This window comes from Chanos chanos, chromosome 5, assembly GCF_902362185.1.
Source record: "Chanos chanos chromosome 5, fChaCha1.1, whole genome shotgun sequence".
In the NCBI taxonomy this organism is placed as follows: Eukaryota; Metazoa; Chordata; class Actinopteri; order Gonorynchiformes; family Chanidae; genus Chanos; species Chanos chanos.
In genome coordinates, this window is record NC_044499.1 from 26009700 (window position 1) to 26081788 (window position 72089).

At 40.3% G+C, this 72089-nt stretch overlaps 2 protein-coding genes and 1 non-coding gene across 3 annotated transcripts; 1 reads left to right on the forward strand and 2 right to left on the reverse strand.

Moving 5' to 3' along the window:
- Positions 1-17581: 17581 nt before the first annotated feature.
- On the reverse strand, positions 17582-17654 carry trnak-cuu (transfer RNA lysine (anticodon CUU)). The gene has a single exon. It is a non-coding gene; the product is annotated as a tRNA-Lys (tRNA).
- Positions 17655-32882: 15228 nt separating this feature from the next.
- Positions 32883-44694, reverse strand: LOC115811528 (desmoglein-2). Its single transcript, XM_075353572.1, is given in 15 exon segments — positions 32883-35286; positions 35288-35478; positions 35804-36121; positions 36491-36609; positions 37099-37332; positions 37829-38050; positions 38241-38383; positions 38547-38812; positions 38931-39116; positions 39742-39876; positions 40085-40248; positions 40615-40756; positions 42280-42435; positions 43773-43895; positions 44575-44694. Coding segments are annotated over 15 exon segments (3159 nt in total). The 5' UTR covers positions 44626-44694; the 3' UTR covers positions 32883-34577.
- Positions 44695-64204: 19510 nt separating this feature from the next.
- Positions 64205-71998, forward strand: LOC115812347 (desmocollin-2-like). The gene is made up of 14 exons (XM_030774829.1): positions 64205-64213; positions 64297-64401; positions 64981-65136; positions 65451-65595; positions 66402-66556; positions 66681-66815; positions 66959-67144; positions 67573-67820; positions 68406-68548; positions 69191-69412; positions 69547-69768; positions 70088-70197; positions 70784-71053; positions 71801-71998. The coding sequence occupies exons 1-14, from the start codon at positions 64205-64207 to the stop codon at positions 71996-71998; spliced, it is 2304 nt and encodes a 767-aa protein (XP_030630689.1).
- The last annotated feature ends 91 nt before the right edge of the window (positions 71999-72089 follow it).

Genomic DNA, 72089 nt, shown 5'->3' on the forward strand with positions numbered 1-72089 from the left:
ACACATGATTTAATCTGTTATATGTACTTTGCATCTGGGAAGGAAATTATTTTTGATGCTCACAGATATATCATTAATGCTGGGATCAGACTACACGATATTTTTGTCTTTCATGATGGTCACTATGTCAGATTAGGAAATCATAGTGCCATAAATTCTTGCCGTGTCTTGGCCAGGAGACAGGCAACACTACAAGTATGACCCCGACCAGTCATCGTATGCTGCCTTCCAAGAGCTTGCACAAGTGCATAGGTCGTTGGGGAGGACGACTGTCATTCATCCTATTGGTAAACGTCAAGGAACATGTCGTACGGGATGTCAAACTAGGCAGGAAGATACCAAAAATTCTGACATGCTAGACTTTTCGTGCCGTGTGTTGTGTTTCATCAAGGGGCGTCCTAGACATCACATTGCTGTTCTTAGATTATGTTACACTACAAGGGGTAAAGACGCCCACTCGTTGTTCCCGACCATTCATATTTGGGGTTGACGCTGGAAGTTTGTCCGTGACAACAAAATCGTGTCAAAATCAGGCTGAAATCGTGTAGTCTGCACTCAGCATAAGAGACACATGCAATGTCCCCAAAAAGGATGGAAGGAATATACACATGACTTCATTGATTTTAGTATGGTTCAAACCACTTCCTTCACTCTTCCCAAGCTCACAGAACATATTGGTCTCACTTCTGTATCAGTTATTTATCTAATACTGGCACATATCAAAGTCTAAGTATAGCTTTTAAAGTTAATTCCACCAGATGTAGGTTTCTCAGTATTCTAGTATTTACAAATATGTCTAATTTTCCTCATTTTCTTGCTTTACTTTTTCTCCCTTATTTTCAAGGAGTAAAAAGCTAGTTCTCTTTCACAATATTATTTCTTCTCAAGTCTATTCAAGTCGGTGAGTGGATTTTCAGTTAGTATAGTAATCATTTAATAACAGTGTGGTCAGATACACTTTTCACTTATACTTTAGATGAAGTGAAAGAGGCAAAAGGACTAAGGCTATCAAGAATCAGAGACAGAATTTCTGAGGTCAGGACCAAGTTCAGATCCTCTCTCTGGGTTGAGGCGATCATTCCCAAAGTTATTTCTGTTCTCAAAATCTGCTTCCGGACTTAAAAGGTCATTCACAACTGTGTTGCTGTTTTCAAAATCCCATGGATAAAATTGGGCAGTGTTGGGATCAGAGCCAAATAACATCTCTGCCACACAGTGCTGAACAGAGTCTGTAGAATGTGATGACACCATCTTGCTGAGTTCGGAGCAGAACTGATGTATTTCTACAAGATCTGCCTTCGTGGTCACAGCCACTGGTGAATTCTTAGTGTCCTGGTTAGTCTGGTTGCACGTTTTGGAACCAAAGTCACACTCAGCTATGTCACTGCACTCAGACTCAGAGGGGTGACCACTGACACAGCTAGAGCCATGACCTTTGTGATTAACATGGCTAGCTTCATTAGTGTGTTTTCTATTCAGGATACAGTCATAGTTATTTATCTGAGGGGAACTGCTGGCCCCTGAGCTCCAGGAACTTGACCTTGTCTCTCCACTGGGTTCAGGTTTGATGAGAGTGGAGACACACATACAGTTTTCATCAGTGCTGCAACAATCATCAATTTGTTCATCATGAGGCACAGGGCTGAAGGGATCACGGTCTTTGGCTTCAGAGCCATTTAATTCCAACCATCTGTCATGGCTGAACTGAGGACAAAACAGATCACTAGTGTTTGGCTTCATAAAGTCATGACCCAAAATGTTTTGGGTCTCAGGACTTAAGAAAGGTGCATTGTCAAGGTTAGAGCCATATTTTCCTGTGTCAGCGGAAAGAGGACTAACTGGACAGAACCCAATGAAGCTGGGGCTGCAGTTCTTTGTATCAGTGGATTCAGGACTGAAGGGGTCACATGCTGTAAGTCTGTGCTCAGTAAGATCCAGACTCCCTGAGATTTTCATACCACTGGATACAGTTTTAACAGGTTCACAGTTGTCTGCTGTGTAGTTACTGTGATCCATGCTCCTAATATCAATGAGTTCAGTGAGAGCTCTTGTGTCCAAACTGTAAGGACAAAGGGGCTTTGTGGCCTCTGCCTTGGACATGTTTGGGTCCCTGGGCTCTGGATGGCATCCCTCAGTTTCAGTGGCTTTAGGACTACAGGGGTCACAAGCATGAAGCTGATGGTAATCAACATTAAATCTTTCTTTGTCCTCTGTTATAGGATTGATAAGGTACAAGGCACTGAATTCAGATTCACATCTCTTGTTCAGTGGCAAAGGACTTAAAGATTCAAAATTCCTAAAGTCAGAGTCTATTGAATCGAATTCCTTAGTGTCAAAGGTCTTAAATGCAAAAGGATCAAAGTGTGTGTCTTTCAGTTCAGTGCTGAAAGTATTATCACAAGCTTTGTGACCACTGGACACCACATTCTCTGTATCACAGGACACAGGACTAATGAGGTATTGGAAGTTATGCTCTGAGGTACACACATCTGCATCAGGAGGCATAATATGACCATCAAATTGTTTAGCACCCAGATTTGAGTCAAATCCAAATGAGCCATCTGTTTCTGATGAAAACAGGTCTTGCTTGAAAACATCCTGGGTCACAGGTTTGTTGCATTCATTTTGTACTTCATAGCTCGAGGTGTCTGGATTTTGAACATCAGAATCTCGTGTCCTTTCTTCATTGGCTTCAGAACTGAAGGGGTCTTGTGGTCTTTGCACTATGCTGTCTTTGTGAGAATCTTCCTGGGTGTACAGTTTAAGACTGTACTCAACAGCATCTGTAAGCACTGGATGGTTGTCGTCAAACCTTTCTGTGAAATTTGGTGCTGTATTAACATGGTTCTGCATCCATCGCGCCTGGCCAACAGATTCAGATTTTCTTCCATTGGGGTCCGGGGGGCTATTGTCTCTAAGTTCAGGACTTCCTGGATCTAACCTTACTGTGAAGAAATATATATCTCCAAATTTGTGGTCGTAGTTGTCAGTGTTGACAGGCTCAGAACTGCAGGGGCTGAATCTCTCATTCTCAAAGTCATGAGGGACACACCGTGGCGAATGGTTAGAGTCTTGACTGCTAAACTCAGGGCAGAAACTGAAATTCTCCCTTAGCTCAGGAGAGCTAGTGTAAGACCGTGTGCCTTTGGATTGAGGACTGCTGAGTGCTGGGCCCTCCATACTGCAATGGAATCCAGCCTCCGTTTCCAGCTTGGTTCCCATGGATACAGTACAAGCAAATGCATTTAACCCCTCAACAGATCTATCATTTGAAGCTCTGCTGTTGGACTCTGTATCATATGTTTTCTGAAGCCTATGTCCATTCTTATCCAGATCTTGTCTGTTTACTTGAGGACTGGTGGATTCATGACTTACAATTTTTGTTTCAGTGGACTCAGCATGGTACAAATCTTGCTGTGCTTTGATGTGGCTGGAGGGAATCTCCTTTTCAACGCCAGCATGGCTGCAAAGGTCAAGGTGTCCCATGTCATTGGTTTCAAGACTGTGAGCACTGAACTCAGAATCTTTCAAATAAAGAGGAGCTAAGGAAAAATCATTGACCCCAGCATTAAAGTGAGCCTCTGATTCAACTTCATTAAAGGATTGGCCATCACAGAGGACAGCATCTGTAGGAACCCTTCCTTCAGTCAGTAGCTGATCCTGTGGAAATGCATCTTCTGAAGTCTGACTGAAGAGAACGTCTGAGGCAAACGGGTCAGTACCCTTGAAAGGGTCACCTGATAAAAATTCTGAGATAGAGAAAACACATGCCAGTCATAGTTCAATGTACAGTGAGCGTGTTGAACAATGAGGTTTTGGATCCTTCTACATGACCATGTTTACCTATTTTGAGACCACTGTATTCCAATGCTACACTAATACTTAAGTAACAGACAATACACCCAGAAGATGCATCAAGCTGAGAGGGGTCTGTAACAGTGCTTACCAGCAACATCCACCTCTGGAAAGTGCTCATCTCCAAACACACCATCTAGTAACATTTCCAAGAAAAGATTAGTATGTTTGCTACTGTATATTAGCTTTATCATTATCATCATCATCATTAGGCGCTTTCGGACTGAACAGTTCCAGGGTCTCATTTGATAGGAACTACCCCCGGGGAACCCTTCTGGGGAGCTTCCCCTAGAACTACATACGTTCTAAGGCTTCTTCTCTGTTTGCATTCACACCGCCAGTAGGAACGCTGAAGTGAGGTAAGCTGGCTGGCGGTATAGCAACATCACACTAAAAGCTGTTGTTTACAGCTAACCAGGTTACAGGTAACCAGGATATTTAAGTACAAATTTAATGACTTTTAAGACCTTTTAAATACCTCCAAAATGAAAAAAAATACCATTACTGCGGCAAAAGAAATCGACAAACTAGACTATAGTATACACAATTAATGAGTTTTTTTTAATTTGAATGACAGAAATATTGAGTGTACATTTGACTGCCTTATTATTAATGAAAATAAAACTGTATGGCGATATACCCGGTCCAATGGAAAAAAATGTCCCCCTGCATTTACCACGGCAGTAGCAGTGAACGACTCGATGGGCATAGTACTTTTTGGGTACTAGCATAGCGCTTGTGCCTGACGGTTGCTCGCAGCGGCATGGTTTTTTTTTTCTTTTTCCCCACCGCAGCCCTAAAATCGTAAGCTGGATAAACACATTCTTATTTTAGGTTAAAATGCGGATCACAGCCACACACGCAGACACACAAGCACCTACCGAAGCAGAGTGTACGCTACCTCTTCAACGTACAAATATACATTGGACATTGCAGAAATGGTCATTGTTGGGGGATATAAAATACCAGTAAAATAAAACATAAAAACCATGTCTCCCCTCCTACAGTTCCAGACATTTTAAGACATTTTTAGACATGAATATCAAAAACTAAATGTAAGACGTTCTAAGACTTTATATTTTACACGGATCTTTAAAAATGGCGGTTGCAATCATCGTATACCTACGTCTGGACCAATGGCCGTACACCTATGTCACAAGGTTCCTATTGTGCTGCAAAATACCTACCCTGAAGTAGGAGCTAAAAAAGCCCCTCAAAAAGGCGTTCTAAGAACTATAATCGTTCTAAGTTCCTGTTGTGTGAACACGCGAAAAAGGGGGTACTTTCTCCAATAGTTCTTATAACTTTGGAAAAGTTCCTCCAGTGCGAAAGCGCCTATTACAATCATCATTGAAACACTTACGTTCAGTGAATGGGTGAGGATGGTAGAAGTCAAACTCCATGCTTGTTGTTTGATTTATGACCTGAGTCATGAGTAATTGGCTAGTCTCAGCCTCCTCCTCCTCCAGGTCAGGTGAGTCTACCTGTTTAAAACACACACACACACAACTTTATGCAAATGAGCAGTGACAGGGTCGAGCGACGGCCAATCAGAAAGCAGACGTGTTCCTCTTATATTCTTTTGCTGTGAAACGTTTTCTTAAACTCTAGTTCCTATATTAGCATTTTAGTTCCCATAGCCGACATGGAGGAGAAATGGATATGAATAGCGGCGATGCCGAATGCTACTTTGAGGTCCATGGTGAAATGGTGGTGTTTGAAGCACGATCACACTATTTATAGGAAAATAAATTCCCTCTAAAACATATTTTTCAGCGGGTTTTTTTGATTGATGCATTTCCTGTCAATACGTTTGTAGTCCACTTCCTCAAAACTATGTTGACAATGCCCACAAGCTGGCCGCAAGCGACTCCCAGCCGACAGCGACACAGGGATTTGGTGATATACAGCGATAAATTTGCTGCCAGTGTGAGCGCAGGGTAACACATTGACTAGTACACTGCCACATACTGGATGACTGGCACAAAAGTGCATGCTCTATTGAATATAATTATATTATTACATTCAGAGGGTAAGACAGCAATACTTCAAACTAATCCTAAAAGTAATTAAGGAATTATTGTCGCTTTAACTCTGTTCTCTGTTTTAGCACCACCTAGTGATCTTACATATTAACAATACCATGTGATTATGCAGTCAGTCTGCTTTATCATCATCTAAATGCCCCTGCCTTTCCCCTAGAACAAGTTTAGCTCTCTACCACAAAAGTCAAGCCTGCAAACATTTGATTTGCAGTTGTGGATACTTTATACAGAAGCTTGCATATTATTTTGGTCACTGTTCAGACTGAGGCATGAAGAGACTGCCTTCATGCCTAAAACGATGACAGTTATTTATGAGACCATGCAGTGTGGACTAGCTTAATAATTCTTTAAAAAAAAGTGGAAAATCTACCATGATGGAAGTTCAAACTGAGCAGGAGCCAATGAATCTGTGTGTAAAAGGTGTCGGGTCGGCAATTGGAGGACACACTTTTTACATTGCAATACGTGGGCTAATAAATTTTTCAGTAATTCTGAATTTAAACATTGTACAGAATCTCCCCATGTCCCCCTGTTTCTTTTTCTCTCTGACCCTCTCTTCCTCCCCCTCTGTTTCTTTGACCCTTGTTATGGCCCAAGCCTCTGCATTCAGGACCAATGCACACCAAAGCAAAAATCACTCATTTTAACACCTATCAGACACAAGGAATAGCGGTTCTAGCTTGCATGGTGCCTTGGGCGTACCCCACCTTCAGTGTGGGAGATGTTGAACTAGGCAGGAAAATACAAAAAAAATTGACATGCTAGACTTCTCCTCGGGGTGTCATGGGGCGTCCCAGACGCCACATCACTGTTCTTAGTTTATGTCACACTACAAGGGGTAAAGACGCCCGTTCGTCGTTCCTGACGTTCATGTTCAGGCCCGATGCTGGGAGTTTGTCTGCGATGACAAAATCGTGTAAATCATTTCCAAGTTACTGAATGTGGTGATCCAGGAACTTAGTTAGCTAAAGGTATTGAATTTGAAGAATATTATTGTACTTGCTACTTTAATGCTGTTATGTAATATATGTTCAGGCCAGTGTTGGGGTAGTTATTCAAAAAAAGTAATTACTTATAAGTTACCAATTACTTTTTTAAATTGTAATGGGATCACTTTACTCGTTACTCCTTTTGTAAAGTAATTACACTACTCATTACTTTCCTTTTGAGTTACTCTCTAAAACTACAAATTCCCCAATTTACCACATAAAAATACAAGGGCAAACATCCTAGTCCTTTCATTACTTTACTTTCAATGCAGTAGCCTAGTGCAAAGTATGAACACAGTTAAAGGCATAACTTAGCAGCCTTTAATTAAAAAAACAGTGTTGCTAATACTGATTGGATTAGACTACACCATAAAAATGATACATCAGATAAAGTGGTTAACTACCAGTAGTTTCTGAAGTAGCTAGTTATATGTTTTGGTATCATCATCAGCTGACAGCTGCGTTATCTGTATTTTGTGATTAAAAGTAACATTAAAGTTCTCCGTATTATTGTCCTGGCTGGCTACACTGTATTTTTGGGTTTTCTCAAATGTAGCAGACCTTGCTAGCTAGCTAACTAACCAGTTGTCGGTCTTGTCCCATTTAACGGGAGCTACTGTCAAGGATCTAATCTCTCCTTAGTGACAGTGGATAGTCATATTATAGATACACAATTAAGGTGAACAAGTGTGTGTCGCGTCATGGCTGTTTTTATAATCATATTTTGACACCGCTGGAACACTGTATTGACCAATTAGCACCCAGGACCAGAACTATCCATTTTATAAGTTAAATTTAAATATTCAGCACAAAAAGCATTCTTTTGAAAAGGCGTGACTAATGCATTTTAATAATCCAGTAACTGTAATGTGATTACTGAAATTTGAACTGTAATGCTTTACTTTATTTCGTTAAGAAGGAAAGTAATATAATTACAGTAACACGTTACTTTGTAACTCATTACCCCGAACACTGGTTAAGGCTAAAGCCCAATTTATACTTTTGCGTTGAATCTACATCGTACGTACGGCGTAGGCTCTGTATAACTGCGTACCCTACACCGTAGCCTACGCAGTAGCTTGACACGCACCTCCCTAGAAATGTGACTACACATCGCTGCGATGCACGTCGAAGCAGACCACAACAACTGTGATTGGTCTGCTTGGTAGGATCACCCTCCTTTTGCTCAATTGGTTCAATGGTCGTACACACCATCTCCTCCGATGTCTTCTCTCTTCTCTGTGTTGCAGTAATTTCAGTAAAAGTAACTGTTGTTGAACATTTATTAGCTCCTACTCCTACATGATCCACTCAGTTTCAGTCACGATTGAAATTTTTCAGCAAAATGGAGAACTGAACACTCGTTATTTTGAGAGCACCGTTTGTTTGTCCCCCAAAGTTTAGAAACTCCTTCTTTTTAATGCAAAACTTCTTTTACAGATATTGCTGTGCAAGGGCTGAATTCCTACTTTTTATTTAACATTGCTCCATCGTGTGATGCTTGAGGAAATCAACACAGTGGCATAGAAATCTCACTGCAAACTGGTGTTTTGAAGGTTTCGTTACAGAGCAACGCGGACACACCAACGCAGAAGTATAAATGCTCACGACAGCGTAGGCCACTTGCGTAGGCCACTTGCGTAGGCCACTTGCGTAGGCTACGGCTATGGCTATGGCTCCGGCTAGAGCGTATGCAGAAGTATAAATCAGCCTTAATGAGGACTTATTCTGAAAAAATTCTAGGTTCAGTGTTCAGAGCGCTGAACTATAAATAGAGTTTTTCGAAAAACTGTAATTTCACTGGGTTCAGGTTCTCAAATAAGGCTATGGTCACAACTAAGTGATATTAGTTTTAGAACTTACATTAATAGTGAATCATTAACCAGAATGTCTCTATACAATTTGGTACAAGTGTATAACTGTATAACAAGTTATAGACCAAAGCATATATTTTGCTTTATAACAACCCCATTTACATGATGTAATCTCAGCTGTAAATTCAGCAGTCTCAGTCTCAGATGGGGTCCTACTGTGGTGGCTGCGTGATGAACTGCTCAATATGTTGAATAATGGAGCTCCTCCTGTCAGGGACCTGTCAGTAGTGAACAGATTCATTCTGTTCATTAATGATGAGTTTTAGCTAATACCTGCGGTGTCATAGAACTGGCTGATGCATCTTCCTCCTTCACTTCTGTCAGGGTTATTTCAGTAAAAGAAGATGAGCCACTGCTCTTCTGAAAGAGAACGCAAAGATGTGGGAGAGAATGAATATAGGAAGATGGGCAGGAAAAGAGGAAGACAACTGATACGAATTTTCACACATACCAGGTTCTCAGTGGAATATGGTCTGTCAATATTCCCCTTATTGTGTTCTATCTTAGGGGCATCATCTTCACTGTCTTGTTTAAGGTTGCCTTCACTGTGATAAATCAGGTCCTCCTCTATTGTTACATCTTCCTCATTTGCTCCTATGTGTATGCTTCCCTGAAGCACAGCACTTTCCTCTTCTAAATGCTGGTTGATCACTGCAGCAACAGAACGTTCTCCAGCAACCACCTCAGTGATGAGGGCACCAAGTCTGAGCTTTGCCTGGTTGACAAAAAACAGACCAAATATAAATCAGTTCAGTTTTATGGAAAGGTCAGTTACCTATGATCTGTTATATCATCTTTCACCACCTCTTTTGGAGGGTGAAGGCTAGCATGTCTTCCCCTCAACATATATGAGACAGTTCACCATGAGCTGAGTAGCATCTATTAGGCACCAATTACTTTTCACTCCACTCCACATGCAATTGCACATCAGGGAGAGACACACCCACCTGAGTGAAAACAGCACTCTGATTGGCTATAACATAAACAAACAATTCTGGAAACAAATTCTGTCCTGAAAGCTGACCTTTTTCCTACCAGCATTCTCACTCAGTTAACTATCACTATTTCGTCAGAGTACATCTTAGTACATAGTTAATTGAAAGCGGAAAACTATTACCTGCAAGCTGAGGATACAGTGCCTTATCAAAAATGATCATGGTTGTCATTTAAGCAATATATTAGAGCACAAACAGGAGATCAACAGAATCCTCCCTAGAGCCTCAGAAGAGCTGCAGCATCCAACTTAACAACAGCAATCAATACTTGAGGTTTACAAAGACACATGGAGGAATATTATGGGCAAGTGTTAGACAGAGTTCCCAGTGTTCTCTTATTCTCTTCAATCACAAAAAAAAATGCTAACATTAACTCCCAACTACATCCTGAGCTGTGAGGAGAGTCTGAACTTTAATAAACATCGACGGCCTGTGTCTCTTGAATTTGCAGGTGTTGAACAAAAACATGACCCCCTGGCAAATGTGATGAAACGTATAGGTGAAGATAGGTACCTCTGGTGAAGATTAGCTCCATGCTGGAAACCAGAAACAATCTGCCAGTCGACTGACCTAATCATCAAACCAAATTACACGTCATAAACTACTGTTTGCTATGGCCTGACTGGAGCATCACTGAGGGTTACATGTCTAACCTAAGACACACCCACCTCTGTGACTTCATCATATGATTCGCTAATCAAATCCTGCAGCTGGCCAATCTGGCTGTGTGCATCTTTTATCTGTGTTTCTGCTCTGGCAACCTCTTCCTGAAGGCACAGCAACTCCTCCCTGGCTCTGCCCAACTCCTGTTGGTATTCCTGCACCCTTTCCTCCAACTCTTCTTGCTCTTCCTGGAGTGAGAGGAGCTATACATGGAGAAAAATAGAAAAAGATGTGAAAAGGGGCAGGACTCAATGAAATGCAAGGTGAAAATCATCTCTGTAGAACATTAATGTTGTTTTAGCACTCTGACTTTTCATAGTGACTCACATAAACTGTGGGATACACCAACGTTTCTAACCTCGCTTCCACAGGGATTCAGAAAATTCCTCCTTATTAAGAGTTGTGAAAACAAGAGCTTATTAGTCTAACTGTGTTAGCATGCTGAGGTATATGCTTCACTCTACACTTCAGCTATACCTTTCCTCAATCCAGATAGATAACTTGAATTATACAGAGATTAATAATAAAACGCTTCAATTGACAGGACAAAATTCTGTGGTCAAAATGATTTTAGCTCAGTGAACTACACTATTTTTCCACTACCACTAGCACATGAAATGAGACAAGACTGTTTACTTTCACTTGCTTTTCTCCACAGGTCCCTGAGGACAAGCATGGCTTTTTCTGCCCTGTTTCAGTCCTGCTTAAAAATCAAACTCATACCTGGAACATTTTTATTGTGACAACCCTCAAAGAAGTTGATGTCCAAACCACGGTCACACAAGGCATTAAAAAACGCTAGTTTTCATTTTGGCTCACAGATTCCCACAAACCAGTGTGAAGAATGTGATTTTTTTTGGGAGGGGGGTGTATATGGAAAAGCAGGTGAGGTGAGTGCATTTATTGTAGTTCAGGCAAATTACAGTGTCTAACAGAACTGAAGCACTCATGAAATATGGTGCCATACACTGGGAATCCAATAAAATGATATAAACCACAAATAAGAATTTAAAAAGTGAACACTAGATTCACCAGTAAAAAGTGGTATGGTCCATCAAATCAAACACTGTTGTAATGGCAAAATTCAGTGCCTTGGTATCTGTGGCTTCTCTTCTCTCACAGTAACACTGTCTCTTCTGGGTGCTTGCTTGCAAAAGGGAAAAACCTGGAACCAGGTCACCTGTCTCTCCTTGAGCTTCCTCTGAAGCTCAGGTACCATTACTGGTTCATGCTACTCACAACTTCACGTTTCCCAACAACAGGCGTACAATACTATCTTTAGTTAGAACACACATGAAATCCTGCAGGGAGGAAACACCTGTGTCAGGTCCATCAGTGTTCAGGGAGCTACGGTGATGGCTTACCAGTTGGCTCTCCTGCTGCCGCTGCTCTTGGATTTCCTCCAGTTGCTCCTTCAGCTTAAACCTGCTTTGGGCCAGACTCTCCAGAGCCTCCTGTGTTTGGCACCGCTGGGCCCTCTGGTCCTGTAGAGCACCTGTTTCTTCAGCCACCTTCTCCTGAAGCTCCTAAAAACCCAAAAGTGGCAAGATGAGAAGGAGAGGGAGATTGCTGATGGTTTTATTTAGAAACGCCAAGGACAGGTGAATATTATGGAATCAAAAGCCTGTGATGTTTTCAAAGGGTCCAAGAGTTTTAGAAGATTCAGTGAATTAAAATGTTTGATAGCATGACAGGTGTTGACAGGCCAGCTGTAGATGACCTGGACTTTCTCTGAGATCTTGTGAGAATTTCATGCAAGCTAACTCATCAATCACAGCTCACAAGTTAGAGTTGTTGAGTGTAACAGAAGGACTGAAAGTGGAGGAGGAACTCCTTAAGGGACAGCATCAGCCACTCTGTATGTCACAAAGGAAAGGGAACAGTGACAGTCCTTGATTTTCAGACTGCGACTGCTTGAGCTTATGTGTGTAACAAAAAAACAACAGAAAGAACTTTGACTCTGTTAAACTGAAGGATCCAAAATACTATCATATTTTGTAATGTAATGATCAGATGAAGAAATCAGGGCTATGAAAAAGTGGCAAAATACACACCTGGACCTATGACTTCTGAACATTTTTAGAATTTATATCTACTGTATATATTAGGGGTGTAACTGTATACAGAACTCACGGTTCAGTTCACACCACGGTTTGGACATCATGGTTCGATATGAGTTCAATACAACGGGAAAAAAGCCACAACCCACCCCCCCCCCCCCCCCCCCCGCCCAAATGCATAAGGCTAGGTTTCTTTCGTTTATTCTGAACAGAGAGTAGTGCAAGTTACAGTTTGTTCCACCTAGTGTCATATAGTCCCCCCTGAGGTAGTTGGTACAGCCTGCAGTGCATTAAAAGGTGCCACAGAACGGAAATCACGATTTTCCTTGCCCTTTTGAATTCACTGAGATGAATGTGCCATGGAAACATTGTCAAAGTATGAAAATATGCATTCTCCTCCTAAGGCCGTACGATCTATGTGAAGAAAACAAGGCTTTCTACTGCCCGTTCTGAATTCCTTGCGTTTGTAACGTCACAACTGCACATGGCCGCCTACAGCAGCGTGTAGCCAATCATCAGCTACTAACCGCCAGCATTGCCATCTATTATTCATTAAGAAATGCGGTTTGCTTCTTACTACGATGTACTGGTAAACCACGACATAAGGTCCTTGAAAATGTATGCCATAATATGTTTGCACCACAACTGCATCCCAGATCTTAAAGAGAAGAGAACAAACCAACTATGAGAGAGTGAAATGAGAGACTCACTTGTGAAATTTGGTTCCGCATTACGTTGATCAATCTTCGCACATATGCTACCGCGTATTCTCTGTACGACTGCATGCACCGAACCATAACATCCATACCGTGACGGTTCGGGACAAATACACATACCGTTACACCCCTAGTATATATGTTTCAAAATATAATTTGTTTTGTGTAATCTTCTCATTTTTTGTGTGAAGGTGAAACATATTGAATAATCCTGTTCATTGCGCTAAACTATATGAAATTGTTGATTAGACCATTGAGTGAGGAGCATGAAAAACGTAGAAACAACATTGTCTACTGTTATAGCTGCAGAGGCTGAGGTCAAACTTTCCTAAAAGGGCTATTTTAGTATCAAATACAGTGCATACTATTTTAGTGTCTAGTACATACTGTTGTGTTTGATAACACAACATAAATATATCTGTACCAAATATAATAAGTTATATCAGTAGTAATGGTTTTTGTCATTAATGTTTTGATATCTATACAAGATGTAGCAATGCCGGCTCTACACCCTGTCTTAAAGACCCATAATACAAAATGCAGCTTTATCTCAGCTTCTGTTTAAAAACAAGAGCAGTGTTAATCAGATTAGATAGTGGAGACCTTTCTCTGGTGGTTAGAAACTAACCTCTGGTCTTCTAACCCCTGTGAGATTGAAAAAAAAGCTTATTTGGGAATCCATTGTCCACTGTTGTTAAAGGGGAGTGTGCATCTGTGTAGTATTTAATTGAATTTAAGGTCAAAGTGCAAAACAAACAATACTGATAAAAACACACACACATACACACACACAAAATCAAAAGCTGAGGTGCTAGCACATGCCACAGTAATACCCAGTGCTATATCAGAGCTCATATGCAGGCAGGAGTTAAGTGGAGCTTTAAGAAGGGGCTGCCTTTCCCAAAGACCCCAAAGCAGGAATCATCACAGCAGACTACATGGATGAAAAATAGTATAATTTGACAAAGACCTAAAGTAAAATACATATATCAGTGTGTAGAGGAATACTTGTTTCATTTTCATGGCAAAAGAAACTGTATATCAATCTTCAAACAGTGCTGAAGACTGAAGATTTACAGTGCTATGATGTCAGATTTACAGTGCAGTGACGTCAGCTCCTTGAGGTTGATGAATAGGCTTTTAAAGTCTAATGAAATAACAGCCAAAAAATGACAGAGAGGAGGGACCAAGGAGCCTGAAACCTGGGCGCTGCACATTTATACGAGTCCTATAGAGTTGTAAGAGACTGGGTTAGGATTTGAAACAAGGAGAGAGAGAGAGAGAGAGAGAGAGAGAGAGAGAAAATGAAGAGATTACCTTGATTTCATCACACAGTTGGTTGGCAGTCTCCTTCTCCTTGCTCTGTAGTTCCAGTGAGTTTTCTCTACAGCAAACCGAGATATTTCATAATGCAGTACAGAGCTCATGTCATCCATTACCTTTCTGTCCTGTTTGTTTGCCTGCCTGTTTCCTCTGTGTACACTATACATAAAGCAACCACTCATCTTAGTTTCCTCATCCTCATGCAGTTACACATTATGTACACACATACACACTGAAGACTAGACTCTTTTTTAGTGAGAGAGAGAGAGAGGGAGAGAGAGAGCATGTGCAGGATGCTGCGTAATGGGTGACTCACAGAGGAAGACATTGACAGAGAGCAGAGGGGCAGGTCGAGTAATGCATTGTGGGATGCAAGAGGCTCATTCAGAAAAGACCTGTACAGTGTGAGTCTTTCCCTATGCTATAACATAGTCTCTTTTTTACCCCTAATAATTCATTTATGGAAGCCCAAGAGAAGACTGAGTACAATTACTGCACAAATGACCTTAGTTATCCCTCAAATCATCTAAAGTGAATAACTGTGTAAGAGTCACTGACAGTAAACATATTCACAAAACGAACCAAAGCATGCATTATTAAAAAGGCCAATTTAACCATGCGCCAAATTAACCATGGATGAGGCACTCCGTGTCGGTTCATGTCCGAGAAATTCGCAAACCCATGTCCAGACAAGGAATTTAACGTTACCTCAAGTTAGTACATAATATAATTGAAAATAAAGAGTTCAGTATGCAATATGTAGACCACAGCACCCTACAGAGTCGCACATTCTTATAAAGTGATATTTAGTTTCCACCGTGCATTTTTTTTTTCAAATGGACTGATGTCCTTTTTAGGTACCTTTGGTTAAGAAAAATGCTCGACGTAACATTAACTCATTCTGACCTTCTGACTAAGATAACGTTAGTGACTAAACCGAACCGGGACATTTATTCTGGTCACATCACGACACCGCTTTCCTCCGAAAATCATTTCCTGACAGAACAATAGCTATGCGGAAAAAACTTTGCATGACAAAGAATCATATATACATCCCTTTTTTTCTTATTCTGTCACATAACAGCGTACCTGTTAGAGGCACCCGCGCGTTGCCGTCCTGGTCGCAGGCAGTCCAGTATGAAACGCATCATATTGGCGGTGCTTGCTCTCCCATCCTAGGAAGACCTAGATCTAGATGCTTTGATGTGTTTGTGGATACGGCATACGGGCTACGCCAGTCCTTCGTGAAAATGACAGCGGCGCTAGAATCTGCTAAACGTGTTCCACTAACGTATAATTCTCAGTGAATTTTTCCACACCCGAATCTTCCCTTAGTTCTGCGCCAAAATTTACCATCCCCTAATCTCATTCAAGTCTCCTTGAGCGACGGCGTTTCATCACGTGACATGCTACCGCTTGGTGGCCATGAGATGCCATTATAATTTCTCACCGGTGTAGATGAGTAATACGCGACATGTCCCACACTGAACACTGAAAGTAATTCACTCAATAAGTCCTAGCTGCTTGAGTGAGAAAAGAAGATGCAGAAACACTGAACAACAGCCCTTAACTGTTTTGACTCTAGTTATTTAACCCTAGGGCTCTAAATAGTAAATTCACCGGTGTTAAATTTCTGGTGTTATGTCCGGTAGAGTCAAAGTTTAACGGTTTCAATGATACATTTTACACTTTCAGCTTGGGTTGCTACCTTTAATGTGGAGTCATAAGGGACGCCCCCCCAAGAACCCCAATCCGCTTGTTTAACTGGTTTGATTTTACTTGATGTTATGTTATTTTCAGCTCTTCGAAGACCTAGTGTATATATGAAGCGACGTGTGCGAAGATACGGGACAAATCGCGCCCCTTACTGATTCAGTAGGGACGCACTATTTTATTTTCCAATATAGGACGATACCGTATTATAAGGGACGGGTGGCAATCCAACTTTCATCACTCGGTGTAGATAGAATAAAACTGCCATCGTTAAATTGCAGAGTTTACATAAATAAACATCCATTCCGTGTTAAATGTTCCATCTGGGATATTTTGCAACGAACACCAATTCTCCCGCCGCTAACGGTCGGATCTCTCTCAAATCCCTTTGCTGGATACATCGCCAAGTGATGGACTATTCTGAGGTGAATTACTAATTTACTTTTGGCAAACGCTGATTAATACATAATACTAGATATGTATGACACTCTAAGATTTGTAAATCTTGCATTCGTTTTGTTCTCTTTTTGAGGCTGTACATAATATAAAAGTTTATGGCTCTCCATGGAGAGCTGCAGCTTGTTGTCAACCAACCTCGGATTGCTAACTGATATTTAACGTTACGTTATGTTACATGTGGACTTTGTCGTGGACGTGTATGTTGTGTAATGTGAATATACATAACATTAATTTACTTTCGAAGTCACCTTTGTCAGTCTAGTACGTAGTTTAGTGCAATTAATGTTTGCATTGTTAGCTAACGTTACTTAGCTAAATGCTAACGTTACTAGGCTAGGCCACCTAGTTGTTAACGTTACCCACGTTTCAGACAGCTACCCACGTTGTTAGGACGTAATTTGCCTAGCTAGCTAACATATCAAACACAATTAATATAAAATTGTTTGCCTTTCCGTCAACATATAACCTACTTTTGAAGCGGATGTGATATGATTGTCAAGGGTGAATGCTTGAATAAAATGTCAAGAGGGGGGAGCCATGCTTGGAGATGGTCATCACTGGTGAGTTAACATAAGGCTACGTTTGATATGAAGCAAGATTAGCTAGCTTAAGTAAAGTAAAAGTAAAGTCTCCGTGATTGCACAAACACACTGTGAACAGTGAGCAGTGAATTTGTCTCTGCATTTAACCCATCCAACACACCAGTAGTGAACACACACCAGACGCAGGAGCAGTGGGCAGCGTTCCTCTGCGCCCGGGGAGCATTAGGGTTAAGTGCCTTGCTCAGGGGCACACAGCCTGTGGATGTTGGGCCTGGGAATCGAACCAGCAACCCTCCGATCACAAGCCCGGTTCTCTAACCTTTAGAACACGGCTGCCCCAAAAGCCACACCCAACGTGGGGCTCAAACCCACGACCCTGAGGTTAAGAGTCTCATGCTCTACTGACTGAGCTAGTCGGGCAACCGTAGCTTGCACGCTACTTCAGTGTTTTGATATAAAGTGACATGAGACTACGGCTGCGTCCGAAACCGCATACTGACATACTGCACACTAAACTTGCATTGAAGTACGTAGTGCGCAGTACGTACTAAAAGATTTTAGACAAGAAAGTTTGCTAGAATTTGGACGCACTAATGAGGTAATCAAAATGCGCCACATTTTGCGCGTGAGCTTTATAATCGCGGTTTAATGACGACTACCTGTAAACAGAAACAGCTGTACATTTAAACGCTGCATCAGAAACGCCCCTTTTTTCCATATAGCCTTATGGGATTGAAAAGTGTCCAGTGCTCGCATACTTCGTTTTTCCAACGGAAGTAGTATGTCATCCGGGTACTATTCACATACTACTCTATGCATACTGTGTATTTGGACGTACTACTAATGGTGGCGTACTGTTTTGACGTACTATTTAGTACGTTAGTATGCGGTTTTGGACGCAGCCTACGTGGCTGACCGAAGTAGCTAGCTAGTTTATGTTCCAAACTTGTGCAAAGAAGAGAGTTTAGCCATAAAACCTGGTTTTCTGTGATGCTGTTGATTCATTAGGCTACGCATTTTCATAAATTTCTCTGAGCTGGGTAGTTCATTAATTGTATGTTCATTTCATTTGGAGAAAAAACGGAAAAGGTGTCTCATGTAAACTGGTCCACTTCTTATTGAGATGTGTACTTTTGGAGAACATATAAGTTATTGAACAGCCAATGTTTAATAAACCTACAATTGAGTTTTCCTTAATGAAAAGTTACAAACTAGTGTGTGCTGTTAAGTATAGGCTGTAAGCAAAGAATATTGGAATGAGCAAGAAAATTCCTATCAATTAATTTCTGTGTATTTGCACTAATTACAGTATATTTTGAGTAATAATTTTTTTCTTAACTCTTTTTAGTCAGAGTAAAGTTCTCCATGCACGAAGACAAATCCTTGACCGTGACAGATGATAGAGGAACAGAGATTGATGCTTCTGATAATTCTGATTAAGGTATATTTTGTGCTTGGACTGGGTCATTGTGTAGTTAAATATTGACTTTGTCCAACTTACACATACAGTTGCCATGCAGAGGTATAGCTAATTGGCACAGAACAAATTGTGGTGTTTTGGTTTGTTTTTGTCAGTATACCTAACGATGATATATTTTTTATATATTTTACTTTGCTAGCGTCGCCTGCCAATGAGTCTCCTAGGCTTTTGGAAAGGTGCCGCTCATATAAACCCAAGCTGATAACAGAGGCAGCTGCGCTTGTACCCACACGATTGCCACAATGCTTTTTACAGTCTGCCAGAGAGGAGCAAGTGGAGTCATCTGTAGACAACTTGCAAGGTAACTCTTTTTTTACATTCGCAAAATGGAAGTTACCATTGTATAAAATAACCATGTTAATTCTGGACATTCATTTATAGTTAAACTGTCCAAACACTTTTTGTGCAAGACAGTTGAGTGTATAGAATTATTTGGTTCCCCTCCCCCTACATCCTGTCACCTCAGCCAGCCAGGAGAAAGGGTCATAAGACTCATAAGATCAGTGCAAGTCAAGCCGTGGACCATCTGCTTTTCATAAGGTGTGTAGTCATTCCACTGTATATGTATTTCACAAAATATTGTCACTGAACTGAATATGTTGTTTTTAACAGGGAGTACTTGATTTCAGTCCTTTCTCCTTTGTTCATTCCAGTCATGCCAGAGTGTTGATCAGCATTTAGATGCAGATGAACATTGGCGGCCATATCTGCTAGCTTCGGGAACCAGCAGGCAAGCCATCAACAGCTTCTACATAGTCTGTCAGGATAAACTTTGGACTCAGATGCTGACCACCAAATGAATTTTCCTGGGAGGTTTATTGTGGCACGCAGAAGTCTTTCAATACCCTTGACAAAGAGCAGAATCCAAAATACAGGCAAAGGTCATACCAGAAAAAGCAGTCAGTGGCAGACAAACAATCCAAACAGCAAGCAATGGCAAAATCCAGGGACAGGCAGAAGGTTCAGAAACAGGTACAGAGCAAGACAGGCGGGCAGAAGAAGCAAAATCCAACAGGCAAAAAGCTGGATCAAAAAAACTGGCATAAGTCAAACCCAAAAGGCAATATTAGTTACAGAATGGCTAGAACGACACACTGGGAAAAGTGGTATGAAGTGACAAACAAAGGCTTGAACAGGCAGGGTTTAAAATGACAGACTAATACAGATACAGTGAGCAACAAGTGAACACAATGACACAAATGAGGGGCGGGGCCAGAACACATGGAAAACCAAAATAAACAAAAGTGCATAACCAAACCAAACCAATGACAACCAAAACCAGATGTGACCAGGGGGGTATTTCAGAAAGCGGGTCTAACAAACTCTGAGTTTAATCCTGAACTCTGAGTTGATGAACCCTGAGATGGGAAACTCTGAGTTTTCGGTTCCAGAAAAGCTGATCTGGGTTGGTTCGATCAACTCTGAGTATGTTAACTCAGAGTTAAGCGCGTGCATGACAATTATAAAAAGCCATCATCGATGGAGCTCCGATACTACGATTCACCATGGCAACTGGCGAAAACAAAAGTCGTTTTACTTCACCCCGCTGCAGTTAGAAATTCTGATACGTGTTTATGGCGAGCATGGGCACATTTTCCCAAAAAAAAGGGGGCAACACAACTGCATCGGCAAAGGCGAGACAATTGGTGTGGGAGAGAATTGCTGCCCGAGTCAATGCGTAAGTTTGAATGCAGAAGTCTATTCATTTAACGTGTAAGCACACTTTCTTTTAATATTACAGGTGGAAGTGGTGGAATGTAATTGAATAAAATTCTGTTTTCATTTAGGAGCAATCCCATGGGCACAAAGCGCACCTGGCAGCTGCTAAAAATGAAATATAAAAACATAGTTCAAACAGGTAAGACATTTTGCTTAGGCCTATAGGCTCATGATTGTACCTCATTTTGGTTTTAATCATATTTGACATATTAAACAAAGTAAATGTAATTCAGTGGCTATCTCAACTTGGAGTAGCTTTAACCCTCGACAGATTGCTGTTTTAAGACACACAAATGTCCTCTCGCCTAATATCCTGCTTAGCAGATTAACATTTGGGCTGTAAATACTCCCTGAGATTTTGCCAATTATAGTAGTTTAAAGTATACTAAAACAGAAAGCTCTTCTTCATCACAAGATGATGATGAAGACACGTTGTCTGCTGCCACAGAGAGGGATTCAGAAAGGCCTACTGTGGTTTACATTAATATTATGTATGGTAGCTACTGATATTTCTCTCCCTATTAAAATGATTTTACATTCTTGTGTGGAATTATGAGTTTAAAATGCACATTGAAGGGATGACACATTCTTATCCTTTTTAACAGAGCATGACTGGGTATTACCAGGAGGAGAGTCCATCAACCTTCACAGCACAGATTGACACAGTGAGATGTTCAATGAATGCCAGGTTAATTCTGCATGTAGATCTGTAGAATTTAATGTCGTCCTTATGTTTTCTCAGTTATGAATTAAGGAGAAAAATGGCTAAAACTGACTGAGAAATGATGCACTTGCAGTGGCAGATTAAATGGCCTATCTTGAAATTCAATTAGCGGAACACCAGTTAGAGGTGGGTGCATGGTCACTGGTGAATTGTTAATTGTTGGAACAATATAAATATAGTAATTGTTGCATTTGCATTTGTAGGAAATAAAGAAGACCAAATAAAATGTGACAGATTTTTCTTTATTTGACTGCTGGGGGTGGTGGTATCTTAATCTGTGAAATGTTTTTGGAAAATTATCTTTCGGACGGGGTGGAGCAGGGTGCTGCTCTCCTCTAATTGTGGCAATATTATGGAAAACAACGCATGGCAAAATAGTGTCACATGCTGTCTCTGGGGTTACTCTGACTTTACGCAAATGCTGGAGCCAGGCTTTGAGCATGACTACTGTCATCTCAACCCGGGCTCTAGTCCTGCAGTGGGCCACACTGGAATGTTGTTGGGGGCCCAGCTCAGGGTCAGGGTAAGGGCTCAACAGAGAGGGCTGGCATGGGTACTCTCTGTCACCAAGCAGGTGGCCATCAAACCCTCCTGTAATTATACAGTGGATACATTTTAATGGTGTTAAAAGAGGGAGACAAGGCAATGATATTTGTGCAAAGCTTTACTTACCATGTGCAAATTTGTTGCTCAGGGTACACTAATGATACATTCGTATATCATGCACAAAGCCGGGCCACTTGGCTTCAACATTTGTGATCAAGTGTGCTGCATCACATATGATCTTGACAGTGCAGAGAATGAGAAATATTAGTTGCAGTATATTGTGATGTACAGGCTTTGTTACTGTAAGACAATAGTCAGTGTACCTGCACATTAATGCTGTGGAAAGACTTCCTATTCACATAGTCTACTTCATTAACTGAAGGAGCAGTGATAGGGATCTGTGTGCCATCGATGAAGCCCATGGCACTGGGAAACCCTGCAACATGAAAACTAACGACTGATCCCAGTCTGAGGTCGCAGCAGAATGTCATGAACACGATATAATTTAAAATATCATTACCTTTAACTGAATGATTCTACATCAGTCACCTGCAATCCTATTTAATTCCTCCTCGATGCTCCTTAGAGGTCTGACACTATGAAAATGTGCAGTAGCCGTTTAAGTGCAAGGGACACTTTTTTACGGCTCTACAAGCAGTTGCTTTCCCGATATACCCGGCATCGCCAGTGTTATGAAGGAAACTCCCGTCGGCAAAAAAAAAAAAAATGAAAAGCAAAGAATTTGCTCTGATCTGAGAGCAAGAAGTCCACGGTGTGTAATATTAGAGATGTAGGCCGGAGTTGTTCGGATAAATGATAGATCGTGATGAAAAACGTTAACGCTCGATTAGGTAGTCATCAGGGAATGATAATACATCTAATCGGGGGTCTCAAAAACCTCTCCCGACATAAGGCTATGCGAATTAATTTGGCTTCAACACCGATCGGGTTAGCGACGAAAGGAGACGCCATGTTTGACAGCTGCTTCAGGTTCAGCTGGAGGGAGGAGTTAGGGAGAAACTCAGGGTTTGTTGAAGAAAACCTGCCAGCGAGCAGGTTAGGTTCACAGAGTCAGTTACTGCGGTAACTGAGCCAGAGTTTGAGTTACCTCACTTTCTGAAACGGAAAACCCAGAGTTTCCTTCATCTCAGGGTTAACAAACTCAGAGTTTTCACTAAACCTGCTTTCTGAAATACCCCCCAGTGGGGGTATAATGGAGAAAACAAAAGTTGATGCAGAAACGCTGACTTAGTTCATAGATAAAAAGCTCATTCCATGCCAAGGAAGCATGCATTGTCTTATGATAAATTGGTCTGTGAACATTTCCAACTTGACAAGTCCAGTACTGTATCTTCTACTGTATGGGTAGGATGTGATGGGGTTGAGTATCACTGTGGATCTGTTGTTTGTGTTCATGTGGAGGACGAAATATCATTGTTCAGTAAAATTATGGCAATAGAGATTGTTTATGTTGAGCACCTGCATGCTTTTCATGTTAAAGAACTTGATAATTTGTATATTGTTAAGAGATGATTTGCAGCATCACAAACCTTTTGACCCACAGATGTCATGTGCTGTGATTCATTCTTTTATGTTGTGACTGAGTGTTGCATTTTGTAATGAGCTGAAATTGGGAAAGCTCCCTTATTTAATAAACAAATGTGAAGTACATCTTACTGTTTTTGTTTGTTTTGTTTTTTTTAGTTTAATGTGAAATGGTTCAAAGGTTTGTAAGCAATACATACACTTTACTAGGGCTTATAATGACATTACAAATAGTTTCTAATAGTGTAATGATGACACTACATTATTAGACACCATATATGATGCCACATGAAATATTTGCTTACTCTTATGGAGTTAAATACTGTCAGACATGCAGTGGTGCTGGACCCAAACGCAAGACACAGTGATGGTGGTAACAAAAATGGAGGACTTTACTTACAAAAAGCAGATAAATAAACAAAAACTGGATATAAACGGTGCAGCCAAACAGTGTCTTCAAATGAAAACAAACAACAATAGACAAAGGACAAGTCAAACACAAGGGCTTAAATACAGAAGGAGAACTAAACTGGGGAAACGCGACTGGTACAAATTAAGGCTACAACAAGGTTAATAAATGGAATAAACAGAATCAGGTGAAAGGTGGAGACACACGGAACAGGGGCACAAGACATTTCAAAGCAAAAGTCCAAAATGAGGCGCAGGCTGTGACAAATACAAGGAACTGTTATTCTCACAGAGTAATATAAAAGAGCCTTCATCACTACGTTAGTGTCACTTCAACACTGGCTTGAGGTTAAAGAGCAACACTCTTGGAGTTGATTTTTAAAGCATGAATTAACCATATGATGTTAAAATACTCTAAGTTGGTGTTACTGTAACTCTTACAGTTAAATTTTAACACTGTGTAACTTGTTATACTTATGGAGGTGTTAAATAAACACTTTTGTGGTGGTCCCCATATATACACTCTGCAAGTGTTAGATTTCACTCGATCAGTGTTAATTTTTGGATTTCACATTTGCAGTGTACAGTCGCTCTGGAAAATATTCCAGAAATATTGTATCATTGTATTCAGCAACGGTTGTTTAATTGAAGCAAGAAAGTTCCCATACAGTTTAACACTGTGCTATTACTGTAGAAATACTTAAAAACAAACAAAAATATCAGTGCAAAATATGTCACAGTTGATGCACTCATCTAATGATGTTTTATGCATTGGCCTTCATAATGTTTGTGTGCCCTCATATACATGTTTACTCCGCAACAATTCTCTCCTAATGATGTAATCAAGGCACTGCAAGCCATTGACATCAGGCGTTCAACTGGAGAGGATAAATTAGACCATTTTTTTCTGAAACTGTCCGCTCCAATTATTGCAGTGCAATTAACACATATATTTAATCTTTCTATCATGGCCACCATATTCCCTAGTGTTTGGAAATCAGCCCATGTGACTCCTTTGCATGAAGGAGGTGTCAGAGATGATTTGAATAATTACCGCCCAATTTCTAAACTTCCTTGCCTATCAAACATCCTGGAATCTCTGGTTAACAGTCAACTCAAGTCATTCCTCTCAAGTCACTCAATATTAAGCCTGCATCAATCTGGATTCAGAGCTAATCATAGCACTGTCTCAGCTATACCATTAGTTAGAAACAATATAGTATCTGCTCTTGATAATAACAAACACTGGATTTGTGGATTTATCAAAAGCATTTGACACAGTTGATCATCCTTCGCTCTTAAAAAGACTACATAATATTGGTTAAGATGGAAAGGCTTGCGACTGGTTTCAGAACTATGTGTCTGAGAGGCTTCAGTGTGTGAAGTTGGGAAATGTCCATTCTGAGTTTTTGCCAGTGACTAAGGGTGTTCCACAAGGATCAGTTTTGGGTCCTGTCCTCTTCACCATTTATATAAATGACATTGTCTCCTCATTGAGTGGTTGTCATGTCCATCTTTATGCCGATTGTACTGCTGACTCTATACAATGAGCCATTGAGAACCTGCAACTCTCCTTTGATGCTCTTCAGGAAGCTCTTATTAACCTTAAATTAGTACTTAATGCAAACAAAATTCATGCTGTTATCTAGAGCTAGGAATATTGATCATAACAGTTTGCATTTATCCATTGCAAATGGATTTAACATCGAGAGTCACTGAATATAAATATCTTGGCATCTGGCTTGACAAGAAACTAACAACCAGCTTCCCAATGACTAGTAGAAAGAGGATTGTTGAAGCGGTTTTTATGTCTGGATTACAGAGATGTAATTTATAGAAATGCTGCTCTTTTCACCCTCAAACTCCTGGACAGAGTTGTGCCTTCAGAGTTATTCTGCCTTCAGAGTTATTACTGGTGATAGTCATGGTACTCACCATTGTGTCTTGTATACCAAAGTGGGCTGGCCATCTTTGGCAGAAAGGCGAAAAAATCATTGGCTTCTGTTTATTTTTAAGGCTATTGCCGGAAAGCTGCCACCTTATATCTGTAAAATGTTGAACTCGAATCATTGATCCTATCGTTAATTGTTTACCTTGTAAACGGAGCCGGAGAAGGAAGCGGAGCAAAAGAGCTGGAGCACTGGTCAGGCACAGACAACAGAAACAACAAGAAAACCATCGCCCTCTTCGAAGTATCCTTCTAACGAACAATGTTCATCGTAATGAACATCACAATGTTAAGACTAATATGACTATGTATATAGCTAGTAGTGACATTTTTCCCATTAGTGTACTTTCACACCCACGTAGCTCATTTCGGTCTAGAGTCAAACAGAGCATATTCCATAGCAATTTAGTTCCAATTCAACTGACTCCCTCCTCCGATATGATTACTGTAAGCCCGGTTACGCTGGAGTTAGGTTTTATCAATATCAGATCGCTTGCACCTAAGGCATTACTTGTTAGCGACCCGAACTTAGCCTTGACGTGATGGTTTTGTGTGAAACTTGGTTAAAGCCAGACGTTTTTCTCCCTTTAAATGAAGCTTCACCCCTTAACTATTCCTTTTCCTGTGCTGCTAGGGTAGCAAAGAAAGGTGGGGGTGTAGCTCTAATCTATAATACTAAATTTACTCCTTACACCCTTAGTTTACCCAGTTTTGACTCCTTTGAGTTGCTCTCCGTGAAGCAATATGGTACTGCCTCATCTTTTCTCATAACAGTGCTCTATCGTCCCCCGGGGCCCTATAGTCAATTTCTAGATGAGTTTTCTGAATTTATCTCTGTTATTCTTACTAGAGTGGATAAAATCTTGATACTGGGGGACTTTAATATCCACATCAATAACAATTCTGATTCACTTAATAAAGCTTTTACAGCTATCATAGACACTATTGGCTTTAACCAATATGTCCACGAACCAACTCATTTCAGTGGCAACACTTTAGATCTTATTCTAGCTCGCAGACTAGATATCTCTCACGTTGTCGGCTCTCCTTACTCCGCTGCCCTCTCAGACCATTTTTTTTTATTACTTTCCAAATAACTCTTCCGTTCATGCCAGTTGTCTCTACTGCGGTTCGTAGCTGCTGTCGCATTAATGCTTCTACCACTGCTGCACTCGCTGATCTGCTTCCTACTGCTCTCAACCCTGTCAATGATCAGCAAAGATCTTTGAACGACTTGATGGATAGCATAAATTCTACCCTTCGTAATGTACTAGATATGGTAGCACCATTAACTATAAAAAATAGCGTAAACACTTAACACCTTGGTTAAATAATGAAACCCGCGCGCTGAAGCAGATGTGTAGGAAATTGGAACGAAACTGGTGGGCAACCAAACTAGAGGTTTTCCCGCCTTGCATGGCATGACAGCGTGATAGATTATAAACACGCTCTCTACACAGCCAAATCCACGTATTACTCGAAAATAATTAATGTTAACAAAAATAACCCCAAGTTCCTTTTTGATACAGTATTTAAACTTACACAGAATCACTGCCCTTTTACGGCAAACGATTTTGTTGAATTTTTCTTGCAAAAAATAGACTTAATTGTTGTAATATTCAAATTAATTTATTAAATCAGACTGCCTGCACGCTCTCCATTACTGCGCCTAAGATTAGTCAGGATGTGCACCCTCCTCAATTTAACCCTATCTCTAGACGCACTGTCCAAATTGGTGCACTCTGCTAAACCAGCTTCTTGCCTCCTTGATCCCCTACCTGCTAAACTTTACACAGAGCTTTTCTCGATTCTCGGCCCAACAATCTTAAACGTTCTAAATATGTCACTTAAATCTGGTTTGTACCCTCCTCTTTTAAAACAGCCGTGATCAGGCCTTTACTTAAAAAAAGAAGCTTGACCCTGAAGCCTTAAATAATTATAGGCCGATCTCCCGTTTCTTTCAGAAATACTTGAAAAATTGTAGCTGCTCAGCTGATAGCCCATATGTCCTCTAACAGTCTGTTTGAAATATTTCAGTCAGGCTTCAGGTGTTTTCACTCTACTGAAACTGCGCTTACTAGAGTAACTAATGATCTTTTATTAACCATGGATGCTGGTGCTACTTCTATTCTTATTCTGCTTGATCTGAGTTCAGCATTTGACACGGTCGATCACACTATATTGTTAAAGCACCTGGAAAACCAAATTGGCATTCGTGGCCTGGCGTTCTCTTGGTTTAAATCTTATCTCTCTGAGAGAAAGCAGTGTGTCCACTATAATAATGTGACCTCTGAATACCGTAAGCTTTACTATGGTGCTCCTCAGGGATCAGTCCTTGGCCCTCTTCTATTCTCTATTTACATGCTCCCTTTGGGTGGCATTATTCGTAGTTACAACATTAACTTCCATCGTTATGTTGACGATACTCAGATTTTCTTACCTATCCAACACAATGACCGCTCTGAATTGGCTAACCTTGAGGCGCGTCTTTGTGCTATCAAGGGTTGGAAGTCTTCAAATTTCCTGATGCTTAACGCAGGCAAAACTGAAATGCTGGTCACTGGTCCCCCTACGCATAAGCACCTTTTTAGTGATCTTACCCTAAATTTTGACAACTGCATCATCTCTCAAAACTCTTCAGCTAAAAACCTGGGTGATTTTTGACTCTAGTCTCTCGCTAGTCACTCATATCAAGAAAACAACCAAAACTGCCTTTTATCACCTCCGTAACATTTCTAAAATTAGGCCCTTTCTAAGTACGGCTGATGCAGAAACCACTGTTCATGCATTTGTCACGTCTCGCCTCGATTACTGCAATGTTCTTTACTCTGGCCTGCCTGCCTCTAGTACCAAAAGTCTTCAGCTGGTCCAGAATACTGCTGCTAGAATCCTGACCAGAACGAAGAAGTTTGATCACATTACCCCTGTCCTGGCTTCCCTTCATTGGCTCCCAATTCATGCCAGGGCAGATTTTAAGGTCCTCTTATTAACATATAAAGTTTTACATAGGCTTGCGCCTTCTTACCTATCTGACTTAATTACACCCTATAACCCACCTCGCACCCTGCGCTCTCAAGATTCTGGACTATTAGTCATTCCAAGAGTTAAAAAGAAGTCCGCTGGCAACCGAGCCTTTTCCTACCGCTCTCCCTTCCTCTGGAATGGTTTACTTACAGAAGTTAGAGAGGCAAACTCTCTCAATACCTTTAAAACGAGACTAAAGACTTATCTATTTTCTCGAACTTATGCATAATATAATTTTGATTTGACTTTGTTATAGACATGTAAAGCCCTTTGAGACTATAAATAGTGATATTGGGCTCTAAATAAACTTATCATTATCATTATCATTATCAAACCTGCTCAAATGACTGCCTTATGCTTATGGTCCCTCAAGTCTCCTCTGAATTTGGAAAATCAGCCTTTTGTTTTAACGCCCCATCTTCCTGGAATGATCTTCAGCACACCCTAAAAATCAGTCCGTTACCTTCCTACAGCCAATTTAAAACCACGATCATAAACCATCCCATCTCAATTTGTAACTGTTTGAACTGATTTTAGCTGGATTTTTGCTGCAGTTTTTACCTGCCTTTTGGCAATATTTTACTGTCTTAGTTTGTTTATTATACTTACCATGTATTATTGCTTTTACCTTGTTCTACTGTTTTTTATTGTTGTTTCTTTCATTATTTTTATTGCTTTATTTATTATGTTTTATTTGTATTTGTACCCTCGGCAGCATTGAAAATGAGGGCTACCCTCATTGTCTCCCCGAGAACTAAATAAAGGTTGAATGAATGTTTATTAAATTTCTGCAGCTTAGGGCCGGCCCAAGCCTTTATTGCAGTGATTCTCAATCGTGCTCCTGGGGGACCCCTGCTCTGCATGTCTTCTATCTGTCCTTGCTCAGAACGCACCTGATTAGTGTGATTAATATGCTCTTGATGTGCTCTATCAAAAGTGCCACTGATTAGTTCAGTCAGGTAGGTAGAGCAGGGAAAGATGGAAAATGTGCAGAGCAGGGGTCCTCCAGGAGCAGGATTGAGAACCACTGCTTCATGAGGCCCTAAGCAGAATTCTACTAGAACCCTCCGCTCTACGACCTCTGGTCAGCTGATGGTCCCCTCACTTTGGGGAACCTGGCAGCTGCTCCTCCTGACCACTCCTCTTCTCCGCCATTGCCCCGCGGTGGTGGAACGACCTCCCTCATACAGTTAGGACTGCGGAATCCCTTACCATCTTCCGCAAGAAACTGAAAACCCACCTCCTCAGAACCCACCTATCCCCCAATGCCTAACCTTCCTTCCTTTAAAAACAAAACAAAAAAACCTTGTCTTGTATCTATGTTTGTCAAAGAATTCCAGGGGCGCAATACGAAGGAGTAAATTGACACTCAGTCTTATTGCGATGTCTGCTTATGAGGTATTAGGAATCCGACTGATGCACTGATTGTAAGTTGATTTGGCTAAAAGCGTCTGCCAAATGCTAAATTGTAAATTGTAATTTTATTTGTGGCACCCCCCTCCCCGCTGCCATTACTATTGACTATTGTCAGTACTTGATCATTCGCGCACCTACTGTAAATCTAACATACCCATTATTCATTTTATTACTTGTAGCTGTATTGCATACATCCCACTAATGTCAGCCTGGGATGTTTTTACCCTTCTATGGTTTTTAATCTTAAAAGGAAGCAAATTCACAAGAGTGATCTGGTGTTGATTTTCACTTTAATATTCAAAGTGATACAGTACTAAGTGGCATACTGAACGTGGTGTACTGAAAAGTAACAAATAAACCAGCAGACGATGAATTTACTGTAAACAAATTAACCACTTTAACTGATTTTGGTTTAAAAAATTTGCAACTTGTGAAAGTGCTGAACATATGATGGAGTATTAGGGCCACGTTGAGGGAAAGAAATTGAGATTTCGAGAATAAGGTTGTAATATTACGAGAATAAAGTCGTAATTGAGAAAAAAGTCATATTACAAGAATAAAGTCATAATATTTCAAGAAAAAATATTACGAGAATAAAGTCATAATTTTACAAGGAAACAACCCCCATTATAATCACAAGAATAAAATCGTAAAATTTTGAGGAAAAAAAAAAGCCATGATAATATAAAACAGGCGAGAGGACGTCAATAGCAGCCTGAGCCTGCTTCTGGCAACTGGTGTTTGTCTTAGGCCTCGCGGTGCCACACACATCAGTCACCAGATAACTTCACTTAATCATTTTATCATTAAACGTTTAATCAATGTGGTTTTGCCTGTTGAGCAAACACAGGTTTAGTTTCGTTCCTCATTTTAACACAGACGGCAGGCTGCTCTTCTAATATTTCCCCTATAAAATAACACGTAGCCTAAAATTTCGACTTTATTCTCATGACATTACTTTTTTCTCGTAAAATTACGCCTTTATTCTCGTAATACGATGATCTTATTCTCAAAATCTCAGAATTTTTTTCGCTCAATGTCCCTAATAGGGTAAATTCAGCTGTATTGGGACAGTTTTTGTAATTCTGTCCCAATTTACCTGATGTCCCAATATACCTGAATTCACCCTACTCCGTCGTAAGAACAACAATCAACTACAGTTAAAATCAAATAACTTAGAAGGATATGTCCATTTTGCAAAATTAGTTTTTTGCAGTTTTTTCCATCCATACAGAAGAGAGGAATAACTAACGTTATGCCAGGATCAGACTACACGATATTTTTGTCTTTCACGATGGCCATTACGTCATATTAGGCAATCATAGTGCCATAAATTCTTGCTGTGTCTTGGCCGGGAGACTGGCAACAGTATGACCTCGACCAATCATCGTATGCTGCCTTTCAAGACCTTGCGCAAGTTCATAAGTCATCGGGGAGGACGACTGTCATTCGCCCTGTTGAACAACGTGAAGGAACACATCGTAGGAGATGTCAGACTAGGCAGGAAAATACAAAAAATTCTGAAATGCTAGACTTTTCCTGTCGTGTGTTGTGTTTCGTCATGGGGCGTCCCAGACGCCACATCGTTGTTCTTAGATTATGTCACAGTACAAGGGGTAAAGACGCCTGTTTGTCGTTCCCGACGTTCATATTCTGGCCCGACGGTGGAAGTTTGTCCACGACGACAAAATCGTATTAAAATCGGGCTGAAATCATGTAGTCTGAACCCAGCATTAGTCCGAATGACTGTGCTTGCATCAAAATGCAGTTAAGGTCCTGTGCAGTGCGCATTCGCGTAAACACGACACCAGCTCTTACAGTGGCAGCGGGAATTGATTAAACCAGTAGTATTAGCTAGCCGGGCTGTTAACATAATATTGCATTTTTGTACGATTACCATTTATATTATATATCACCAAAAAAAAAACCAAAAGAAAAGAAAACAAACAAACAACAACAACAAAAATTCAAGCTCTGTTGTGGGACGTCTCAAACGCTCTTGGGGGCCCTCTGGTGACCACGGGGCCTTTAAGCAGCCGCTTAGTTCGCTTATGTGTCCGGACGGCTCTGCTACAACTCACAAGCCAACCCAGGACGTCTCCAAAATTTCCACTGCATTTGTAAGCCCATACATCTATGTACTGCATCCCATTATTTGAACAAATCTTTTTTTTTTTTTAATTAACCTAATTGCTTGTTTTCCCCTGGACATTTATCATGATTTGTGCACTTGAACAGCAAAGTCCCTCTCTCACTTTTGCCAAAGCTTAGATGTCTTTGTGCCTGGCGAAATTCACTGCCACTGAAAAGGTGCGGACCAAATCCAGCTGGAGCAAGCATCTGCTCTCCTTAATGGGAGTGCAGCATTTAAACCAGGCATAGTCATTAGAGAAGAATTGGAGAGGAGCTAGAACATTTTGTCCATGCCATAAAATATTCCTGCAAGACACAAGATGCATTTCCCCTGCCAAAGTGTATTTCTGTGTGTGTTCCCAACAAGGAAAGAGCATTTAAGCAAAGTGCCACTCTATGTCCTATACTATGCCCAGAAAAGCTTGTGTATCAATATCATTATTAAGCTTACCATTGATCTCATGCTGTATAAACACTCTGCAATCTAACATCAATATTCCTGAGAAATAGGATTAGTGATGTATTTATTGGATGTCATTTTATTCATGCTTTTTGTCTTTACAATGATAGAAAGGCTTAGCTAAATCATCTGTCTTTAAAGAACAATGCTCCCATAAAAATGTTTGTTTTGACCCTTTCCACGTCTACAACAAAATGACTGAAATGAATAAAACAGACACAACTTTTTTTTCAACTTTATTTTTGTTATTAAACAGTGCATTTCAGTTACTGCTTTAATGTTTAGTTGCAGTTCAAAAATAATATCATTGGTTTTAGGAGCAAGTAAGTACAAAACTATAGTCTGTTCACTCAGTGTTGAAATAAAACAACAGTAGGAACAATTTTTGTGCTTAAGTTCTACCAGCAATTCATACACCTATATACATGAAAACAAATGTTCAAAGGCAGTTTTATTACAAAAAGTGAAAAAAACCCTCTTGATTAATAAAACACACAAGCTGAAAAAATCAGTAGAAAAACAAGGTGCTTTTAAAGGGAGTTTACACAAACCCTCCTTCATAAGTGACAATAATGCACAAATAACTATTTTAAATCCTTCTACCATTGATACATTCCAGAAATTATGAAAATAAAGCTCCCTTTTTCATTATTTTGGTCCTACTTAATATTCTGTGTTTCTCACTTCCAGTGGAACTGACTAAAATGCACAGTTCTGTTGCACCCATGCCTGCTGTGACTCCTCCATTTATGAGTACAGCGTGGACCAACTCAGTCAGATGAATTGGTCTTTTGGCTTGTCTTTTCCCAGTACTAGGACTTTTTGGCACTTGACTAACTTGGCCATGGTATTTTACTGGCTGCCTTAATGTCTGAATGTCTTACAAAGATACAAACTCATTACTCGTCATTTGCTAATGTGTCAACTCACTGGAAAAAAGAAAGGAAAAAGGAAAACCGGCATAAACAAGAGATGAGCTTTTTGTCTTTTTGGTTGTGCTCTCCAGAAAAAAAAAAAATAACATATTGAGATACGAGATATGCTTTTTCTCTTGCCTGTTGTTTGTCACTTATAGCTATTCATTTGGGCAGTTTTGCTCCTGTAGTTAGTGTCTGAAAATTAAGTAAAAGTGTGACACACTTCTAATAAATGAAACAATAACCTGAACTGGAGCTTTAACACACCAATCCCCCCTCATCAGGGTGAACAAATGCATAGCACTTCAGAGCATATTATTGGTTGCAGCACCAGTTTCATTAGTTTTACTAGGGGAGATGTACATGAATATCATCTGTTTGAAACTCTGATAGTGTTGGTGTTGTAAAAAACTGAGATAGAAAAACAATCCTTAAAAATCTGCCGTGATATTAAACCGTAAATATACTGCAACTGCTCAGTACTTTGAAGAGCAAATAAGATTCACTGCAAAGGTGAATGTGCAAAGCATCAGGTTGCATGAATCATAGCTTTTTTTTAACAGGTTCTTTTTGTAAGACATACATTGTCCGATGTGTAACTGTTCAGCAAGCAGATAAACAATATTATAGTAGTCTGATAGAAAGTAAAATGATCCGGTGACCTCTTAGTAAATTTTATCAAGCATTCTATTTAATTAAATTTAAAAAAATCATTTTGAGATAGCACTCTTGAACACTCACAGAAGATAAAATGTGGATGAGGGAAAATCAGTGAACCTTCTTTTTTAAAGCACAGCATTAACTGAAGCCAAGCTATCGCTACTGTGTACTGGAGAAGCAACTTAATGTTCCGAGGTCCAAGGCTTTGCCTATCATTAATATGAGAACATGTGTAAAGCTTTTTCACTTTTCCATTGTCCTACCACAAAAAAACTTTTTTTAAACTTAAAAACATAAGAAAGTATGATATTGGAAATGCTTGTGAGTGCCTCCTTTGCTATAACTAGAATGATGGACTGTGATTTATGCTGTAGGACCAGACAGAACTTGTCTCTCTGTGAGTAAAGACTTCCCCTCCGTTCTCTGGACACCTCCCTTGGGTTCCCAACTCTGCACCCTGGTGGTCTCAGTAATCTTCATGCTCCTGGACCCTGACAGGGTTCCCTGAGACAGGGCTGCCTGAGACAAGCTTTCCGGAGTTAGACCCAACATAGCCTGTCCATCAGCCCCAGTGCTTCCACCAGTCTTTTGCTCAACCAGAACCAAACCGTGGCCCTGGCTCAGCCTGGGCAGGGTTGCTGTGTGCTGGGCAACCCGGACCACCTCAGGCCCTCCTTTCTCCATCAAGACCACATTCTCCTGCATGCCCACAACTGCTCCACTGACTAGCATGGCTGGCTGTGCCTGGGGGTCCACCACATAGACAGGGGGTGCTGTGTAGTACACAGGTGGCTGCTGGATGAAGATGGCATGGCCAGGAACAGAGACATTCTCATGAACAAGCATGTGAGAAGAAGAGGCACTAGCCATCTCCCGGTGACCAGTCTCCGTGACTACTGTGGTGGAGGACAGCGAGCTGGCCATAGCTGGAGCAGCACTACCAGAGCTCTCTGCTCCAATGTTGACATTTGTGATGGAAGCAGCAGGAGCAGGAGTGGGGGTGGGAGCAGGAACGGGGGCGGGAACGGGAATAGGAACAGGCACACTGGTCACACGAGAGTCAACAGTTTTCTAGGGCAGAGCCTCTACAAATCTCTGCAAGAGTCTTGAACTTTGGCCCCAGGTCGTCCAGGAAGGACAGGTCATTGTCTTCATGGATGAAACTGCAGCAATCGTCCAATCCAGCAGGGCTCTCACTGATCTCGTGTTCATAGACAAGCAGATTGTCCCGCTGAGCCTCACTCTCAGCTGTACGGCTTGCTTTCTAAAAGAACACGATGTAATAAAGGTCTTTGAACTGAATTTAAACAGAGGCTCCATTAAAATTTATTCAATAGACATAAAACAGTTTACAATGGCTCTAGAGAGACACTATATGATATTTACTTCAGCTTTACCACTGTTTTGACTCTAGTATTGGTGTTAAAATGTGTCTTGCTATTAGCGAAGTATCCAAAGTAAAAAACAGTTTAAATGGGTGAGTCCTGATTCAACAAATAAAGGGCGTGATGGTGAGATAAGCAGTACATTTAGCTGTAACATGCAAAATTATGAAAGTGTCCATTACTGCTGAGGTATTAGTGAATTACCTGAGAGTAGTAGTTTCCCAGAAAAGCCTCAGAAAGAGCGATTCCCTCATAGGCACCCATCCCCTCAAATCTGGAGTAGAAACCTTCATCTCCTGTGAATGCTGCCCCAGGAACATAATCCACCTCATGACGCCCAGTGGGACGGTGGTAACCATGATGTCCGTTTCTATGGAAAAAGGAGGAGGTCGCCTCTGCTGCCATGTCCCCAGACATAAACTGATCAGCCTCCGTCAGTTGTGCTGCACCCACAGCTCCCACATCATCAGCTTTTACTAAAGGATTTTCTATCTCTCTTGGAAACTCTAGCAGGGGAACATCCTGCAAAGGTAAGGGGAGATGATCAAGGTTCCCTGGTATACATGCTTTTGGATGCAGATGGATATTCTAGCATTAGAGATGGACACGTTAGCATTGGAAATGGACACGTTAGTAATAGAGATGGACACTTTAGCATTAGAGATGGACACGTTAGCATTAGAAATGGACACTTTAGCATTAGAGATGGACACATTAACATTAGGGATGGACACATTAGCATTAGGGATGGAGACTTTGTGTGATGGTTTCTGCATGCAGAGCTGTTCCAGTGTATTTATATAGCATATATATATACATATAAGTCTTAATAATTATCATAGTTTTTCTTTTGAATCAAGGACAGACAGAGACAGAGACTGAGACACTTACCCCACGTCCCTCTGAGTTATAGGCGATGAGATGTTCCTTAGTATCACATGGGATGGTTTTAAAGTCAGGCAACCCTGCAGCACCGCCACACTCACAGAACAGCAGCAGCAGAGGAATCACTACAACACACCAATCAGAGTCCACTCAGCTCACAACTATTTTTCACCAGCCAGCGTACATTTAGCTATCGTCTACTTCACACCAATCAGTGTTCATTCACATCTGTTTTTCACCGGTCAGTGTCCATTTAGCTAACGTCTACTTCACAGTGCATCATCTATACCAGCACCTCAGCTCCTAGCCTTCTCATCAGGAAGTGGTTTATAAAACAGGCCTGTGCCCACTTCCAGCAATCACTGGTGTCGAGTATATGACTGTCACATAAACCAGTGTGACCTCCAAAGATGAAGGCAAAAGCTGAGATAGTTTTGCCTTTTCATCTTAACACAATAACTACAGTACAAAGATACAAAGGGCTTGTTTCATGATGGATTTGTGTATTCTGTGCATTAGCAGACTTACATATGACATTCTACCAAATGATGCTTTTACTATTCTATGGTTTTTTTTGTTTGTTTTATTTTTAGATCTGAGGCAGGTATTCTCACAGAGCAGCAGTAGTAGGCCAAGGAGCAGTAGTAAAATTCCAGCTGTTCCAAATATGGACTTTGGACCCCTCTCTGGACGACTCAGGCAGACTTTAGCGGTGCCACACGTGCACACGGTCAGCTGCAGGACCTGTTCATCTGTGCAGGCCTTGCCCTGCTGGTCCTTTATGTCCAAGGCCACCTTGTATGTCCCAGGCCACAGCTCCTTTTTGGCTCTCAAAATAATAGTCGTGTCTAATGTAAACAACAAAAGTATTCACACAGTTGAGTGATATGGAAAGCAATGGAAGAAAAAGGCACTAAGATAGTTATCATAATGTATTGTCACAATGTGATGTCACAGCACTGTTTATTTTACAATGTGACAAATGTCCTTGGGAAATGAAGATAAATGACAGATTGTGCTATTTTAAGACAAATTCTCGGCTATATCTTGTCGTAAACTGCATTGGGAATAAAATATGATTTACTACTAGCTTTAATCCACTACTAGTCTCAGTGTTCGGGAAATCAACCCCATATCTATGATATCATATAAGAGGAATATTTAATGTAAAATAACAAATATATAATAAATATAATTTATTATTTTTATAAATGCATTACGAATAACAAATATAATCACATAAACAACAAAACACCTAAGACAACAATAAATGAAAATACAATCAAAATGGTTCTGATGACAGCTGTAAGGTTAATAGAATTAAGAAGGGGAGTGAATATTTACCATTCAACCTCTCGACTGTCCACTCCTCCTGTGCGTTCTGTGTAAGCACTCTGAAGTCAAAAGGAGCGCCGTTAGGGAACTCATCACTGTCTTCGGCTCTGACGTACACCACGTTGTCCTCGTAGCAGACAGTCTGAGTGGTGCTGGTCAAGGTAGGACAGTGGTCATTAAAATCCTCCACCTGAATGGCTACTGTCCCTGTGGCGGTTTTAGCTGGAATGTCTGTGGAGTAAAAAATATGGTAATTTTCTTTAAAGGATACTCCCACTATGTCGGATGATGGTAATATGGGCTACTATGGATAAAGCTATAACTTTTGTCCCCTACTCTGCACATCTTGAGGATTAGATTGGGCTTATATGAAGACCTCTTAGTGGACATTTTGACCAGTGTGTGGCTTTGGCACACTTACCAGTTGTTATTGCAATTATTTTGGCATAGTATGTTCCATTGATCAGGTATTTGGATTCACGGTCGGGCAGTTTGTTGAGTCTGATGTCACCAGTGTTCTCATCAATTATCAACCAATTGTCCTTGTCCTCTAGTTTGGCATACCTTAAAAGAGGATAATAACTAATGCTTTAATAACAAAGAAATCACTCAGTGCTGGGTTTTCAGAGCTTAATGGAACAGACAAAAAAAAGTCTACATTGTCTACAATTGCTCTAAATGAAGGACAAACTAAATAACTAACTAAGAAGAAAAATGGGGGCCTTACCTAACATTTGTAGCGATTAATAGTGTGTCGCTGTCAATAGCAGCATATCCGGCAATGACTTTCTTAAAGTCAATACTAGTCCTGTCCTCAGAGATAGACACCACTTTGACCAAGGGCCGGAACTGGGGACCCTCTGGCTCGTTCTTCACACTGACTTTTATTGTGTAGGGTTTGGCCTCTGTGATGACCACAGAGGAGTGGTATGATGCTTTGTTGGCGACGGTCACTTGTAGATTGAGCTGTTTCAGTTCCTCATAGTTCAAAGCCTGAAATGTTTGTCATAATACATCAGAATATATTAGAGGGGACTCAAACAGCATTGAAGCTATTATTGGGTTATAAAATTAAACGCTGAAGTTTCTGGTTCTGCGGGTTCTGGTTTACCTTATTGACCATTAGGATACCCTCATTGGTTTCACTATCAGTAATGATGTTGAAATAGCCGGCCTCATTGCCTGAGACAATGGTAAAAACGGCCAACCAGTTGTCAGTGTGAATCAAATCCAAGTCAATCACTTTGAATCTGAGGATTTCCACATTGGCCACGTTCTCTATGACACTGCACTCATACTACAAGAATGACAAACAGTATGAATACAATACAGTATGACGTTGACTGGAAAAATAATACAGTAATGTAAAAGAAAATGGTTTCAAAATGGTTTATGTGCCCTCTAGGCGGTGCTGTAGTAGCAAAATGGTCCACAAATTGTGCTGGGTGAGAAAGCTTCCCAGTAACATTCAGAATTATAGGTCAAACAGAGACTGGTCCATTCACTGACATTTATGCACATAGACTGTGTGTGAAAGTGCTACGTGAGTAGATGTGGCTTTGTGTTGTTTTGGTTTTGCGTGGACTGGAGAGTTCGCTGAGCTACAACACTACTACTTCTAGTACTAGTAACAATAATTATAACAACAAGGAAGAAGGGGAAGAAGACGAGGGCAAAGAACAGAGTGGAGAAGAGTAGTAAACTGTACAGTAGCCGTAGAGTTACTGTGGATCCCTAAGTACTTTCTGACACAGAAATATGGGGTGTCATGGTAGTCATGTTGTTATGATAACTTAACGAACCTGAACAGGACAAATGCCTCTGTGGGCAGGAATAAAATGCTACAGTAGTAAAGTGTGCTGTAACTGAGGATCAGAAAGCACAGCCGTGACTTATTACAGAGTAACACAGCAGTGACTCACAAATTCATTCTCCAGGTAAGGTATGTTGTCATTAACATCCTGGAGCTTTATGACAACTTGGCCTGTTCCAGAGTTTCCTCCTGCAGCCCCGTTCAAGTCTGTCCCTCTGACTGTTAATGTATAGCTTTCATATTTCTGTAGGAACATAGAGAAACTGCAGCATTACTAATACCATTAAAATCACTTCTGAGTGAGCACACTGATACAGCAATATCATTGTGTGTGTGCAGTATTACGTCTGTTATTACAGGGAAATAAATAGATTATTATATCACGTTTTCTCTGATGCTGTTGCCATGTGGCCTCCTGCAGAGGAGTTCTAGTGAGTAGAGACAGCTTTTACCTCCCTATCCAGAGTGCTTTTGCTCACAAAGACCTCTCCTGTCGCTTGGTTGATGTAGAACATGTCACCTCCTGGACTCTGCTCCATGATGCTGTACGCTATCTGAGAGTGTGGAGTACCAGGCTCATCTGCATCAGTGGCTTCGATCTGCATCACTAGGGTCCCTGAAGTTAACCATAGAGGACATGGCATGAGGTTTACTGTCAGAAATGTAAGCTGCCCCGACAGCCTGTGAAAATGCAGAAGACCCTTTCCAGGCCTCAGCAGCCTTGTGTCCTTCACATATTTGTTCATTGTTTATTTGTTTATAAATATGATCTTATTTTCAATGTTTTCCATTTGATATTCATCTTTTGTATGTTTGCTAAGGGCCATGACTTAAGCACCACATGTGTTTACTTTAAAGGCATCTGAGACACACTCTCCCAAGATTTTTCCACAGTAAGCACAGAATATTATTTGTAAGGTCTTGTGATTAATTTGAAAATTCTTGTAGTAAAATGTTTATTCTGTTATCAACCTCCATATACCTGCTTCACTGCACTCTTCAACTGAGCCAGCTGATACAGTCTGAAACACAGGCGCACAGTCGTTATCGTCCACAACAATGATCCGCAGGTCAATGTCTTTCTCTGCACGTGTTCCGTCTGGAAATTTTGCAACCCCTAGCAGCTGAAATGAAAGCACATGACAAAATATGTTAAAAGATGCTCAGGGAGACAACAGTCTAATCACTCTAATGACTTCACCTGTAATTCACTAGCAAATTGCTCTGCACAACAGACTTCAGGAGAGCCAACAAGGGTGTTGGCAAACATAGCTTTTCCAGTCCTAGGGTGTTATCTTCTACTGCTGAACTCTACCTGCTCCACCCAGTCTTACAACAATAACACCAACCTGTCCAGAAATACAGCTCCAACTGTGGCCCGAGCTAGTTTAATGGCCATAATCTGTTGGAACATGAACAGAGTGCTACCATCGTTTTAAGAACACCCTGCACTGTATACACAGACCAGATCCAAACAAGCCATGGACCCCAGAGGCCAGAGACAAACTATCCATGAACCCCACAGACCAGATCCAAACTAGCCATGGACCGCAGAGACCAGATCCAAACTAGTCATGGACCTCGAGGACCAGATCCAGATGGAACAGAGCTAGAGTTGTTCTCTGCTAGTTCACTCATGCCTTAACAGAAAAAATGGTTTACTCTTGTATTCAAACTATCTATTTATCTATGGATCAAATTTTCTATTCAAAACAAAATAAAACTATTAAAATGGTTGTGTACAGCAGCCACAAATGTTGGCACAAATTTTTGGGCACATATCTAGAAACCAAATCCTGGGAAAGCCACTGTACCACAAAGCAATGCAACATTCATAAAGTGTCTGAGTGAGAATCAAAACCAGTATTGCCACAAAATAGTCTTCCTACTGTAGCCAGTGTTTTGTGTCAGAAACTGGATCAAATCTGGATCTCAGATGTTTACAAGCTGCAGTTTAAATAATTTCAACTGTTTCATCAAAATATTGTATCTATCAAAATCATAAGTAGAACTGACTCTGAAATAACAAAATCAGAAAATGACAAAAGAAATGACAAAATCATAATCTAGAAATGACTATGTAATGAGTGAATAGACACATGACAGTGTTGTCTGGCCAAATCCTTATTCTTGTTCAACACAGGGAACAGTGCTGCAAATGTTTCATATAGAGGGTGAAAATGTTACGAAGGTGCAGTACAGTACTAAATCAATACAAATGCACTCCATTAGGTCACTGAACTTAAGAAAATAAGTCAAACCATGCAGTCTTACCCTATGACACCTAACAGCTAACAGCAAAGGTGTGTAAGTGGAAAGTGTGTGAGTTCAGGGAATTATCTGAAGGGGTGGTAGGGGCTTGGTCTCTTCCACCCGATTACTTAATATGTTTGGGGTTTTTGAGTTATCATAGTCATTAACACAGACAAGTGTGGGTTCACAACGTCATTTAAGTAGGAACTACTTAAAAGAATGTGGTAAAACAAAAAGCAAAGTTAGGTGAGTTTACTACATCATTCAAGTAGGAATGACATAAAAATGTGGTAAAAAAAAAAATGCAAAGTTAAGTGAGGTTTGAGAAAATTTCTAATTTGTTTAAAGACAATCTTCTTCATTCAGTTTAGGGTAAAACCATTCAAAGACTTACACTGTAAAAGGCAGTGACCTCACGATCCAAAATGCCATTGACCCTCACGTCCCCGGTTGCTGTGTCAACGGTAAAAAGGTTTACAGGTTCCAAATTTGCCCCATAGCCTTCCAGGGAATACATGATATTATTCCTTACTTCTTTGTCAGAGCGAATCTGGAATCGGGTAAACAAAGACTTTAGGATGTACAAAATAAGTCAGTTACATTTAAATGATAGTTTGCGTTAAGACAGACAGCACAGAAAAGAACAACTCGTGATAACCACCATAACACCAACTGTTCAGTCAACTCTGTCATATTATAAAGATCACTTGAGGCTTTGTTAAACATAATTAATGTGACTTTCCCTGGTTATCAGGTATTTCACACTGCCTGGCAATCTTCACTGCTTATGTAAACATTGACTCTATCAGACTATAGCATATTCACATTAGATGTCTTTTTTGTCAGCTTTACAGGACTGATAAATGTAGACAGGGGCTGGAACTGGGGTTTTGCTGTGCTTCCCCAGTCCATCACAGACTTTCACTGAATCCCTCTCTGAGGTGACAAAACTCTGGTATGACGAGAAAAAAAACAGTCCTTTTTCTAATAATGCAACAGTCCTTTTTCTAATCATCTGACCAGGAAGCAAACTCCTTTTTACTTCCTTTCTATACAATCACCATACACTTGTCTGGAGACGGATAATGGTGGCCGGTAAGGGACAGGAAGCTGTGTGAGGATCTGCTCCAGTGTGACTCTTAGGTCATCGTACCATTGCTGTCTCACAGAGAATCCACATGTGCCAGACTAACACAGCCTGCTGGCCTCTACAGCATTTTAAACACTGTCCTTTATTCAAACACTCAGCAACACAAGACACAACAATATCTCAAACCTTTTCGCAGAGAGAGGACTAAGTCACTGTGAGAGAAATTAGCCATGAAATCTGAGACACGATCTTGCTGTGTTTTGCTGACGTTATCTAATGAAGCAGGATCCACTCCTGTGGAGTATACTAATACTAACTTATGGAGATACAGGCATATCTCTTATGAGATTTGACTGTATTTAAAAGTCTGTATGGTTATATAGATATATTACACATTTGCCTGTATTTAAAAGACTGTATGGTTATATAGATATATTACAGACTTGACTGTATTTAAAAGTCTGTATGGTTATATAGATATATTACACATTTGCCTGTATTTAAAAGTCTGTATGGTTATATAGATATATTACAGACTTGACTGTATTTAAAAGACTGTATGGTTATATAGATATATTACACATTTGCCTGTATTTAAAAGTCTGTATGGTTATATAGATATATTACAGACTTGACTGTATTTAAAAGACTGTATGGTTATATAGATATATTACACATTTGCCTGTATTTAAAAGTCTGTATGGTTATATAGATATATTACAGACTAGCGGCCTCTTCAGTACAGGATCCTGTGACTGTGTTACTGAAGCATATGTTTCACTGTGTAGAGCTCTTACCTTGGCAATGACCTGGTGAGTATACCGTTCGTTTTCCTTTAGTCTTCGTGGAGGAATGATCCATTCTCGCTTCTGCCGTCGCAGAGCCTGCAGCTCTTTACAATCCACAGCAGTCTGAAAGAGCTGTCCATTCCAAAACACAGGCACAAACTTACCTTCAGTTTAACGACATGTCTGTGTGCTTTATAAGCAGTATGATTACATATCATAACTGAAAACCAAACTGACAAGATAAACACAAATATGGGAGCAATGAAAGCTATGAATGGAAGTCAACAGAATGATGTTCATTACATAAGTCCAAACAAACAGTATATTTACAATGCACAAACCTGTATCTTTAAAGTAACACAATGTGTATTTAGACTTTCTGACTTCCTCAGAGTAGGAGGCCATAACAATAAAAAGGACAAAATGAAAGCAATTTCCTGTATCACTACAAGTGATTTAAAAAAAGAAAAATAATACGTATACATATTTGGATAGGAATGTGTAGCGGTTTTGAGAAACTTTGGAGAAGGCCATGTTACGCCACACTAACTAACAAACTGTAAAACTGCCCAGGGTGTATTCAGGTCGTGCTCTGCTTATATCACAGTGGGGAAAAAAACTCTCAACAAAACCAAATTTCAACTAAGAGAGCCTCGTTTCTCGAATTCTCCAAGTGAAAACACACAGATTTATAATCCACGGTGGTTTTGTCCTCGGTATAGTAAAATCTGAACCTCTGCAGTACCGTTATGTGAAAAGAAGCTCGATGATTACTCACCAGATCTATCAGTGAGAACAATACAAGTCTTACCGTAGTAGCGGCAACCAGGAGCAGAAGCCTGACAGCTAAATAATTCTCCATTTACACGCGTTTTGCTATAATCCGTGTCGACAGCGACTGGACAGACTTTCACAGTGAATTGTGTAAAGATCGATTGACTTTGAATCTGGAAAGCAAGCACAACCCTAAAGATAAGAAAGTGGAAGGCAGGGGGAGGTGCTTTAGCTAAACGAACAGCGTCAGAAATTTCATAGGGTACTCTTAGTGGGTAATCTGAGGGGTGGCTCTGATTCATACAGGACGAATGCTTGGGCACAGCCCGAAAATGAAATATTCAGTCATTTTCCTCATAATAATTACAAAACTGTATAAGGGGCCGGAAAGTGAACCGCAAACCTGTTCGTGTTTGGCGGTTACACCCACATTTATTAACAAAAAAAGACTGATTCACATGGAATTTCAAGTACGTAACACCATACACAGGAAAATAACTAACATGCAGAATGCAATAAATAAATGCTATATGACCGCTAAAACAAATAATGACGTTCCCAAAATTGCACTATTTATCTAATGATCCTCGTTTAGATTTGTGGATTTATTAACGTGGAAAGAGATATTTTCGTGTGTCCTCTCGCACTGAGATTTCAACAGACGAAAAGCCAGAGGCTGTTCATGACACGCCAACACAAGACGTAGAACAGACTCATTACCACACCAAGTAAACGTCTACACCCTCACCCCCTCCCACCCACATACACCCTCTGCATGCTTTTGATTGTATAAGCTGATGGATAAAACTGAATTAACTGGGAGTGGCTTCAAGAAGACAAATCCAAACTTCATCTGCTGACTCAAAGGCAGCCAACTTTCATCTACCGAGTCAACCGCAACCTTGCCCTGTCTTAGCGTTGCATACAGGCGAAGGAGCGCCGAGGCCGAAACATTGCGTCATCTCACGGCACTGTGAGAAAAGAGAGAATAGAAGCACAGGAGATGATGTTGCCCTTTTGGCTCGAGGTAATATTCGGAGCAGTCATTTGGACTTGGCCTCTGCGCTGCCGACAATCTCAGATATGTATGCAAGGAAAAGCAGCTAGGCAGTCTCAACCGTGGCTCTGCGGTGCAACAACTCCGTGTAGGTCTTTCTCCTTTAAATGTCACTGCCCCGGTCAATATGGAAACAACTGCAAAGATCGTTATTTTTTTAGTGTATCAGTGTCTTTCAAAGGGGCCTGGTCCTAGCAAAAATTTTTTTAAAAAGTCACTGATTAACCTACATTGTCTACCAAGGTAACAGACCTGTGATGAGTTGATACACAGTTTTGATGTTGCCCTAGTTTCTGATGCCTTTTCTAAAACAACATATTCATCCAGGAATTATTGCCACAACAATGATAATGGCAAAAATGGCAATACCTGATGAACTATTACTCATATCTGCACAATCACTGTTAAAGGTTTTTCCAGACATCTGTCTTGTTTTGATAGAGGCATCTGATACCTTACAATTTTGAGCCATTTCACACCACAGCGCAGAGCTTGAATAAACTGACTGCACACATCTTTTTACTACTTCTTCGTAAGACTTCTTTTTGTTTCCTAAAATTAAGTGGAGCTGTTGTTGCTTTTGACCTGGAACACTCTGGTAGTTAATCATTTACAGTGCCACATTTTATTTGCCTTTCTGTACAAATGCAATTGACAGCAGAGGATGGAGCAACAACACAACCGTTAATGCCATTGTATCCATTGAGTCTGTCCTGGAAGACATGTCATGCAGACTTCAGCCATTGTTAAGGGGAATGACCTATGATACCCCCCATCACACCCTAAGAAGGTAGAAAGTGAATGAAAATATGAAGATTGCCAAGCAGCAGCTTCTGAGAAATGTAGACCTTGCCCTGCCCAGCCCAGCCCTACTGCGCCTGCAGATTACACACAGAATGGATACTATCATCAGGAGACAAAGTCAACTCAGGTCTCCTGTTAAGCACCCCCATAAAACAACAACAAAAAGGTATTCATTGCAGATCAGTGCCTCACAGGGATCTTGTTATTTAAAAAAAGAAAAAAAAGAAAAATGTTTTTAAGTTTTTAGGAAGGATTTTTTGATGAAAAGATTGTTTCATGAGCAATTTTTCTTGAGGCAATTTTGTGAGGAAAATGGAGAGTAACATTATAAACAGTGCTTTACAGGTGGACTTGTTTATAATATATAATAAATGTAAGAGTGAAGGTACAAAGATATTGTAAAGGGAAAGGGTGACAAAGGCTTTCAAATACACTGATCCGTATAGTCAATACACTCCTGATGAGAATATATGAGAAACTAATGTTTAAGCTACTCATGTAAACTGCAAAAACCCATTTAAACTGATTCAGTATCAACCACATTACCATGATATACTTTGACTGGTCACATAAAAGCGCTTATCAAGCTAAATGGCGACCATCTGTAACTCCTAACAGGAGATGAAATTTCTTTTATTTTAATACTACTGTTAGTATGAACATATTCCTATCTCTGTCATCTCTCTCTATATAGAAGCCTCTGTTAGGGAGTCACATGTGGTACAATGAGTCCAGCTAAATATAAGCCATAAAGTCATAAATGGATTGACTGAGCAGATCAGATCAAGGTCATCTCTGCTAGCCACTGATGTGTCTTCACATGGTTCCAAAAGATTTTCAGTCAGAGGGCTACCTCCCTGTTTTAGCTCAGTAGAAACATGTTTATGTTGAGTCACGCAGCCTGAGTGGATTGGGTTGGGTTGTTTCTTTCAAATATCATGAATGAATGATTGTGTGAAAATAATTGTGCAACTTACCTAAACAGTAAAATGATGGAGTATGTTTCTTTAAAAAATAAAGAAGAGAAAAAAAGAGAAAAACTCCTGTACACCCTGGATTTCTTTAGTAAGCAGTATCTTGAAGATCACAATGTTCTTATTGTAACCCATGTGATAGGTGGGTACACGCTGGCTTTGGGGATTTCATATGAAAAGTAAAGAACCCCACAAACTCCAAGGTAAATGTAAAAATGGATAAATTGTATTTAAAATAACCTAAAGAATGACATCAGCAGTAAATTGTGTTAATAATCAGTATTAATTATGTGATTACACAGGCAATCACGTATTGTTCTGTTTTATTCTGGTCTTTTTTGGCTCTGTTTCTACTCCCGTGGTTTTCACAATATTGATTCCACTGCAGTGGTGACAGGTCTTTCCAGATGCTTTGTAGTGTGCTTGTACGCAGCCAACTGATCGGTCCACTCATTTATTTTTTTAATTGCCATTTTTAATTGGCTATTTTCCCATTGAAAATGAATTTGGAAAGTTTTAGGTCTCTAGTGGTATGACAAGGGATTGCACACAGCGCAAGTCGATAGTTGGACTCAATGGTCTTTTGCTCCACGAAGTGATTGAAGATGGACAGTACATGAGTCACACCATGTAAAGTCACAAGGAAACATTGACAAGCTCCATAAACTAAGTTAAGGCAGCCAAAACAACACCAAAGAGCACCGCCATGTGCAAGGGCGGCAACGGCAAGTATAAATTTAGCTTTAGCCAGTTGATCATTTTTAGATTTACAGCACAACCCACTTATGAAATCTCACCTTCATTTCATAGGTCAAAGTCTTCACATCGCCATAGCTAGCAAAAGCTACAGTATGAATCAAAAATTGATGCTGCAGCTCAAGCATGCTCGCAAGGAACAAGATCCAAGGTGTCAAACACAGACCTAGCTTGGATAAGTCAACAGGGCTTATATTACATTCCAAATATGGATAAGTCAACAAGGGTCATATTACACTGTAAACCTGGATAAGTCAACAGGGCTTATATCACATTCCAAACCTGGATAAGTCAACAGGGCTTATATCACATTCTAAACCTGGATAAGTCAACAGGGCTTATATTACATTCTAAACCTGGATAAGTCAACAGGGCTTATGTCACATTCCAAACCTGGATAAGTCAACAGGGCTTATATCACATTCTAAACCTCGATAAGTCAACAGGGCTTATATTACATTGTAAACCTGGATAAGTCAACAGAGCTTATGTCACATTCCAAACCTGGATAGGTCAACAGGGCTTATATTACATTCTAAACCTGGATAAGTCAACGGGGCTTATACTACATTCTAAACTTGGATAAGTCAACAGGGCTTATATTACATTCTAAACCCGGATAAGTCAAAAGGGCTTATAGTATGTCCTAAAACCAGGAGGATTCAGAGAGTGGTCACATCAGGCATGTTATAAATCAATAAGCCTATATCCTCTCTCTCTCTCTCTCTCTCTCTCTCTCGCTCTACATATATATATATATATATCTACAGTGCTGCTTGAAAGTTTGTGAACCCTTGAGAATTTTCTGCATAAATATGACCTAAAATTAGAACCTGAAATTGGAGACAGGCATTTCAATCAATGGGATGACAATTAGGTGTGATTGGGCGCCCTGTTTTACTGAAAGAACAAGGATCTATCAAAGTCTGATCTTCACGACACCTGTTTGTGTAAGTGTATAACATGGCACGGACAGAGGAGATTTCTGAGGACCTCAGAAAAAGAGTTGTCCAAGAGGGGTCAAGTGGCTACCGCATTCTGCCATAGCTCAGAAGACGAGTTTTCAGGTAAGACTTTCAGTTTATCAAAGTAAGAGATCAGAGAACTGCAGGTAGCGTAGAATTTACTTGACCATCCTTTTACTTCATATTTTTGAGACTAAAAACAACAATAGGGCTCTGGGTATAGCATGAAGGAGATAATGGGCGCTTGGAAGTGAGCAGAGCTTGAAGGGATGATGAGGCACATGATCTAGCCTCATTCTGACATCAGTCTGTTTCTGGGGATTGGAGTCAATAAATGACTTTCTGTATATTTGCCGCCCAATAATAGAACATAAAGTTAGGTAAAGCCTGAGTCCTATACCTTAGAAGGTATTCTTTCCATATCATTGGGTTTTTACCTCCCCAAATAAAGGATGATATAAGCTTGTCTAAGGAGCTGAAAAAAGACTTAGGAAAGAAAGCTGGAAGGCATTGAAACAAATACATAAACACACAAGTTATCTTACCTGCCAAAGACATATGGAGGGTACTACACTTCTGAAAATCAAGTTAATCAACCATAGCCCCAAAATTCTGCTTATGAAGGCTTAAGTCATGGGTAGAAGTGATTCCTAAATATCTAAACCCATCCTTTGATACATGGAAGCGTAGATCATTCTGAAAGATATGGAGAGCCAAATCATTTAAAGGAAAACATTCACTTTTAGCCAAATTTAATTTATAACCTGAGAATGTGCCAAATATATTCAATAATTCCACAATGACAGGGACACACGGTACGGGTCTGATACTTATAATAACAGGTCATCAGCATACAGGGACGATTTATATTCTGACCCTCATCTGCATACCCCACATATGGGAGGTGTGGACTTGAGAGCGATTGAAAGGGGCTCTACTGCCAGAGCAAACAAAGGGGGGCTCATTGGGCATCCCTGCCATGTACCCCTTGATAGGGGAAAGTTTTGAGAGCACAACCTGTTAGTGACTACTGATGCTTTAGCAATCTGGACCAGGGGCCTTGCCACTTTACATTGCCATGATTGAACTATTAATTTCCTCTAACTTTAAGGGCTGTTCCATAACCCCCAACTGACATGGACTGATTGTGGGTATTTCCAGACTGTCCAAGAATTCCGGCATAGGTGAATGGTCATCTGATGCATCTGATGTGTACAGCTCCGAATAAAATGCCTTGAAAGTTTCATTTATTTTGACTGGATCTACCGTCAACTCATTAGAGGTGTTCTTAATCTGTGAGATAAGTTGAGAGGCACTCTGCATTTAAGCTGATGCATCAAGAGCCATCCTGCTTTTTTCCCCATGTTCGTAGACATAACTATGACAGCGAAGCAGAAGCTGCTCCGCCCTACCTGCTGAAAGCAAATTGTACTGTGCTTGAAGGTCCAGCCTCTCTTTATGTAACTCAAGGGAAGGAGATACAGAGTGTTGATGGTCTAATTCTGATATAGAGATTATGAGTCGATTTTGATCTATTTTCCCTGTCTTTTTTAACATTGCTGAATAAGATATTATTTCCCCCCTTAATACAACTTTAACTGTCTCCCAAAGTAACGAGGGGGATAATGAATCGGTCCTGTTTGTTTCAAGGAAACTGTTAATTGCCTGTGACACCATCGAACAAAACTTTTTATCTGCCAGTAATGTAGTATTTAACCTCCAGGGGGGGTGTTCTGAATAATTAAGAGAAGAGGAGATATCTAGCAATAAAGGGGAATGAATAGGTACAATCATGGCTGAATATTCAGTGTTCTTAACTGAGGGGAGGAGGGTCCTATCTATGAAAAAATAATGTATTTTAGAATATGTGTGGTATATGTGGCAAGAAAAGGAAAACTCCTTGTTGTGAGGAAAAAGAGTCCACCAGTGGTCAATGTATCCCACCTGACTCATAAATGCAGATAAAGTAATGGCCATTTTAGAGGGAGTCTCAAATTTGGGATTAGATCGGTCCAAGGCTGGGTCGATCACACAGTTCAGATCACCACCCAAAATCAGACAATGCGAGTTGAAGTTAGGCAAGGATGATGAAATGAGCCCGTTCACAAAGCTCACATCATCCCAACTGGGTGCATACACTTTCACTTGTGTGTGGAAAAAGGAGCCAGATGCTATAATAAAACGACCCTGTGGATCAGATATTACATCAGCAGCAATGAACTGTATCTTTTTATGAATTAAAATGACTGTCCCCCTTGCTTTGGCACTGAAATTTGAGTGAATCATTTGTCCTACCCAAGGTTTCCTGAGCTTTACATGGTTTTAGTGGTTAAATGTGTTTCCTGCAGAAAGGCTATCTCAGTTTTGAGGTGCTTAAGATGGACAAATATTCTGGCTCTCTTCATGGAGCTGTTGACCCCTTTCACATTCCAGGAGGGAAATCTCACAGTTGACCCCACAACATTACTATCCCTACCACCAGATGCATTAGCCATAATCATATAAGGTTGTTTTGAATGTAGGGAGGGAGTAACCATCAGCATGTTCCAACCCACTTAGTGTAGGCCTACCGTTTTTTTTAAAAAATGGTAGGCCTATCCATGCTCAGTTGTGCAACAAAATTACAAAACATTAACATAACATAAACCCTAAAAGCAGTGCTTCCGTTAGAAAAACTCTGATCCCACAAACACCCTGAACCCATATAATAACAAGACAAAGTGAAGTTCACCACTATGCTTGCCTCTCCAGTTGAGGCAAGCTGCAGGATCTTGCACCTTCCACATCTCCTCTGGTAGAACATATTATCTAACTTCTTTCCTTGTCTAAGTTCCCAACAAATTAAGGAGGAGAAAAATTTTGAAGAATACAAATAATTCAGTTTACTAACAGGTAATCCAAGACATGACTAAGTGAGGTACTTAACGGTGACTTTGACTTTACAGCACCAAACTGAAACCACACCTCACATTGCAGTGTACACAACGCCACTGCAACGTGTGCACCGTAAAAAAGTGCTTCGACACAAAAGTAATGAACATGGGGTTAATAAAGGAAGGGAATACGACCCTACCTTACAAACTACTGTCCATTTCTGGTTGATATTGATACAAACAGAATATTTGTTTCAATTTGTTTGTTTGTACATATGGAAGCTGTGAAATCCTTCCTCAATAGCATGGTTGTCTGTGTTGATATATCCAAGAATTTCTAAGTTTCCTGCGAAAAGCAGTCAGCTTGCTAATTGGCTGAAAACCCAGTCCGACTGGAAGTTCTTAGTGATGGCCGAAAACTAGTGGGTATCCCCGTCTGAGGGCTCAATCGGCTGCTCATAAAAGAGTTTGGCCTCCTCGGACATCTGAAATATTAAAGTCTCACCTTGAAAAGGGACACAAAGCTGAGCTGGGTGTAAAAGCCTAAATTGGACCCCCTTGCAATAAAGTGCTGCTTTGATGCCATTGAAAGCCGCATGTTTCTTGGAAAGGGCAGCGCTTAGGCCCAGGTAGCATCGTAGGACTTGACTGCGGTAACATAGCTCATGTTGCCTAGTCCAGCGCAAGGTGCCTTCTTTATCTTGAAAATGATGGAAGCACACCACAAAAGGTACCAAAGGTATTCGGAACCAAAACCGTCTCTAAAGAGTTTGGACTCCATCAATCCACAGTCAGACAGATTGTGTACAAATGGAGTAAATTCAAGACCATTGTTACCCTCCCCAAGAGTGGTCGACCAACAAAGATCACTCTGAGAGTAAGGTGTGTTATAGTCTGCAAAGTCACAAAGAAACCCAGGGTAACTTCTAGGCAATGAGAGGCCTCCCTCCCATTGGCTGAAGTTAATGTTCATGAGTCCACCATCAGGAGAACACTGAACAACAATTGTGTGCATGGCGGGGTTGCAAGGAGAAAGCCACTGCTCTCTAAAAAGAACATTGCTGTCTGTCTGCAACTTGCTAAAGATCACGTGGACAAGCCAGAAGGCCATTGGAAAAATGTTTTGTGGACGGATAAAACCAAAATAAAACTTTTTAAATAAGAAGCATTATGTTTGGAGAAAGGAAAACGCTGCATTCTAGCATAAGAACCTCATCCCTTCTGTGAAACAGGGTGGTGGTAGTATCATGCTTTGGACTTGTTTTGCTGTATCTGGGCCAGGACGGCTTGCCATCATTGATGGAAAAATAAATTCTGAATTATACAAGCAAAAATGTCTAAAGGAAAATGTCAGGGCATCTGTCCGTGAACTGAATCTCAAGATAACATGGGCAGCAAGACAACAACCCTAAGCACACAAATTGTTCTACCAAAGAATGGGTAAAGAAGAATAGAGTTAATGTTTTGGAGTGGCCAAGTCAAAGTTCTGAGCTTAATCCTATAGAAATGCTGTGGAAGGACCTGAAGCGAGCAGTTCATGTGAGTAAACCCACCAACATCCCAGAGCTGAAGCTGTTCTGTACAGAGGAATGGGCCAAAATTCATCCAAGCCGATATGCAGGACTGATCAATAGTTACTGGAAACATTTAGTTGCAGTTGTTGCACAAGGGGGTCACACCAAATACTGAAAGCAAAGGTTCACATACTTTTGCCACTCACGGATACATAATACTGGATCATTTTCGTCAATAAACAAATGACCAAGTATAATTTTTTTGTCTCATTTGTTTAATTTGTTTTCTTTATCTACCTTTAGGACTGATGATGTTTTAGGTCATATTTATGCAGAAATATAGAAAATTCTTAAGGGTTCACAAACTTTCAAGCAGCACTGTATATATACATATATTTATACACAAACACACACACACACACACACACAGAGTAATATATTAGTTGCAAACCGTCAGGGCCTTCAAGTATTCAGAGAAGGCCCTGGAATTCTCAGGTGAAAAATAAAAAAACATATCTGATTAATGCTTTAAAAATGTAACGTTTGACCTGGGAATCAAACCCAGTGCCTTACCCTTGGGCCACTAAGTGCAAGACCCAACTATACAAAGCAAGGCAAAAGTAATGCAGTTAAAGCGATTCCTTTTAATTGATGAATCAGCAAGGTCTTGGGTTCGATTCCTGGCTGGGCGGCCAGGGTCCTTTCTGTGTGGAGTTTGCATGTTTCTCCAGTGTCTGCTCCGGTTTCCTCCCACGGTCCAAAGACATGCAGGTTAGGCAAATTGGAAACACGAAATTGCCCCTAGGTATGAATGTGTGTGAGTGCATTTGTCTGTGTGTCTGCCGTGCGATGGACTGGCGACCTGTCTACAGTGTTTCACCGCCTTTCACCATATGTGCACTGGGATAGGCTCCAGCTCCCCCCGCGACCCTAATTAGGATGAGCGGCTTAGATAATGAGTGAGTGAGTGAGTGAGTGAGTTCCAGGCAGAGGTCAAAACCAGTAAGCAAAGATATCCAGCAAACAAATCCAAATGTAAGGCAGGCAGAATCTTGTTAACTTTGCGAACTAGCGGTGAACTTCGAAATGTGACAGTCTTGGCAATGTTGCCTAAATCAGATCACATATAAAGTAACTGCCTCCATGACGTCTGATAGTGTGTATGTGTGTGTGTGTGTGTGCGTGCGTAACTAGAACAACGCAATTTTCAAAGATGAAGCAGTAAAATTATGTTTTGCCTAAAGCGGGAAAATGGCCAGGGACACCCCGCATTTTTTGTTAGTGATTTTTTTTGGGGGTGCCCACTCACACATATATATATATATATTTACAGTGCAAATGGAAAGTTTTCAGACCCTTTCAAATTTTTCATATTTCGTTATGTTTGGGACTCATCTTAAAATTGATTCAGTTCATTTTTATCTCACCAATCTACACACAATACTCCACAATGACAAAAGCAAAAGCAGGTTTTTGGAGTGTTTTGTTAATTTACTGAAAATAAAAGACTGAGATATCCCATTTGCATACAGACGTGTGACAAACTAAAGGAAATACCTGAATAAATGAGTGGAGAAACATAATGAATGCAGATATATATATATATATATATATATATATATATATATATATATATATATATATATAAATATATATGTCCCTCCAGGATTTCGCGATGTCGCAATCACAACAGTTAGCGCAAATTCAACCAATCCCCGTGAACTCTCCACCAGATGCGCCAATCACAGCCGCATGAATCTCCATAAATACTGCAGCAAATGCCGCCGTCTTTGTCGGCGCGAAATTCAAAAGGAGAAGACTTGTGGGGAGACTGTGATTGTACGTACACATTCGGAGAAACTGCTGCTGTGGTATTCATCGTGGAGTACTATTGTATTCTGCATTCATCAAATCTTTGTGTGCGTTCGGATACCAGTAAGTAAACTCTGCATTGGTAAAATATGCGCGCTTTGAGTTTACTTTGTATCCGATCGTTCGGTGATCATACCCGCCATTATGTAGCAAAGTTTGTAAGACCCTTAGTTCTCGTAATGGCGGCATGTATCGGGTTGTCTGTATGTTTGCTGTGTTTTCAGTCGTTTCAGTACTTAGTATTACCTCTTGTCATGTAGATTCTGTCTTGACTTTAGCTGTGTGTATGTATGTACTTGGTTGTGTATGTAATTTGGTGCTGTTATCTGTTGTTACAGAACCACACAAAGCACCACACACAATTACAAACACAGCAATACATACACCCCCCAAACTACAGCTCTGTATACACAGTGATTGTAAGTGTAAACAAATAAATAAACAAATTAAACATTTGCAATTTAAGATTTGAAATCTTTAAGATGAAAAAGCAAACATTTATCTTCAGTCTCTGGCCGTCTGGCTTTGCAACTTGCTCGTTTCAAGTAGTTTGTCATGTTCGATGTTGAATGATAAGCGAATTCTTGCATACAGAGTTTGCATATTACTTTATTAGGGTTGCCCTTCAAAAGTTCGAAATACCGCCATACTTTAGACTCCTTCTGAGATGTGGTTATAGCTAGCCTAGTTTACTGACCACTCCACCCGAGGTTTCAGCTTCTCTCCTCACCACCAGCACAAATTGTCATGTAGATTCTTTTTTGCAAGTGTGCCAGCTAGCCCTGCTAGAATATAAAAAATATTTGATTCTCCCTATTTATAATTCCTCACTGAAATGTAATAGCTGTGTTTAAGCTTCTTTCTGATTTATCCTGTTATTGTAATGCACGCTCACTGACCAAGAGGGAAAAAAAAAAAAACGGCTGCTCGACTTGAAGAACCCCAGTCACCTGATGGGTCTCCGACAGATTATTCGACTTTCAGGGGGCAGCCCTAATACACACACACACATACATATATATGTAGTTTAGAGCTGTCAAATGATTAAAATAATTAATCGCATGAGTTTGTGTAGTTAATCGTGATTAATTGCACTTTTTTTTTTTTATCTGCACAAAAATTTTACCCTTAGATATGCTACTCGTAGATATTGCAGATATACTTTTCCTATTCCTCTGCACCGAGCCAGTTGCTTAGACGCACAAGTCTTTTTACATTTCCAGATGATAAGGCAGCTTGCTTACTGTTCAGGCATGGAAAACAATCTCACAAGGTACTGATGTGGCAGGTGACTTAGTCAGCCAGTCAGCTAACCTAGCTTTCCTTGAGCTATGGGTGATTAAAAGGGTAATATTAGGACTTGCCTTGACCGCGTTAAAAAAACACAACAAAATGCGTTATGTATTGATAACGCGTTGATAAGTCCTAACTTTGAGGTGTGTGTGTATATATAAATATATATATACACAGACATATATATTTTTGTCCTGTATGTATGTGTTCGTGTCTGTGTGTGTGTGTGTGTGTATATATATATATATATATCAATCATGCCGTTAATGATAACCAGTCATTCACCAGCATGTAGATTTACTTTTTGAAGGCTAAGTATTATCATCTCCTGTGTAATCTGTACTGAAACATTATCATCTACTAAAGCGCATTGCATTGTGCTTTAGTAGATGATAATGTTTCAGTACAGATTACATTCAGGGTTTATCTGTGGTTTTGTGTCATGACATTAAAGGGTAAAGCTTTGTTATACTGTCTGTTTCTCCAAACAGCATTGTTTGTAAACTCTCCTTATCTACCATGGCAACCACACAGTAGGCTTTGAGGTGAGAGCACAAAGGCAAACATTTCCCACTGCCTAAACCTGTCGCTCTTTCTCACACCAACACACAGCTTTAGGCTTCTTTAACTGGACGTTACAGAGGACCTTGTCACCAGACAGATTCTATGAGAACAGTCTTTCAAAGAGGATTTCAGAAAGAAGTTTGTTTCAAAGTAAAGTCAGAGTGTGACTTATTATAACCAGTAAGATTAACACAGACACATTTGATGTTGTGAAAACACATTTGTATGAGGTAGAAGTTTACATGATGTTTCAGTGAGATTTGCTGAGTGACAGGAGTGACTCATTGCCTTAGTCGTTGTTTTCAGCTGGGTGGGAGTTCCTAGAAAAGACACACCCACAAAAGCTGTCTGTGTTTGAGACATTAACTGTGAAAAGATTACTTGTGTGGGAAAAAGTGGAAGATGATATCTGGGCATGTTTGGGACTTTCTTGCTGTGAAAAAAAGATGAGTTTAATGAACTGACAAATCATAAGGGTTTGGTTGCATATTGACAGGGATTGCTACATTCAATCCAAAACAAGCCAAAACATGTTTTGGACTACAGTAGAAAATTCTGGAAAATGTTCTTTTTAACTGTCCAGTCTAAGAAGTGAGAATCCTTAAGTATAAACATATGGTGTGTGTGTGTGTATGTATGTATCTATCTGTCATCTGTCTTTTTTTCCTCAGCTCCCCAAAGAACTCCTTTTTTATTTTAAGTCTAAACTCTGAAAAGTTTTTTTTTTCCTGTTTGGAGCTGCTGGAACCCTATTGTAAGTTCCACTATTATTATTATTATACTTCGTCACATGCCGGTCTATGGCAACCCCTAGAAATCCTTGGTAGATTTTTGTGAAATTTGGAACATTGGTAGAAGACAGTCCAAGGTATCCAGGCACCAAATTTGGGGTCAATCCATCCCTGTAGTGCCACCAACAGGCCAAAAATCAAGGTACTTTTTTGGTACATATTTGTTCATAACTTTTGAACTGCTTGACCTAGAGTCGTGATCTTTTCCCCCCTGAATCCTTGGGTCATGGCGAGTCGAATGCACCCATTGGCGTCAATTTCCGCCTAACTAGATTTTCTGCCATTTTGAATTTTTCGAAAAACCTACTTTTGCGAACTAATCGTAGACCGTTGATCCAATCACCACCAAATTTGGTACACATCATCCACATACCATCCTTACCAAAAGTTGTTGTTAGAATTTGGCTAGGCCAAAGGGTGCGGCCGTGGTCATCCAATGAATTTCGATGCCGAAGGCTCCAAACAGGAAGTGAGCATATCTCAGCAATGCTTGAATGGATTGATCCCAAACTTGGTACAGTTCATTGACTAGGGGAGTACTGACTCCCCACCAAGTTTCATAATTTGGCCAAATGGTGGCGCTATACCAGACAAACATTAAAAAATGTATTCAAATACCCATAATGCCTAGACAAAAGCAGATATTTCACCCAAACTTCTTGTGCATCATCACAGTACCAAGTCCTAACTGAAAGATTATGACCCTTAGCTGTCAGCCATTTTGTTTGGCAGCCATCTTGGAAAAAGTCATTTTCAATCATGGATCATGATGAAATTTGGCATCCTCATAGAGCACAGTAAAAGGTATCCAGCCACCAAATTTGGTGTCATTCCATCATTGGCTTTTGCGCCACCAACAGGCCAAACTCCACAATATATTTTTGCTTATAACTTTTGAACCTTGTGACCTATAGTGCTGACCTTTGTGTCACCTTATTTCCTGGGTCATGCTGAGGAGAATGGATCCATTTCTTGAAAATCTGCCATGTTGGATTGTCCGCCATTTTGAATTTATCCAAAAACCTACTTTTGCAAACTAGTCCTAGACCGTTGATCCAATCACCACCAAATTTGGTACACACAATCTACAGACCATCCTGACTAATAGTTGTATAAAGAATTTTGCTAGGCCAAAGGATACGGCCACTGTTATCCAATGAATTTTGATGGCGTGGCCTCTAAAACAGGAAGTGAGTCTCTCAGCAATGCTTGGTTGGATTGATCCCAAACTTGGTCCACGTCATTGCCAGGGGGATTACTAAGTACCCATGAAGCTTCACAAAATTTGGTCACATGGGGGTGCTATAGCAGAAAAAAAGTAAAAATATAGTAAAATACCAATTACTTCAGAGAAAATCAGATAACTCACAAGAATTTTCCATGAAATATCACATTAAAAGACCCTAGTTGAGAAATTATGAACCCTCTGTGTTGTCCATTTTGTTCTATAGCAATCTTGGTGTTATCCTTTTTCCCCTGGTTTTCTATTCCAGGCCATCAGAGTGCTATGTGGATTTACTTGGCATCTGCTAAAGCTCTAAGAGTGGGGGTCAGTGTGCCCACGCTGTGATGGACTGATGTCTTGTTCCAGGGTGGTTCTGACTGCTTGTCTACATGGTACCTATGAGCTGCTTGGCCCCGGCATTGCTGCTCGCAGCTATATTTGTCCTTGTTTTTTTCCTATTCAGGCTTGGTTTTTTTGATAAGTGTATTTTTAAGGTCTTTTTTCGTCAAATAGTGTTTAAAGCACTGAAACTTCAGACTTTTGTACATAATGTGCTTTACAACATCCTCTGTCATTATACAAAACACAAATAAACCCACCATGATATCAGTCATATGATGGTCTGTGCCATTCCTTGTGATTATTAAATAATTTTATTACAGTTTCACAAGCCAAAACTTGATCTGGGTGAGATCAATAAACAGTGGTTGTATTGAGAACGGTCAATGTGGAAAATGTCTGTTTCAGAAAAATGTACATGTGGCAATTCATTCTAAGTCAATTTTAATTTGAACAAGTTGGTTCAAATTCATTCAGTTTTCTTTATAATTATGCCTAAAATCAGTGCTTCTCATGGAACATATTTCTGTATTCTATTCATGAAAAATATTTTTGTATTCTGTTCATGAAACATATTTTTGTACTTATTCTGACACATACTTTGGCACTTTTGTAGTTTATTTATATATTGATTGGAATATTTTGCATTTTGTGTCAGGACATTTTTAACCCATTTCATCCCGTTTGAGGAAAACTCCTTCGACTGATGGGCATGACTGTAACCTCACATGACATACATTCATCCAGAATTTTTACTGTAGTAGTTTTTACTGTAATTTTTACTTTTACTGTAGACTTTTGCTTATGCTGTGTAAAAATCAAATTCCAGTCTTTAGGACCTTGTAAATTGCTCTACCTGTGTATTATCACAGAAATGCAAAAGCACTTTTTTTCTTAAAAAAAAAAAGAGAGAAATTGGCTGTATGTATGATGGGGGAGATGTGTGTATAACTCACATGCCTTGAATCAGGTTACAGCCTTGCAAGAGGGAGATATGTCAGCATAGGTGGTATTAGGAAGTTTTATTTGGGAGAAAAAGGTGGAGAACTTTATAGTGCATAAAAGGCAGTTACTAGCTGTTGACAAGGAAAAAACATAAAATAATAAAATAAGTTTAGACATTATGAATATGATTAGACCAACCAACTGTGGAGCTGACAGCTGAAAGCTTCGGTTTTCTAACTGCAGTTACCAGCAGTTTGATGTGATAAGTTGTGCTGTTTTGTCTGGCGCAGACCCCTCCCCCTCTCTTCAGCATGTATCAGACACATTCCATCTGAGTTACTGCTCGCTCAGCCCATCTCTGACCTCTGACCACAGAATTATCCAGAGGTCAGGCAGAGGTTAGAGCTCTTACTTAGCTTAGGTGTGTAAATAAACCCACAGACACACACAGACGTGTGTGTGTGTGTGTGTGTGTGTGTGTAAAGGATCTTCATGATCAGACAGGAAATCAACGGGATCACCTGAGGTCTTATATAGTCAAACTATTGCAACACTTGTTATTGTGACAATATGGCATTTAGAATAGTGCCACTGTGTGAAAAAGTTGGGGCCTACACACTGCTCCTGGTGCACACCCGTACAGAAAGTATAAGTGTGAACTTTAGTTGTGGCTGTTTAGAGGCCCCTTTCATATTTTCATCTATTCAATATTAAACCAGCCTCACCGAAAAAGCCTACGCACTTGTCTTTATCTGTCAGCATAACATGGATGTAACTCTACTCCAATTGTGTTACAATTTACAATTTTACAATTTTATTTGGCAGACGCTTTTAGCCAAAGCGACTTACAATCAGTGCATCAGTCGGATTTCTAATACCTCATGAGCAGAGATCACTAAGTCTGAGCGTCAATTTGCCCCTTCGTATTGCGCCCCTGGAATACTTTGACAAACACAGATACAAGACAAGCTTTTTTTTTTTTTTAAAGGAAAGGGAGGGTTAAACTAACACACGTACTGAACACGATCAGCAGATCCTGAACATTCAACCATTAGCATACATGCTCTTTATGTAAGCTCTGACAAAATGACATGAAATCTCCCTCAGGGCATAGGTGTGGCTTAGTGAAGACCCTGTGTAATTGTCCAACTAAAGTCACAGCAGGTGACTGTGTGCGAATGGTATACAGGACAGCCAAGACGCTTCATAAAACTGAAGACATCTGCAGATGGGGATGACTAATGATGAGTGAGCTGTGTTTGAAAGCACACAACAAAGCTCATGGTAATTTATAAATCTAGGTGTGGAAAGCCAGCCCAAACCTGTGATACTCCCAGCTGAAACTCCTGCCTAACACACCTCAGCCACCTCTGAATGCAAAGAAAGGACATGTAGAGGGGAAATTGTGTTTCAATTCCCCATCTTAAGTTTTGGGGGGGGGGGTTCAAGCCAAAGACTGGAGTGTCGTTTTGTAGACACTCCAGTCTTTGGCTTGTTTTGAAGAGTGAAAGCCCTGATTTTAATGTCTGATTCAGCAGCAGAGTGAACCTGGATATCTTGACTTTCTAGACAAAGCACGTGCTTCGGGGAGAAAGAGACAGCCGCTGTCAAACCAGCAAGAGTAACCACCCCCCAAAATCAGACAGAGCTGCCTCCTGGCTCACCTTTCTGCCATTTTGTGTCATTTTCATGGCTGTTGTACATTTTCATGAAATTCAGTTTCTCAGTTTATGTGATATAAAATAACTAACTAACTAACTAACTAACTAAATAATTGACTAAATAAATAAAAATAAATAAATAAGGAAATGAAAGTAGGTAGGCAGCCATGAGGCTTAAAGCTTAATCTAACTGGCTCCAAGCTATTTCCCACACATGGTGAAAAAAGCTACTGAATGTTTTAGAGTCTCCGTCCCAGTTCTATTCTTTGATCTTGCAAATGAAAGTTGGAGACCTAAAAGTCTGCAGAAGTGATCTGATTAAAATGAAGAAGGGTAGAGAGTAGAGGGTAAAATATGTCTGCTTGGATGGTGAATTGTGATGTTTAATACTTGTCAGGTATTTTGTTTGGGAGAGAAATACCGAACCAGTTCACGGTGAGTTTTTCAAACTTGTGTTCCCTGCCTTTTGTTCACAAATGCTGTCTGACACGGGGGGAATTTTCTGTTGGCACTGTGACAAGGTGAAAGTGTATGATTGTGAAACAGCATGCTGTGGTTCTTTATTGCAACATTTGTTGTTTGTTTGTTCTTTTCTATAATATAATACCATATATGGTGTAACAGTATAGGGTCTACTCAGTTGTGTATAACACAGTAATTTAGATATTAGACAGCCAAAATACATCTTTTTCAGTGGATGAATTTTAAGGTTAAAATCCCAAACTGTTCACACAAATACACTGAAAGATATTTGTTTCATAATTTCTGATTGATTTGTTTTGTTTGTATGGCTACAACTTAATAACATATAAGAAGTATATTAACTTATAAGAAGAACTGAACAACAGGACAACAGTGTCATGATTCAGTAGGTGAGTTACAGCTCAGTACTTCACCGTGCTTACAGTGAACACACTATCAATGTAATCTCTATCTGGGTGGAGCCAGGTGCAGTCTACACAACACACATGTGTCATCCTTTCTGTGGGGGTTGGTATGTTTTCACCCTGTCACTACGGAAACAGCCAACTATACAATGTCTATACAAACTATATTTTAGTACGTTAGAGTTCAGACGTCAACACCCTTTCACACCCTACCGCACCCATACTCTCAAAACCTTCTTCCAAGTGTTTTTTAGCCTAGTTGCAGTGAAACCTTGACAGAAGATCATCACTCGTGCTTGAAAATGATTTGGAATTTAGCTTTTTATGGTTTTCTCTGTTTGATGGTAAGTAACACAGATAACATAGCATATTGACTTGTTGAATGCCAAGAAAGCTGTCTATAAGAAAGAATAAACTTCTGTACATTTAGAATACTTCTATCCTCATGGCAGCTACCATTTTCATTAACAGCCATTGTCAATGAAGCGATTAGATTTATGACCCGTTGTTAGAGATACAGTTGCTGTAGTTACTTTTATTGTGTCACCACCAACTGTTAGTGTAACATTTGCTTGCTGTCTGAGGACATGTTGTCTCATTTGTGTTTAAATTCTTTATTTACTTTGTCCAGGTTTCTCTCAGACTTTCTGAGTCCTGCTTCCCTCCTGTCGTCCATGTAGCTGTTCCTGAGAGATTAGTGGCGGGATATGCTGTCTCCAGAGGTAGATTTTCTCTTTCTTATTCTTACAGTTTCTAGGATGCTCATACCTGTATTACAAATGAATACAGAGCAGTTCATGTCAAATCTTCCAACACTGTAACTAATTAATTAAGTTAATTCCCAAGCGGGTACGTGTGTATGTGGTTGTGTGTGCACGCATGTGTGTGACTTATTCATACATATTCAAACATATTCATCAATATCACTGATAGATTTAATTTTTTCCCTCCGTCAGTTGATTTGGGGGCTTGTGGAGTCCAAAGCTCACACTTAAATACAAGTGACTCAGATTTCGTGATTCAGCCGGATGGCACCATTGTGACAAAGCACTGGATCCGATTGACAGAGGGTGGGAGGACGTTCACAGTATGGCTCCAGAACGGTGATGGAGAGAGACAAACAATGAACATCAGCCTTTCCCACAAAATGCCCAAGGTAATAAGTAATATGTAAATCATGGCTCTTGCGTTGAATATTCGACTGCGTCCCACCTGTGTGACATCGTTGTCTTGTAATAGGTGCATAAGAGCGGAATACTGAAACGGATCAAACGACGGTGGCGTCCTCTGCCCTTCAACATCATCGAGAATGACACTCCTCCTTTCCCAAAAGATGTCGAGATAGTAAGGGTTCCTTCATTTTCATTCTGGCTTGAAGGGATAAGTATTTGCAGTTAAATGAAATCATTTGGAGTTGATCTGGAGCTCTGAAAAGCATTTGATTGTGTTCCTGTATCAGTGGATTGACCTGAATTAACCTGGATAACCTCTCAGTCAAAATATACATCACAAAATATATTTCATAAACACAGAGACAGCACAGAGTAGAGCCTGGTTGTTGAAAGTCTGGTTTGACTTAAGACAAGACAGTGTTCAGATTTCTTCTGAGACTGGATCTGTTCTTTACTTCCATTACTGCATGCCTTCATTTGATCTAAGTGTTGTTTAGGAGGAGACCTGCTCTGGTAGCTGAGAAAAGGTTTATGCCAAAGTGTGTGCTGCTCGTTTGCTGAATGATATGCTGGGGCAAAGCTTTACTTCCTGTGTTTCAGTAAAGGATGGACTCATTTTAGCTCCATGACAAGCTGAAGAGAATAGGCAGATAGTGTCTAGGATATTTTGAGAAGAAATTGCTGTCAGCAATAAGCTGGTAATTTGGCCTCATGTCTCTAAATCATTTTTCTGTTCTCCTCTTTTGAGCAGGTTGCCTCAGACTCTTCGGCTCAGCACTCAGTATACTACACAATATCTGGGCCTGGAGTGACAGAGGAACCTATTGGACTGTTTTCCTTGGATAAATTCTCCGGCTTGCTGAAGGTCCATAGGGCTGTGGACCGAGAGGTGTATCCACAGATCAAGGTACGGTGGAGATACTACTACAGAGAGTCTCCAAGAAAAGACAAACTAAATCCTTCACTTTTAGCCATCTGCAATATTCCTGATGTTTTCTGGGATCTTTTTGAAGTCAAGTTTTCATTTTTCAGTCAAGTTTTCAAAAATGGTTAAATCAATCAATCAATCAATCAATCAATCAATCAACCAGTCAGTCAGTCAATCGCCAGATGATTTTTACTTAATTGGAAGTGTAGCACATTCAGTGAGTTACTGCTGTGTCAGTGAATGTGAATGAGAGGAAAACTCAGATGTCAACTGTGGTGTTTGTGTCTGTCCAGTTCCAGGCCAGGGTGTTTGACATAAGGACCAACGTGGAGACAGATCTGCCCCTTCCCATCATTGTCAATGTCAAAGACGTCAACGACAACAAACCCACTTTTGTCGGTGGTCTCCGTTACTCTGTCCCAGAGCAATGTAAAGCAGGTTAGGCCCTGGGAAAAAATTGAAATAAATATGTGTTAATAGAAAAGAGCTAAATCAGCAAAAAGGAAAATTAAATGAGATGCCAATTTAAACTACGTAGACTTCTTGTGTGTCAAAAACGTTAAAATATCTATATCTATATCCATATCTATATCTATACATACACACACTCACCTACACACATATATGTGTGTGTGTGTGTGTATACATACATACACATACATATATCATGGCTTCAAGCCAGAATTTTTTTTTAATCAGTTCGTTCCGAGCAGAATGGATATTTTAACGTTTATGATTTCGCGTTCTACCTTTAAATTATCGTTCCTGAATCATTTAGAACCAAATGAAATACTGGTTAATAACGTTCCATATAGGGCTGTGTGACGTGACAATATGTATCTTTCAGACAGCAAGAATGTCTATCGATACTCTATAGTATCTATCACTAATGTCACAAAACATTACAAAAACGCATTGTATCACTAACTAGAAGAGCTATAGATCACATTATTTACCGATTACCATTATTTCAAATAAATGTTTCTGTTCCAGAACATTAAAAAATGTAAAGTTCCTGGTTTCATTTTTGTTCCTAGCGCAGTATCGATTGTTTCTGGTTTTTGTTTTCATTCCTTGAACCAGCTCAAGGCCTTGATGTATATTATATATGTATGTATGTGTGTGTGTGTGTGTGTGTGTGTGTGTGTGTGTGTGTATGCATACATACATACACACACACACATACACATACACACACACACACACACACTCACACATATATATAAAATATGTTTCATACACAGAGACTGTGGTGGGTACTGTGAATGCCACTGACAGAGATGACCCAGAGACAGACCACACCAAGATCAGATACAGCCTCCTGTCCGGCCAGCAGTACTTCAGTATCCACGCACAGACTGGAGTTCTCTCCACCAGAGCCGTCTGCCTGGACCGAGAGGTGACAGGCTTTCCACTCTTTTACACTTCTCAGATTAACAACTAAAATAAAATTTTAACACACTGACTCTCTTTTAATCAAATAAATTATTAGTGTCAAAACATCCTTCCTGTTTATATCTCAGGTGAAAAGCACATATTTTGCTGTCGTGGAAATCAGAGACATGAATGGAGCTCATAATGGTCTATCCAACACTGGCACTGCCACTGTTGTGTTAGCTGACATCAATGACCATCCTCCTACATTCACAGAAACATCAGTAAGACAGTGTCCATTATTACCCTTACACCCAGGGAAATTACTTAACTCTGTGTAAGGAAATTGTTCTAAATTAGTTTAGACAATGAAGACAGTACAATTAGATGACTGTACCCTTTGGTTACTACCCCTTTTCCTTTTCAGTATACTGTAAAAGTGTCAGAAAACCAAGGTGGAACTCTGCTGCTCAGAATCCCAGTTGAGGATAAGGATGTGAAAAACACCCCAAACTGGAATGCCGTCTACATCATCAACAAAGGGAATGAAGATGGGTATTTCAGGACTGAAACAGACCCCAAGACAAATGATTGTCTCCTTTATCTTGTCAAGGTCAATCCCTAAACACAGATATTTACCCTCTCTCTCTCTCTCTCTCTCTCTCTCTCTCTCTCTCTTTCTCTGTCTTCTGTAGGTAATTCATGGTTAGTCATAAGTGTTGACTATGTCATGGGTCTTTCATCCAACACTTACGTATTTCAAATTCACACAAAAACTTTCCTGTGCAAAGTCATTACGACCAATTTTAATTTTCTGCAAAGTTAGCTCTAACATTTGTGCAGTTAAGCCAAAGGCTTTGGAAAGTGTGAGGACCTTGTATTTTATTATGGGCTGAGAACTAATTCAATCAAATATGCTTCAAATACACATCAAATAGAACTACTCAAACTTTTTATTTCCTCTACCATGTTAGCTATCCAGTAGTATCTCCTTTTAATTTTGAGTTTAACTATTCCACCAAACATTTCCCCTGTGGACAGCCTCTGGACTATGAGAAGATCAAAGACTTAAAGCTGGAGATTCAGGCCAGGAATGAGGCTGAGCTTAAGGGCACCTCAGCCTCCTGGGTGTCTGTTCCCATCACTGTGGAGGTGACAGACGTGGACGAGGGTCCGGAGTTCAACCCAGAGATCCTTTACCTCAGTGTAATGGAAAACACCCCAAATGGCACCATCATTGGCAAATACACGGCTCTGGACCCTGAAACCAAAACCAGCAATGGCATCAAGTTAGTTTTCTAAAACAGTGAATGTGCTTCCATTATTGAGAGGGACAGATAAACCTGAGTTTGATTTGTTTTTAAATTTTTTTTTTTTTTTTTGTCTGTCTATTTTTCTGCCTGGTGCCAATTGTTCTGTCCTAGATTCACCATTGGGAGTACATGTAAATACACCATTTGTTCAATGAAAAAGTGATATCCTGTGATAAGTAGCATATAGCCTTTTGGATAATTGTGCACGAGTCTGTTTCCTCAGAAGTTATTTTCAAGTCTTCTTTATCAACCAACATAATTTTTGATAGAAAGTGTTCAAACCATAGTCCATATTTCTAAAAGCTTGTAAAAATATATTATGTTATGTTTACTACATGTCAATGTCTCAAACACAGTGCTAGAACAGGCTATCAAGGTCGACAGGAACAGTGCACCTGGTAAAAACATGAGTGCTGCACAAATCTGTGCTGCTTGCGTGTTTGTGTATCGCACTGCTTTGGGTGGGAAACCACAGTTAGTTTTTGACCTACATGTGCACTTCTTCTGACTTAAATTCTTAACATGTAATCAAAAGGGCATTTAAATGTCTGTATCCTTCAGGTACTATGAGGTCAAAGACCCTGGGTCCTGGGTCAGCATTGATGAAAACACTGGGGAAATAAGAGTCACCAACACTATTGACCGGGAGTCGCCTCTCCTGGTGGACGGCCTCTACAATGTCACAGTTAAAGCAGTGGATGCCAGTGAGTAAATATCGGAAATCAGCCCCACAGCCTATACAACAGTCAAGGCAGCTGCTAAAATAATTATATGATTTTCTGTTTTTTTTTTTTTTTTTTTTTTTTTTTTTTAGTTATTTGTTTATTTTAGCTCCTTTGACATATGGAGAATGAGCGTAACATGAAAGCTCATGATTTTAATTTTGTGCTGGTTTTCTGCTTGGCCTTCCGGGTTCAGTCTGTGTATAACTCGCATTCCTTACAGTAAACATCACACACCATCTCTACGCTAAATGTCACACAATGTCCTATGAGGTACCACTATGGCTGTAATTCAAACTTTACTTCTCTCACACACACATAGAATGCTCTCACATTTACTATTTTACCTCTTACACACACATAAACCAGCATATCATATAAATGTCAGCGGTAAAACTGGTGAATGAAAGAATATTTTATGTGTATGTGAGCGGAAAAGTTTGAATTATGGCCCAAACAGCACCTCATCATGTCCCTTATATACACACAAACACACACACACACACTGTATGAAAGTACATTAATTCTGATTGTATATGAATATAAATTACAAAAATACCCTTTTTCCATCCAAGAGATGTGAACTATTGATACAAAAACATCTTTTTCTCCACCTCTTCCTAGGCTCAAAAAGTAGCACGGGAACTATTGTCATTCGCGTGGATGATGAAAACGATAACAGCCCTGTCATTTCCAGTAAAGAGCTGATTGTGTGTGAGGGAAATAATGAGCCTGGCTCAGCCCTCATCATAGCCACTGACAAAGACCGCATGCCCTTCTCTGCCCCCTTCTCCTTCACACTGCACGAACCAAATGATGGCAAATGGACTCTAAGCAAACTTAATGGTACGGAGACATGGTTATGGTTAATGCTGCTGCTGCTGATGATGATGACAAAGACCATGATGGTAATAGCTCACTGGTACAGTACTAAAAATGACAACAAGTAAACTCAAAACTGACTTGTTGATTTCCTGCAGACACAGCAGCCACGTTAAACCCGAATGAAGCGGTGCCTTACGGTCTGTATAAAGTCACTGTGTTAGTGCGAGACCTTCAGGGCCATGGTGACACCCAGACACTGTCAGTCCAAGTGTCTAAATGCCGAAATGGAGAGCGTGTTCCCCAGGACACCTCTATCGAACTGGGAGTGTGGGGAATTCTTGCCTTACTGTTTGGTTTGGCTCTGCTTCTGCGTGAGTGTTTACTTATACACTCACACACACAGACAAGCAGACGCACAGACACACACATACACACACACAAACAAACACAGACACAGACACACACACACACACACACACACACACACACACACACATTAGCTGGACCATTAGGGAGTATTTGTATTTACTTGCAGATAGATATTTATTGAACAATCTGAAGATTTCCTGAGACAGTGTTTGTCTTAAAAACAAACAGTAAATTTTGCCATTCAAATGTTCTCTCAGCCTTTTTGAAATGCACCTCTCACTGTAATTATAATAGCCTAATTATTATTTTTCTGATTTCTTTGTGAAGTTCTTCTAGCTGCATTAGTGTGCAAGACCAAGCAGGACAAGTTGCAGTTGGAGGACAGTGGAGAGAGTGGGGGAATGCTGCTGAAGAGTAACACTGAGGGCCCAGGAGAGGTATGGGCTGTCATGTGACCACCACCCTCAAAGTCTAGAATTCACACACACTCTCTCTAATGTACAGTGCATTAAGTATTTCAAACTGCAAACCAGTGGCATTGCAGCTTCACCAAGAATTTCATTACTGATAGTGATGTCCACATTGTTATCTAGTAAATGACAATAAAACTTGAAACTTGAACCTGCAATCTGCAGGATTTGGCCAAGATTAAAAAGTCTGTGTGGCCTATCTTCCTGGAAACACATTCCTCATGTACCATGTGCTTCTTGGTCTTTAGATTAAATATTTATATCTTTAATGCCTTTTTCTAAATTGTGAAACTTATGAATTTTGCTTTGGGCTAGAGGTTTCTTCTCACGGTGCTGAAGAAAAGTAAATGTGACAGAGGAAAATTTGCAGCTGATATGGAAAATGAACTATGCCTTGAGACCTATTTGACTGATACTAGACCTAGTTTAGATGTGAATTTATCACTGCCCTGAAAGATGGCTTTTGAACTGGCCCTTTTAAAATTCTCAGTGTGGTCAGGTCACAGTGAACAAGTCCTGGTGAATGTCTTCACTGGCTCCTTTTTGATTACAGGGTGTGAACCTTAAGTCTCCCTCCTTTGTGATTGACCATGATTCCCTGAAAGGATCCATAGCGAGTGTTGGGAAGACGGCAGCCATGGATCAGAAGATGGTGAGCGGGGCATGGTACGGAGCTCAGCAGCCTTTTGTGGAGCACACTAAGAATGTCCTGATGACAGAAATGAAAGACATGCAGCCTGCAGGAACCATCAGCATGGACAATTACAACAGGACCGCCCTGACCAATCACACCTGGAGAACCAACGGACTGTTCCTGGATCAGGTATATTCCTCCTTTAAACTTACTTTGAATCAGTGATTCTCAGGTCCAGTCCTGGGAGCCCACTGTCCTGCACGTCTCTCTTTTAAGTCAGGACTGACACACCTGATTCCATTGACCAATTAATCATCAAGCCCTTGATTAGCTCAATTAAGTATGACAACGAAGAGTAAAAAAAAAAGACGTGCAGGACAGTGGGTCCCCAGGACTGTAGTTGAAATTCACTGCTTTAAATAACGTGATGTAAGGAAACCAAATCATTCCAGATCATTCATGCTGACTGTTAAATGAAGGACAACAATCATAATGAGACTGGCAGGGGTTTGGGGACTAAAGAACAATCAGGCTTGGGTGTTTTTTCAGAAGATGGGTAAATTAAGCATACACTGGAGAGTGGTTGGTTAAGTTTCCTCGCAGTGTTGATGTGCCTTTCAGCAAAGCACGTAATCCCATGATCCTCCGGGGCTGAGCCATACTCCATATCTAACCTCCGGGAGGTCTGAACCCATAGATACGGTGATGTAGTTGAGTCAGTAAAGGTGAAATAGAATGCCAAATTCAACAGTAAAATGCGTTTACTGTGTGGTAACAGAAAGCCTCAAATATGGCATGTCTGAACATCATTTGAGAATAAATGTGTATCTGTTAATCATGGTATGAAATGCTTGGTACAGTGCTGAAAAAATGGGGTTTTACTTTTACAGTACTAATTTTAAGGTTAAAATGTTTTCTTGGGATTTGGCTTCCCAGAAACTGGGCTATATGAATTTGGAGGAGGATGGACGCTTTGCAGACGACATCATTCATTCCTATGGTTATGAGGGTCGGGGGTCACCGACGGGATCAGTGGGTTGCTGTAGTGACATGGATCAGCCGGACAACACAGAGTTCCTCAATGGACTCGGGACAAAGTTCAGACCCCTGGCAGACATCTCCATCAAGAAATGAAGCCCTATGATCTGTCAGCTAATGATGTCCCTCATTCTCATTTTCAATTGCTCTCCAGCAACTGGCAGTTTCAGTTGCACTTAAATGAACA

Bases quoted from the DNA above. Each gene is read 5' to 3' on its own strand.
- LOC115812347 (XM_030774829.1), top strand. The intron at 66,816-66,958 runs GTAAGACAGTGT...TTTCCTTTTCAG, and splicing joins CTACATTCACAGAAACATCA to TATACTGTAAAAGTGTCAGA. The intron at 69,413-69,546 runs GTACGGAGACAT...GATTTCCTGCAG, and splicing joins GACTCTAAGCAAACTTAATG to ACACAGCAGCCACGTTAAAC.